The 60,948-nt window shown below is 40.4% G+C and overlaps 2 protein-coding genes and 1 long non-coding RNA gene across 3 annotated transcripts; all 3 read right to left on the bottom strand.

The window, feature by feature from the left end:
• Positions 1 to 443: 443 nt before the first annotated feature.
• Positions 444 to 34,325, bottom strand: LOC308316849 (adhesion G-protein coupled receptor F1-like; the record flags this gene model as incomplete). Its single annotated transcript, XM_080765637.1, has 6 exons — positions 34,220 to 34,325; positions 32,992 to 33,170; positions 32,346 to 32,510; positions 30,635 to 32,011; positions 29,812 to 29,853; positions 444 to 455 (listed from the first exon to the last, which is right to left on the bottom strand). Exons 3-6 carry the CDS (start codon positions 32,349 to 32,351, stop codon positions 444 to 446), a joined length of 1,437 nt encoding a protein of 478 aa, XP_080621763.1. The 5' UTR covers positions 32,352 to 32,510; positions 32,992 to 33,170; positions 34,220 to 34,325.
• A 1,463-nt stretch (positions 34,326 to 35,788) lies between these two features.
• Positions 35,789 to 36,593, bottom strand: LOC308317244. Its single transcript, XR_013964237.1, has 3 exons — positions 36,484 to 36,593; positions 35,939 to 36,039; positions 35,789 to 35,803 (listed from the first exon to the last, which is right to left on the bottom strand). It is a non-coding gene; the product is annotated as an uncharacterized lncRNA (long non-coding RNA).
• A 948-nt stretch (positions 36,594 to 37,541) lies between these two features.
• On the bottom strand, positions 37,542 to 40,283 carry LOC308316848 (fibronectin type III domain-containing protein 7-like; the record flags this gene model as incomplete). The annotated part of the gene is made up of 5 exons (XM_080765636.1): positions 40,247 to 40,283; positions 39,713 to 39,904; positions 39,337 to 39,594; positions 38,688 to 38,945; positions 37,542 to 37,594 (listed from the first exon to the last, which is right to left on the bottom strand). Exons 2-5 carry the CDS (start codon positions 39,804 to 39,806, stop codon positions 37,542 to 37,544), a joined length of 663 nt encoding a protein of 220 aa, XP_080621762.1. The 5' UTR covers positions 39,807 to 39,904; positions 40,247 to 40,283.
• Between the last annotated feature and the right edge of the window lie 20,665 nt (positions 40,284 to 60,948).

Genomic DNA, 60,948 nt, shown 5'->3' with positions numbered 1-60,948 from the left:
GTCTTTACATTTTTTGTATAATGCTTTTAGAATATAATTTAATTAATTTGCCTTTAAATGATGTCAGCAAATTGATGATCATCACGAGCTGTACCTCTTTTCTAATCAGACTATATGTCTATTGTGATTGGTTGATTTATTTTCAAATGTTTGTATAAGTCAAAATGCTGTTATGCCTGAAGAAGGTCCGGAGGGACCGAAATGTTGCCTTATTAAAAGTAAAAACTCATGTACAGAGCAGATACTCAGTGTGTGGGTGTATCTTTCTTCTTATGATTGATGTCCACTGGCCTTGTATACGCACCTGTTCATTCTTATTTCTAGTTGTGCGAAAGCTTTTTATCTACAGTTGAATTTGAATGCTGAAAAGTAACAATGTTGGACATGAAGAGGTTTCCACCATACAGAGACAAAATGCACAAAGGAATGTACTGGTATTCACACTAGGAGAAACCCTGCATGTAGGGCGGATGGGAGAGCATGTCAAACAGAACATCATGAGTATCAAATGTTCACATGGAACGTTGAGGTTTACCTGAAAGTAGGAGCTAAAGGATGCCAGCACAGCTCTATGACAGGGGAACTCCTGTCCCCCACAGCACAGAACCACATCACACAACTCTCTATTGAGCCGGAGACGGTTCAGGCCTTTTAGGACCGTGTCGGGATGCTTCTTGGTCTCCTCCACAAGCCCTGTCTCCGTGACTCTCTCCCTCTCTCTCGTTCTTCCTCAGACAGCCAGCTGGAATAAATGATTAGACATTGTTTGTGTGTTATTCCTATGAATTGAATATGACTATGGAAACAACAGGCTTTCTTGGGTTTTAGATGATCTTAGTGGACCTGGTATTGAACTGTACTTTCCTGTGCTTTTCTCTGCAAACTGTTAAAAAAAAAGTAATTGATTTATTTATTTATTGATTGATTGATTGATTTGATTCATTATTTATTTTAGATAATCGCAATGGAAGTGGGGAAATAAAGAACATGGTTCCAGGGGGTCACCAGCAAAATGTGTAAATATAGCATCAAAATCAGTTTAACCCTGGCCTGTAGTGTACATTGACCATTTGATATAGAATCTAAGAACAAGCTCACAATGCGTTGTGAGCTTCTAGAGATATTTAGAAGCGTTTTTCTGAAAACAAATTTCAATGCTTATGGAATATTGCTTATGTAATATTGTCCCTGGCAAAAACCTATTTTCAGATGGGGGTCCGTGGGGGTCCTTGATATGAAAATATTTGAGAACCACTAGTTTAAATGTATTAACTATGTTGCTGAAACTTAATGTATTGCCAAAATGTAAATCTATTTTAACATTTCAATTTAAGATTTATGATAACCTTTGATTTATTGAATACTTTATTAACTCTTTTCCCCAAGTACGTATATATATGTACCCCAACGTATATCTACGGAAGCTTTTAACATTGGTCCGGTTCCTATAGCAACGCCCCACCGTTCCAACTATGGGATTGAAAATATATTCACAGTGCAAAGCAGTTGAAACTAGAAAGAGGCAATTCTGGGAAATTGCAAAGTGTGATTGCCTACATCGCAGCCGTCAAAAATTGAATGGCTTTTGGCTCCGCGTTGATTAAGCCACCCTCGACACGCGATTCAGATTTGGGACGGATCGGACATTCCGTGCGTGAGTTGTGGCGTTTTTCGTGAAATAGGCCCCTCCCACTAACTTCGGAAGACGATTACGGCCGAACGATGCAGAAGATCTAAATTCTGACTGTGCTGTTTTAATCGGATAGGTCCGGAGATCATGTGTACCGAAAAATATTTTTGATTTTACGACCTACGGTTCAAGAGTTATACCACAAAACGTAAAGTTGGCTGTTATAGCGCCACCATGAGGCCGAACGGTATACTTCTAAGGTAATTAATTTTAGTAATTATTATGAATCTGTCCTCCAAGTCTTGTAAGTATAGCCCTTACGGTGTCAGAGGAAAAAATACTTGAAAGTGAGTTTTTGCATTTTCCCATTTCCCCATTCATGTCTATGTGGAAATTCTAATTAATTCATATCAATTAAACTATCCAACAAATGTCTTAGAAGTTGATATGCACACGATTCCCGATGTAGCCCGTCGTTTTGACATATGGCTCGAGTGCTTGCGACAAAAACTGTGGGAGGAGTAGTACGCCAAAATAAAGTCAGAGCAGTAAAACAATAGTCTGATTGCCCTCAGGGCAATCAGACTAATGAGGATTTTCAAGCCTCCATAAATCGGATTCTAGGATCGCTGTCCTTGGTGGACTGCCGCCACTTATTTTTACACAGAAACATAATGTGTGTCTGATAGCATCATTTAAATGCTTAATTTGTAGTTTTAATGTGCAAATGAAACTTTTTTTCAATACTCTAGAGGGTACTCTTATTTTGAAGAGATCGTCTTAAATATGCTCACTGGATTTGCTCACTAGACAGTGCCCCAGAAAAGATACATGTCTCTGTATCTCTATGCCCTGTATACAGCTCTAACTCTAACCTAAACATAACCACAAGCAGGGGAGTTGGTGAAGGCATCCTTCACCAACCTTTTTTTTTTTTAATATATTTTTTATCCCACGATTTTGTAACCCATTTTTCACCCCTGTGCCAATCATCTACTGTGATCCTGGGCTCTACACACCCTCCGCCAACCTGGGGAGAGCAACGGACTTAACTCGTGCTCCCTTCATGCCTGAGTGTCCAAGTTGCTCCTTTACACCTGACAGGGGGGAGTTTCCCTGGTTGGACGTAGCGCGTGGAAGGAACACGTTATTCCAACCAGATCCTTTCCCCTCCATCAGGCGCCCCGGCTGGCCAGTGGGAGGCAGTTTAGAGACCAGGATTACTGCATGTTTTTTGTGAGGGTATCTACCCTAGGGGACACGGGGAGAACATGAAAACTCCACACAGCGCGCAGGATCCGGAACAATCCTCTCTGTTTTACCCCTGCCCTTATTGGCCGCCCAAAAGCATGCAGGCTCCCATTGTCCCGTGAGTTCCAACCTCTCGGCCAACGGGAGATTGCCCCTGTGTTTCAATGGCGTTGCCACGTCTGCTCGTATCAAGCCTGGCTTCGTCCACTGAAAACGTTTTTATTTCGGGAACATTTTTCTGATTTTATTTGACTTGATTATGTTGTTCTTATTTGCTTGTTGTACTGTCACTGTTTTAATTATGATTGATTTGATTGTGTCACTGTACAGCACTTTGTAACATTGTTAAGAAAGGTGCTTTATAAATAAAATTTACTTACTTACTTACACAAGGCAGGTCGCTGGTTTCCGTGGCAAAACATGGCAACGACCCAGCGCGTCTCACAATGTTGTGATTTCTCTGCATGCATGCAATTAAAATGAATGACCTGTAGGTGTCGTCAATGCACAGCGTCTGATCAATAGTTGAAATGTCAATTTTGATTGATTTAAATATTTATTAACAGTTTGCAGAATTACAGTAGGCCTACATTTCAAAAACAAACTCAATACAAAGACTGTTAACTGTGAGTGGACGACCCAATTAAGCCTTACACTTGTTTACCAAAAGGGCATTGTTCAATTCATCAAAACATTTAGAGACAAACAAATAGACACTTAAATCAAATGTAAAATTCTACAGTGTAAAGACACCAATTTAATTATAAATGTCAATAAAGTTGAATATCTAAGAATATCAATTTAAAATGTATTATCCAATACAAATTTCCTTACCATTTTTAATGTTACTTTTTGTTTCTGGCATTCCGCTGCTTGTTATTTTTTATTTTATTTTCATGTGAAGTACTTTGAGTTGCATTTTATGTATGAAATGTGCTATATAAATAAAGTTTACACCACTGACTGTCCCTCCATATAAAATAAAGGCGAAAGTCACAAAAGAAAATTGATCAGTTACAATTCCAGACTATGAAGAATCATTTAATAAAGGAATACTTCCAGATTCAGTTAAAGATTAGCTACAATAATTGTGATATTAAAAGTGAAATGCTCGTAATATGACATAACAGAGAGGAATGGGCCGGACCCTGCGCGCAGGATCCGGAACAATCCTCTCTGTTTTACCCCTGCCCTTATTGGCCGCCCAAAAGCATGCAGGCTCCCATTGTCCCGTGAGTTCCAACCTCTCGGCCAACGGGAGATTGCCCCTGTGTTTCAATGGCGTTGCCACGTCTGCTCGTATCAAGCCTGGCTTCGTCCACTGAAAACGTTTTTATTTCGGGAACATTTTTCTGATTTTATTTGACTTGATTATGTTGTTCTTATTTGCTTGTTGTACTGTCACTGTTTTAATTATGATTGATTTGATTGTGTCACTGTACAGCACTTTGTAACATTGTTAAGAAAGGTGCTTTATAAATAAAATTTACTTACTTACTTACACAAGGCAGGTCGCTGGTTTCCGTGGCAAAACATGGCAACGACCCAGCGCGTCTCACAATGTTGTGATTTCTCTGCATGCATGCAATTAAAATGAATGACCTGTAGGTGTCGTCAATGCACAGCGTCTGATCAATAGTTGAAATGTCAATTTTGATTGATTTAAATATTTATTAACAGTTTGCAGAATTACAGTAGGCCTACATTTCAAAAACAAACTCAATACAAAGACTGTTAACTGTGAGTGGACGACCCAATTAAGCCTTACACTTGTTTACCAAAAGGGCATTGTTCAATTCATCAAAACATTTAGAGACAAACAAATAGACACTTAAATCAAATGTAAAATTCTACAGTGTAAAGACACCAATTTAATTATAAATGTCAATAAAGTTGAATATCTAAGAATATCAATTTAAAATGTATTATCCAATACAAATTTCCTTACCATTTTTAATGTTACTTTTTGTTTCTGGCATTCCGCTGCTTGTTATTTTTTATTTTATTTTCATGTGAAGTACTTTGAGTTGCATTTTATGTATGAAATGTGCTATATAAATAAAGTTTACACCACTGACTGTCCCTCCATATAAAATAAAGGCGAAAGTCACAAAAGAAAATTGATCAGTTACAATTCCAGACTATGAAGAATCATTTAATAAAGGAATACTTCCAGATTCAGTTAAAGATTAGCTACAATAATTGTGATATTAAAAGTGAAATGCTCGTAATATGACATAACAGAGAGGAATGGGCCGGACCCTGAAAGGAGGATCCGGAACAATCCTCTCTGTTTTACCCCTGCCCTTATTGGCCGCCCAAAAGCATGCAGGCTCCCATTGTCCCGTGAGTTCCAACCTCTCGGCCAACGGGAGATTGCCCCTGTGTTTCAATGGCGTTGCCACGTCTGCTCGTATCAAGCCTGGCTTCGTCCACTGAAAACGTTTTTATTTCGGGAACATTTTTCTGATTTTATTTGACTTGATTATGTTGTTCTTATTTGCTTGTTGTACTGTCACTGTTTTAATTATGATTGATTTGATTGTGTCACTGTACAGCACTTTGTAACATTGTTAAGAAAGGTGCTTTATAAATAAAATTTACTTACTTACTTACACAAGGCAGGTCGCTGGTTTCCGTGGCAAAACATGGCAACGACCCAGCGCGTCTCACAATGTTGTGATTTCTCTGCATGCATGCAATTAAAATGAATGACCTGTAGGTGTCGTCAATGCACAGCGTCTGATCAATAGTTGAAATGTCAATTTTGATTGATTTAAATATTTATTAACAGTTTGCAGAATTACAGTAGGCCTACATTTCAAAAACAAACTCAATACAAAGACTGTTAACTGTGAGTGGACGACCCAATTAAGCCTTACACTTGTTTACCAAAAGGGCATTGTTCAATTCATCAAAACATTTAGAGACAAACAAATAGACACTTAAATCAAATGTAAAATTCTACAGTGTAAAGACACCAATTTAATTATAAATGTCAATAAAGTTGAATATCTAAGAATATCAATTTAAAATGTATTATCCAATACAAATTTCCTTACCATTTTTAATGTTACTTTTTGTTTCTGGCATTCCGCTGCTTGTTATTTTTTATTTTATTTTCATGTGAAGTACTTTGAGTTGCATTTTATGTATGAAATGTGCTATATAAATAAAGTTTACACCACTGACTGTCCCTCCATATAAAATAAAGGCGAAAGTCACAAAAGAAAATTGATCAGTTACAATTCCAGACTATGAAGAATCATTTAATAAAGGAATACTTCCAGATTCAGTTAAAGATTAGCTACAATAATTGTGATATTAAAAGTGAAATGCTCGTAATATGACATAACAGAGAGGAATGGGCCGGACCCTGCGCGCAGGATCCGGAACAATCCTCTCTGTTTTACCCCTGCCCTTATTGGCCGCCCAAAAGCATGCAGGCTCCCATTGTCCCGTGAGTTCCAACCTCTCGGCCAACGGGAGATTGCCCCTGTGTTTCAATGGCGTTGCCACGTCTGCTCGTATCAAGCCTGGCTTCGTCCACTGAAAACGTTTTTATTTCGGGAACATTTTTCTGATTTTATTTGACTTGATTATGTTGTTCTTATTTGCTTGTTGTACTGTCACTGTTTTAATTATGATTGATTTGATTGTGTCACTGTACAGCACTTTGTAACATTGTTAAGAAAGGTGCTTTATAAATAAAATTTACTTACTTACTTACACAAGGCAGGTCGCTGGTTTCCGTGGCAAAACATGGCAACGACCCAGCGCGTCTCACAATGTTGTGATTTCTCTGCATGCATGCAATTAAAATGAATGACCTGTAGGTGTCGTCAATGCACAGCGTCTGATCAATAGTTGAAATGTCAATTTTGATTGATTTAAATATTTATTAACAGTTTGCAGAATTACAGTAGGCCTACATTTCAAAAACAAACTCAATACAAAGACTGTTAACTGTGAGTGGACGACCCAATTAAGCCTTACACTTGTTTACCAAAAGGGCATTGTTCAATTCATCAAAACATTTAGAGACAAACAAATAGACACTTAAATCAAATGTAAAATTCTACAGTGTAAAGACACCAATTTAATTATAAATGTCAATAAAGTTGAATATCTAAGAATATCAATTTAAAATGTATTATCCAATACAAATTTCCTTACCATTTTTAATGTTACTTTTTGTTTCTGGCATTCCGCTGCTTGTTATTTTTTATTTTATTTTCATGTGAAGTACTTTGAGTTGCATTTTATGTATGAAATGTGCTATATAAATAAAGTTTACACCACTGACTGTCCCTCCATATAAAATAAAGGCGAAAGTCACAAAAGAAAATTGATCAGTTACAATTCCAGACTATGAAGAATCATTTAATAAAGGAATACTTCCAGATTCAGTTAAAGATTAGCTACAATAATTGTGATATTAAAAGTGAAATGCTCGTAATATGACATAACAGAGAGGAATGGGCCGGACCCTGAAAGGAGGATCCGGAACAATCCTCTCTGTTTTACCCCTGCCCTTATTGGCCGCCCAAAAGCATGCAGGCTCCCATTGTCCCGTGAGTTCCAACCTCTCGGCCAACGGGAGATTGCCCCTGTGTTTCAATGGCGTTGCCACGTCTGCTCGTATCAAGCCTGGCTTCGTCCACTGAAAACGTTTTTATTTCGGGAACATTTTTCTGATTTTATTTGACTTGATTATGTTGTTCTTATTTGCTTGTTGTACTGTCACTGTTTTAATTATGATTGATTTGATTGTGTCACTGTACAGCACTTTGTAACATTGTTAAGAAAGGTGCTTTATAAATAAAATTTACTTACTTACTTACACAAGGCAGGTCGCTGGTTTCCGTGGCAAAACATGGCAACGACCCAGCGCGTCTCACAATGTTGTGATTTCTCTGCATGCATGCAATTAAAATGAATGACCTGTAGGTGTCGTCAATGCACAGCGTCTGATCAATAGTTGAAATGTCAATTTTGATTGATTTAAATATTTATTAACAGTTTGCAGAATTACAGTAGGCCTACATTTCAAAAACAAACTCAATACAAAGACTGTTAACTGTGAGTGGACGACCCAATTAAGCCTTACACTTGTTTACCAAAAGGGCATTGTTCAATTCATCAAAACATTTAGAGACAAACAAATAGACACTTAAATCAAATGTAAAATTCTACAGTGTAAAGACACCAATTTAATTATAAATGTCAATAAAGTTGAATATCTAAGAATATCAATTTAAAATGTATTATCCAATACAAATTTCCTTACCATTTTTAATGTTACTTTTTGTTTCTGGCATTCCGCTGCTTGTTATTTTTTATTTTATTTTCATGTGAAGTACTTTGAGTTGCATTTTATGTATGAAATGTGCTATATAAATAAAGTTTACACCACTGACTGTCCCTCCATATAAAATAAAGGCGAAAGTCACAAAAGAAAATTGATCAGTTACAATTCCAGACTATGAAGAATCATTTAATAAAGGAATACTTCCAGATTCAGTTAAAGATTAGCTACAATAATTGTGATATTAAAAGTGAAATGCTCGTAATATGACATAACAGAGAGGAATGGGCCGGACCCTAAGCGCAAGGGGACAATTTACAATTTAGGCATTTAGCAGACGCTCTTAATCCAGAGCGACTTACATTTTAAATTGATATTGTAATCACAGACTATCTTCTTGGTGTCTTTGAACTATAATTTGACATTTGATTTAAACATACAAAAGGACAAAAGTGTCATCAAAGCAGGTTATTGAGCAATGCAGGGCCTCGCACCCCATATAGGTCAGCAGAAGCTGGCTAATAGTACTATTACCATCGCTTTTCGTGTTGCTTTGCTTTGTGACACTTGAGTTCATTGTTCATCATCCAGCAGCTAGCTAACATGCTAACAGATACTACATGTCCATAACTAAGCCAAAAATGGACAGAAATGTTCCAAATTAAAATCGTTCCCTTATTGGCCCCTGGAGAAAGCCCTGCCGCCTTTAAATATTTTCCAAACGCCTTGTACGATTTAATAAAACAATATCAAATATTCACACATAATATTAAGAACCCATCATCATCATCATCATCATCCAGCAGCTAGCTAACATGCTAACAGATACTACATGTCCATAACTAAGCCAAAAATGGACAGAAATGTTCCAAATTAAAATCGATCCCTTATTGGCCCCTGGAGAAAGCCCTGCTGCCTTTAAATATTTTCCAAACACCTTGTACGATTTATTAAAATTATGAATACGTCCATCCACCGCACACTGTAACAAGATGGCCGCCGCCGTGCTGTTTTTGGAATTACTGAGAGGTAGGGGCGGGACCATGCCCCCATTGGCTCCTGGGTTGGAACCCCAGGTGGAACCCCAGGTGGAACCAGCCAATGGTAGCCTGCACGATCCGGGCACCGGCCAATCGGTGGCCCGGAAGTTGAAACAATGTTGGAACACTTGGAACAAAAAAAGGACGAAGATGGAACTCGACCAAGAAAGGAGGATCCGGAACAATCCTCTCTGTTTTACCCCTGCCCTTATTGGCCGCCCAAAAGCATGCAGGCTCCCATTGTCCCGTGAGTTCCAACCTCTCGGCCAACGGGAGATTGCCCCTGTGTTTCAATGGCGTTGCCACGTCTGCTCGTATCAAGCCTGGCTTCGTCCACTGAAAACGTTTTTATTTCGGGAACATTTTTCTGATTTTATTTGACTTGATTATGTTGTTCTTATTTGCTTGTTGTACTGTCACTGTTTTAATTATGATTGATTTGATTGTGTCACTGTACAGCACTTTGTAACATTGTTAAGAAAGGTGCTTTATAAATAAAATTTACTTACTTACTTACACAAGGCAGGTCGCTGGTTTCCGTGGCAAAACATGGCAACGACCCAGCGCGTCTCACAATGTTGTGATTTCTCTGCATGCATGCAATTAAAATGAATGACCTGTAGGTGTCGTCAATGCACAGCGTCTGATCAATAGTTGAAATGTCAATTTTGATTGATTTAAATATTTATTAACAGTTTGCAGAATTACAGTAGGCCTACATTTCAAAAACAAACTCAATACAAAGACTGTTAACTGTGAGTGGACGACCCAATTAAGCCTTACACTTGTTTACCAAAAGGGCATTGTTCAATTCATCAAAACATTTAGAGACAAACAAATAGACACTTAAATCAAATGTAAAATTCTACAGTGTAAAGACACCAATTTAATTATAAATGTCAATAAAGTTGAATATCTAAGAATATCAATTTAAAATGTATTATCCAATACAAATTTCCTTACCATTTTTAATGTTACTTTTTGTTTCTGGCATTCCGCTGCTTGTTATTTTTTATTTTATTTTCATGTGAAGTACTTTGAGTTGCATTTTATGTATGAAATGTGCTATATAAATAAAGTTTACACCACTGACTGTCCCTCCATATAAAATAAAGGCGAAAGTCACAAAAGAAAATTGATCAGTTACAATTCCAGACTATGAAGAATCATTTAATAAAGGAATACTTCCAGATTCAGTTAAAGATTAGCTACAATAATTGTGATATTAAAAGTGAAATGCTCGTAATATGACATAACAGAGAGGAATGGGCCGGACCCTGAAAGGAGGATCCGGAACAATCCTCTCTGTTTTACCCCTGCCCTTATTGGCCGCCCAAAAGCATGCAGGCTCCCATTGTCCCGTGAGTTCCAACCTCTCGGCCAACGGGAGATTGCCCCTGTGTTTCAATGGCGTTGCCACGTCTGCTCGTATCAAGCCTGGCTTCGTCCACTGAAAACGTTTTTATTTCGGGAACATTTTTCTGATTTTATTTGACTTGATTATGTTGTTCTTATTTGCTTGTTGTACTGTCACTGTTTTAATTATGATTGATTTGATTGTGTCACTGTACAGCACTTTGTAACATTGTTAAGAAAGGTGCTTTATAAATAAAATTTACTTACTTACTTACACAAGGCAGGTCGCTGGTTTCCGTGGCAAAACATGGCAACGACCCAGCGCGTCTCACAATGTTGTGATTTCTCTGCATGCATGCAATTAAAATGAATGACCTGTAGGTGTCGTCAATGCACAGCGTCTGATCAATAGTTGAAATGTCAATTTTGATTGATTTAAATATTTATTAACAGTTTGCAGAATTACAGTAGGCCTACATTTCAAAAACAAACTCAATACAAAGACTGTTAACTGTGAGTGGACGACCCAATTAAGCCTTACACTTGTTTACCAAAAGGGCATTGTTCAATTCATCAAAACATTTAGAGACAAACAAATAGACACTTAAATCAAATGTAAAATTCTACAGTGTAAAGACACCAATTTAATTATAAATGTCAATAAAGTTGAATATCTAAGAATATCAATTTAAAATGTATTATCCAATACAAATTTCCTTACCATTTTTAATGTTACTTTTTGTTTCTGGCATTCCGCTGCTTGTTATTTTTTATTTTATTTTCATGTGAAGTACTTTGAGTTGCATTTTATGTATGAAATGTGCTATATAAATAAAGTTTACACCACTGACTGTCCCTCCATATAAAATAAAGGCGAAAGTCACAAAAGAAAATTGATCAGTTACAATTCCAGACTATGAAGAATCATTTAATAAAGGAATACTTCCAGATTCAGTTAAAGATTAGCTACAATAATTGTGATATTAAAAGTGAAATGCTCGTAATATGACATAACAGAGAGGAATGGGCCGGACCCTAAGCGCAAGGGGACAATTTACAATTTAGGCATTTAGCAGACGCTCTTAATCCAGAGCGACTTACATTTTAAATTGATATTGTAATCACAGACTATCTTCTTGGTGTCTTTGAACTATAATTTGACATTTGATTTAAACATACAAAAGGACAAAAGTGTCATCAAAGCAGGTTATTGAGCAATGCAGGGCCTCGCACCCCATATAGGTCAGCAGAAGCTGGCTAATAGTACTATTACCATCGCTTTTCGTGTTGCTTTGCTTTGTGACACTTGAGTTCATTGTTCATCATCCAGCAGCTAGCTAACATGCTAACAGATACTACATGTCCATAACTAAGCCAAAAATGGACAGAAATGTTCCAAATTAAAATCGTTCCCTTATTGGCCCCTGGAGAAAGCCCTGCCGCCTTTAAATATTTTCCAAACGCCTTGTACGATTTAATAAAACAATATCAAATATTCACACATAATATTAAGAACCCATCATCATCATCATCATCATCCAGCAGCTAGCTAACATGCTAACAGATACTACATGTCCATAACTAAGCCAAAAATGGACAGAAATGTTCCAAATTAAAATCGATCCCTTATTGGCCCCTGGAGAAAGCCCTGCTGCCTTTAAATATTTTCCAAACACCTTGTACGATTTATTAAAATTATGAATACGTCCATCCACCGCACACTGTAACAAGATGGCCGCCGCCGTGCTGTTTTTGGAATTACTGAGAGGTAGGGGCGGGACCATGCCCCCATTGGCTCCTGGGTTGGAACCCCAGGTGGAACCCCAGGTGGAACCAGCCAATGGTAGCCTGCACGATCCGGGCACCGGCCAATCGGTGGCCCGGAAGTTGAAACAATGTTGGAACACTTGGAACAAAAAAAGGACGAAGATGGAACTCGACCAAGAAAGGAGGATCCGGAACAATCCTCTCTGTTTTACCCCTGCCCTTATTGGCCGCCCAAAAGCATGCAGGCTCCCATTGTCCCGTGAGTTCCAACCTCTCGGCCAACGGGAGATTGCCCCTGTGTTTCAATGGCGTTGCCACGTCTGCTCGTATCAAGCCTGGCTTCGTCCACTGAAAACGTTTTTATTTCGGGAACATTTTTCTGATTTTATTTGACTTGATTATGTTGTTCTTATTTGCTTGTTGTACTGTCACTGTTTTAATTATGATTGATTTGATTGTGTCACTGTACAGCACTTTGTAACATTGTTAAGAAAGGTGCTTTATAAATAAAATTTACTTACTTACTTACACAAGGCAGGTCGCTGGTTTCCGTGGCAAAACATGGCAACGACCCAGCGCGTCTCACAATGTTGTGATTTCTCTGCATGCATGCAATTAAAATGAATGACCTGTAGGTGTCGTCAATGCACAGCGTCTGATCAATAGTTGAAATGTCAATTTTGATTGATTTAAATATTTATTAACAGTTTGCAGAATTACAGTAGGCCTACATTTCAAAAACAAACTCAATACAAAGACTGTTAACTGTGAGTGGACGACCCAATTAAGCCTTACACTTGTTTACCAAAAGGGCATTGTTCAATTCATCAAAACATTTAGAGACAAACAAATAGACACTTAAATCAAATGTAAAATTCTACAGTGTAAAGACACCAATTTAATTATAAATGTCAATAAAGTTGAATATCTAAGAATATCAATTTAAAATGTATTATCCAATACAAATTTCCTTACCATTTTTAATGTTACTTTTTGTTTCTGGCATTCCGCTGCTTGTTATTTTTTATTTTATTTTCATGTGAAGTACTTTGAGTTGCATTTTATGTATGAAATGTGCTATATAAATAAAGTTTACACCACTGACTGTCCCTCCATATAAAATAAAGGCGAAAGTCACAAAAGAAAATTGATCAGTTACAATTCCAGACTATGAAGAATCATTTAATAAAGGAATACTTCCAGATTCAGTTAAAGATTAGCTACAATAATTGTGATATTAAAAGTGAAATGCTCGTAATATGACATAACAGAGAGGAATGGGCCGGACCCTGAAAGGAGGATCCGGAACAATCCTCTCTGTTTTACCCCTGCCCTTATTGGCCGCCCAAAAGCATGCAGGCTCCCATTGTCCCGTGAGTTCCAACCTCTCGGCCAACGGGAGATTGCCCCTGTGTTTCAATGGCGTTGCCACGTCTGCTCGTATCAAGCCTGGCTTCGTCCACTGAAAACGTTTTTATTTCGGGAACATTTTTCTGATTTTATTTGACTTGATTATGTTGTTCTTATTTGCTTGTTGTACTGTCACTGTTTTAATTATGATTGATTTGATTGTGTCACTGTACAGCACTTTGTAACATTGTTAAGAAAGGTGCTTTATAAATAAAATTTACTTACTTACTTACACAAGGCAGGTCGCTGGTTTCCGTGGCAAAACATGGCAACGACCCAGCGCGTCTCACAATGTTGTGATTTCTCTGCATGCATGCAATTAAAATGAATGACCTGTAGGTGTCGTCAATGCACAGCGTCTGATCAATAGTTGAAATGTCAATTTTGATTGATTTAAATATTTATTAACAGTTTGCAGAATTACAGTAGGCCTACATTTCAAAAACAAACTCAATACAAAGACTGTTAACTGTGAGTGGACGACCCAATTAAGCCTTACACTTGTTTACCAAAAGGGCATTGTTCAATTCATCAAAACATTTAGAGACAAACAAATAGACACTTAAATCAAATGTAAAATTCTACAGTGTAAAGACACCAATTTAATTATAAATGTCAATAAAGTTGAATATCTAAGAATATCAATTTAAAATGTATTATCCAATACAAATTTCCTTACCATTTTTAATGTTACTTTTTGTTTCTGGCATTCCGCTGCTTGTTATTTTTTATTTTATTTTCATGTGAAGTACTTTGAGTTGCATTTTATGTATGAAATGTGCTATATAAATAAAGTTTACACCACTGACTGTCCCTCCATATAAAATAAAGGCGAAAGTCACAAAAGAAAATTGATCAGTTACAATTCCAGACTATGAAGAATCATTTAATAAAGGAATACTTCCAGATTCAGTTAAAGATTAGCTACAATAATTGTGATATTAAAAGTGAAATGCTCGTAATATGACATAACAGAGAGGAATGGGCCGGACCCTAAGCGCAAGGGGACAATTTACAATTTAGGCATTTAGCAGACGCTCTTAATCCAGAGCGACTTACATTTTAAATTGATATTGTAATCACAGACTATCTTCTTGGTGTCTTTGAACTATAATTTGACATTTGATTTAAACATACAAAAGGACAAAAGTGTCATCAAAGCAGGTTATTGAGCAATGCAGGGCCTCGCACCCCATATAGGTCAGCAGAAGCTGGCTAATAGTACTATTACCATCGCTTTTCGTGTTGCTTTGCTTTGTGACACTTGAGTTCATTGTTCATCATCCAGCAGCTAGCTAACATGCTAACAGATACTACATGTCCATAACTAAGCCAAAAATGGACAGAAATGTTCCAAATTAAAATCGTTCCCTTATTGGCCCCTGGAGAAAGCCCTGCCGCCTTTAAATATTTTCCAAACGCCTTGTACGATTTAATAAAACAATATCAAATATTCACACATAATATTAAGAACCCATCATCATCATCATCATCATCCAGCAGCTAGCTAACATGCTAACAGATACTACATGTCCATAACTAAGCCAAAAATGGACAGAAATGTTCCAAATTAAAATCGATCCCTTATTGGCCCCTGGAGAAAGCCCTGCTGCCTTTAAATATTTTCCAAACACCTTGTACGATTTATTAAAATTATGAATACGTCCATCCACCGCACACTGTAACAAGATGGCCGCCGCCGTGCTGTTTTTGGAATTACTGAGAGGTAGGGGCGGGACCATGCCCCCATTGGCTCCTGGGTTGGAACCCCAGGTGGAACCCCAGGTGGAACCAGCCAATGGTAGCCTGCACGATCCGGGCACCGGCCAATCGGTGGCCCGGAAGTTGAAACAATGTTGGAACACTTGGAACAAAAAAAGGACGAAGATGGAACTCGACCAAGAAAGGAGGATCCGGAACAATCCTCTCTGTTTTACCCCTGCCCTTATTGGCCGCCCAAAAGCATGCAGGCTCCCATTGTCCCGTGAGTTCCAACCTCTCGGCCAACGGGAGATTGCCCCTGTGTTTCAATGGCGTTGCCACGTCTGCTCGTATCAAGCCTGGCTTCGTCCACTGAAAACGTTTTTATTTCGGGAACATTTTTCTGATTTTATTTGACTTGATTATGTTGTTCTTATTTGCTTGTTGTACTGTCACTGTTTTAATTATGATTGATTTGATTGTGTCACTGTACAGCACTTTGTAACATTGTTAAGAAAGGTGCTTTATAAATAAAATTTACTTACTTACTTACACAAGGCAGGTCGCTGGTTTCCGTGGCAAAACATGGCAACGACCCAGCGCGTCTCACAATGTTGTGATTTCTCTGCATGCATGCAATTAAAATGAATGACCTGTAGGTGTCGTCAATGCACAGCGTCTGATCAATAGTTGAAATGTCAATTTTGATTGATTTAAATATTTATTAACAGTTTGCAGAATTACAGTAGGCCTACATTTCAAAAACAAACTCAATACAAAGACTGTTAACTGTGAGTGGACGACCCAATTAAGCCTTACACTTGTTTACCAAAAGGGCATTGTTCAATTCATCAAAACATTTAGAGACAAACAAATAGACACTTAAATCAAATGTAAAATTCTACAGTGTAAAGACACCAATTTAATTATAAATGTCAATAAAGTTGAATATCTAAGAATATCAATTTAAAATGTATTATCCAATACAAATTTCCTTACCATTTTTAATGTTACTTTTTGTTTCTGGCATTCCGCTGCTTGTTATTTTTTATTTTATTTTCATGTGAAGTACTTTGAGTTGCATTTTATGTATGAAATGTGCTATATAAATAAAGTTTACACCACTGACTGTCCCTCCATATAAAATAAAGGCGAAAGTCACAAAAGAAAATTGATCAGTTACAATTCCAGACTATGAAGAATCATTTAATAAAGGAATACTTCCAGATTCAGTTAAAGATTAGCTACAATAATTGTGATATTAAAAGTGAAATGCTCGTAATATGACATAACAGAGAGGAATGGGCCGGACCCTGAAAGGAGGATCCGGAACAATCCTCTCTGTTTTACCCCTGCCCTTATTGGCCGCCCAAAAGCATGCAGGCTCCCATTGTCCCGTGAGTTCCAACCTCTCGGCCAACGGGAGATTGCCCCTGTGTTTCAATGGCGTTGCCACGTCTGCTCGTATCAAGCCTGGCTTCGTCCACTGAAAACGTTTTTATTTCGGGAACATTTTTCTGATTTTATTTGACTTGATTATGTTGTTCTTATTTGCTTGTTGTACTGTCACTGTTTTAATTATGATTGATTTGATTGTGTCACTGTACAGCACTTTGTAACATTGTTAAGAAAGGTGCTTTATAAATAAAATTTACTTACTTACTTACACAAGGCAGGTCGCTGGTTTCCGTGGCAAAACATGGCAACGACCCAGCGCGTCTCACAATGTTGTGATTTCTCTGCATGCATGCAATTAAAATGAATGACCTGTAGGTGTCGTCAATGCACAGCGTCTGATCAATAGTTGAAATGTCAATTTTGATTGATTTAAATATTTATTAACAGTTTGCAGAATTACAGTAGGCCTACATTTCAAAAACAAACTCAATACAAAGACTGTTAACTGTGAGTGGACGACCCAATTAAGCCTTACACTTGTTTACCAAAAGGGCATTGTTCAATTCATCAAAACATTTAGAGACAAACAAATAGACACTTAAATCAAATGTAAAATTCTACAGTGTAAAGACACCAATTTAATTATAAATGTCAATAAAGTTGAATATCTAAGAATATCAATTTAAAATGTATTATCCAATACAAATTTCCTTACCATTTTTAATGTTACTTTTTGTTTCTGGCATTCCGCTGCTTGTTATTTTTTATTTTATTTTCATGTGAAGTACTTTGAGTTGCATTTTATGTATGAAATGTGCTATATAAATAAAGTTTACACCACTGACTGTCCCTCCATATAAAATAAAGGCGAAAGTCACAAAAGAAAATTGATCAGTTACAATTCCAGACTATGAAGAATCATTTAATAAAGGAATACTTCCAGATTCAGTTAAAGATTAGCTACAATAATTGTGATATTAAAAGTGAAATGCTCGTAATATGACATAACAGAGAGGAATGGGCCGGACCCTGCGCGCAGGATCCGGAACAATCCTCTCTGTTTTACCCCTGCCCTTATTGGCCGCCCAAAAGCATGCAGGCTCCCATTGTCCCGTGAGTTCCAACCTCTCGGCCAACGGGAGATTGCCCCTGTGTTTCAATGGCGTTGCCACGTCTGCTCGTATCAAGCCTGGCTTCGTCCACTGAAAACGTTTTTATTTCGGGAACATTTTTCTGATTTTATTTGACTTGATTATGTTGTTCTTATTTGCTTGTTGTACTGTCACTGTTTTAATTATGATTGATTTGATTGTGTCACTGTACAGCACTTTGTAACATTGTTAAGAAAGGTGCTTTATAAATAAAATTTACTTACTTACTTACACAAGGCAGGTCGCTGGTTTCCGTGGCAAAACATGGCAACGACCCAGCGCGTCTCACAATGTTGTGATTTCTCTGCATGCATGCAATTAAAATGAATGACCTGTAGGTGTCGTCAATGCACAGCGTCTGATCAATAGTTGAAATGTCAATTTTGATTGATTTAAATATTTATTAACAGTTTGCAGAATTACAGTAGGCCTACATTTCAAAAACAAACTCAATACAAAGACTGTTAACTGTGAGTGGACGACCCAATTAAGCCTTACACTTGTTTACCAAAAGGGCATTGTTCAATTCATCAAAACATTTAGAGACAAACAAATAGACACTTAAATCAAATGTAAAATTCTACAGTGTAAAGACACCAATTTAATTATAAATGTCAATAAAGTTGAATATCTAAGAATATCAATTTAAAATGTATTATCCAATACAAATTTCCTTACCATTTTTAATGTTACTTTTTGTTTCTGGCATTCCGCTGCTTGTTATTTTTTATTTTATTTTCATGTGAAGTACTTTGAGTTGCATTTTATGTATGAAATGTGCTATATAAATAAAGTTTACACCACTGACTGTCCCTCCATATAAAATAAAGGCGAAAGTCACAAAAGAAAATTGATCAGTTACAATTCCAGACTATGAAGAATCATTTAATAAAGGAATACTTCCAGATTCAGTTAAAGATTAGCTACAATAATTGTGATATTAAAAGTGAAATGCTCGTAATATGACATAACAGAGAGGAATGGGCCGGACCCTGAAAGGAGGATCCGGAACAATCCTCTCTGTTTTACCCCTGCCCTTATTGGCCGCCCAAAAGCATGCAGGCTCCCATTGTCCCGTGAGTTCCAACCTCTCGGCCAACGGGAGATTGCCCCTGTGTTTCAATGGCGTTGCCACGTCTGCTCGTATCAAGCCTGGCTTCGTCCACTGAAAACGTTTTTATTTCGGGAACATTTTTCTGATTTTATTTGACTTGATTATGTTGTTCTTATTTGCTTGTTGTACTGTCACTGTTTTAATTATGATTGATTTGATTGTGTCACTGTACAGCACTTTGTAACATTGTTAAGAAAGGTGCTTTATAAATAAAATTTACTTACTTACTTACACAAGGCAGGTCGCTGGTTTCCGTGGCAAAACATGGCAACGACCCAGCGCGTCTCACAATGTTGTGATTTCTCTGCATGCATGCAATTAAAATGAATGACCTGTAGGTGTCGTCAATGCACAGCGTCTGATCAATAGTTGAAATGTCAATTTTGATTGATTTAAATATTTATTAACAGTTTGCAGAATTACAGTAGGCCTACATTTCAAAAACAAACTCAATACAAAGACTGTTAACTGTGAGTGGACGACCCAATTAAGCCTTACACTTGTTTACCAAAAGGGCATTGTTCAATTCATCAAAACATTTAGAGACAAACAAATAGACACTTAAATCAAATGTAAAATTCTACAGTGTAAAGACACCAATTTAATTATAAATGTCAATAAAGTTGAATATCTAAGAATATCAATTTAAAATGTATTATCCAATACAAATTTCCTTACCATTTTTAATGTTACTTTTTGTTTCTGGCATTCCGCTGCTTGTTATTTTTTATTTTATTTTCATGTGAAGTACTTTGAGTTGCATTTTATGTATGAAATGTGCTATATAAATAAAGTTTACACCACTGACTGTCCCTCCATATAAAATAAAGGCGAAAGTCACAAAAGAAAATTGATCAGTTACAATTCCAGACTATGAAGAATCATTTAATAAAGGAATACTTCCAGATTCAGTTAAAGATTAGCTACAATAATTGTGATATTAAAAGTGAAATGCTCGTAATATGACATAACAGAGAGGAATGGGCCGGACCCTAAGCGCAAGGGGACAATTTACAATTTAGGCATTTAGCAGACGCTCTTAATCCAGAGCGACTTACATTTTAAATTGATATTGTAATCACAGACTATCTTCTTGGTGTCTTTGAACTATAATTTGACATTTGATTTAAACATACAAAAGGACAAAAGTGTCATCAAAGCAGGTTATTGAGCAATGCAGGGCCTCGCACCCCATATAGGTCAGCAGAAGCTGGCTAATAGTACTATTACCATCGCTTTTCGTGTTGCTTTGCTTTGTGACACTTGAGTTCATTGTTCATCATCCAGCAGCTAGCTAACATGCTAACAGATACTACATGTCCATAACTAAGCCAAAAATGGACAGAAATGTTCCAAATTAAAATCGTTCCCTTATTGGCCCCTGGAGAAAGCCCTGCCGCCTTTAAATATTTTCCAAACGCCTTGTACGATTTAATAAAACAATATCAAATATTCACACATAATATTAAGAACCCATCATCATCATCATCATCATCCAGCAGCTAGCTAACATGCTAACAGATACTACATGTCCATAACTAAGCCAAAAATGGACAGAAATGTTCCAAATTAAAATCGATCCCTTATTGGCCCCTGGAGAAAGCCCTGCTGCCTTTAAATATTTTCCAAACACCTTGTACGATTTATTAAAATTATGAATACGTCCATCCACCGCACACTGTAACAAGATGGCCGCCGCCGTGCTGTTTTTGGAATTACTGAGAGGTAGGGGCGGGACCATGCCCCCATTGGCTCCTGGGTTGGAACCCCAGGTGGAACCCCAGGTGGAACCAGCCAATGGTAGCCTGCACGATCCGGGCACCGGCCAATCGGTGGCCCGGAAGTTGAAACAATGTTGGAACACTTGGAACAAAAAAAGGACGAAGATGGAACTCGACCAAGAAAGGCCCTTTCGCCAACCCCGTCTTCGGGTATGGGCACTGATGACGCGGAGGAGGAAAAACGCCGCCAGCACCCACAGTGCCCCGAGCGGGAATCGAACCCAGGACCTTCTAGCTGTGAGGCGACAGCACTACCAACTGTGCCACCGTGCCCTTCCTTCACCAAACTTAATCCAGTCTTTTTAAGGCAACCTTAATCCAAAAACTATTAAAAAGTCTGCGGTTGTAAAAACAGTGGCGGCAGTGAACCAGCGAAGCATTATATTACAAGTCGGCGTAGTAGTCCACTAGGCTAGCGAGGCAGCTGGCAGAATGGGGTTTGTGTTTATATTAGAAGGTGAGGTTCCGCCCACGCGGGTGGCGCTAGCTGCCATTGTGTTTGTTGTCGTTTCTATGGTAACCTCGCTTTCACCTCGAAAAAAATTGTAGCACACAAATACTCCAGGTGTAAAATTATACGCATTTTGAAAAAAGTCAGTTTTTCGCCAATAGCTCCCCGCAGGGTGAAGGTAAACACTTCAAACTTCCTGGGCACGTAGAGTACGTTGCTGTACACATACTGACGCGATGGCGTCATGGTGGCGTTGACCAATCAAGAGATAACGTCCATGTTACAACCGTGACGCGTTACATCCGTGGCGGCTCTCCCCTACTCTGTCGTCAACCCCAAGCCATTCCAGCCTATCAAAATGGGCAGAGGTGAGGTAGCCTCGGTCCCAGGTTTACTTATCTGCAAAAAGAAAAGCCTGCATTGTCACAACGTAAGGCAGAGAAGCTATCGGCAGATGTATCCTCCGGAACATCCGTCAGATGTATTTACCCCCGGATACGATATTTTCCAGACCAATCACACCACTTGTTTCATTCGCGGAGAATGTAAACTGATTTGTAAAGCATCAACATAATTTCCTTCCGCTAAAATCCTGCAACTTCCACCCAAACAAATGATAGTCTTTACAGCGTAGGTCTTGCCCAGGGTGGGGGTGAGGTGGGTTCTGGGACTCAGTAAGGCCAAGTAGTAGCAGGAAACACAAGTTAGAACTCTGTGTTCCAAGCAGTGAACTCTTACATCCTATTTTTTACAGCAATGCATCTCATTAAATAGTAACTCAGTAATATTACAACTCTCTGGACTACAATAATGTAAAATGTCTTGGCAGAAAGGTCACGTACCTTTCTGCCATGGCATTTTACAAGTTACATTATTGTAGTACCAGGGTAGTACCTGTGGGTCGCGACCCCTCGGAGGGCCCAGAATTTATTTTCGGGGGTCCCCAGATGATAAAAAATAAATAAAAGAAATTGGGACGGGTCCCGGGTCGCAAGACAATAAAGACATGGCCAATGGCCAATAGATAGCTCCACCTCACACCACAGATGATCTTTGGCTCAGCAGCACAAATCTAAAAAATGCATAATTACTAAATATGGATAATTATGAGTACTAGCTTTTACCCGTTGTGCGATATCCCCCCCCCCCCCCTTGTGGCCGTGGGGGGTACTGCGCCCGGGTGCGTTTGTAATTGACTAATAAATTCATTAATAATCATTAATGAAAAAAGGGCTTCGTTACGCCCTCCATATTCATATGGTCAATGCCTGTGTGAAAAGTGGGAGTGATTGGTGCAGGCAGTAAGGAGCTACGGCAGTCACAGTGACACACAGACACACACTCAGACATTGTTAGAATTATAGTATGATGATGATGATGATGATGAATACTGGACAACTCACCCCGGTGAGTTGTCTTCACTTTCTGACATGGCGGGGTGAGTTGTCTGTACTTTCCGCTGGGGCAAGTTGGGCTCACCCAGAAAGTCCGGACAACCAGTTGTCTTCACTTTCTGACATGGCGGGGTGATTTGTCTGTACTTTCTGTGGTACCCATTACAGTAATTCAATTTCGGTTCTAACTATAGGTTCCTACAGACGTGCGCAGTCACGCGCTAATTATTTATTTAACAGTAAAATCAGGTGAAACACTGTTGTAAGGAGTAGACTCGGCCTCTCTCTTTCTCTCTATGCAGCATTGAGGGGGACGTGGGGGGATCGTTTGGGGATAATGTTTGCACTTCAAAGGCACAGCTGTATAAAGTTGCTAATTAAGACTGCACTCCCAACGAACACAGTTCAAATAGGCCTACTTACTGACTGAATTACATCTGAATAGCAAAGCAATATTACCCCCCCCCCCTACAACGCTGATGGCTACTGCTAGTTATATATTAGCATGTGAGAAATTACAAGTGACATATCTATGGCCAAGTTGCCAACACATTTCTTCAGAAGTTTAACACACACACACACACACACACACACACACACACACACATTTGACCGTATACATTTGACTCTTGTGAAATATTCAGTAAAGTATATAAAAGAGCTCACCCCCTACTTAGTCTGGATTTTCGGTGGTTAGGAACTACAACATGACGTCACGAGCCGCGGTGAAAAATGATGAAAAACGAGGCGCTATAGTATGCCGTACGATATAGGCTATAGCCCATGGTCCAAAATGATGAGAAACGAGGATAACTTTTTTTTCCAAAATTTCAAAAAACATGGGCTATAACCCATCGTTTTTTTCATTTTTTCATTTTTTCATTTTTCCATTTCCATTCCATTTTCCATTTCCATTCCATTTCCATTCCATTTCCATTCCATTTCCAATTCCGCAATTTCCGCAATTTCACAATTTCCGCAATTTCCGCAATTCCGCAATTCCCGCAATTTCGCAATTTCCGCAATTTCCAATTTTTTAAACTTTCTCTAACCATTATTTGACACTTTTGGTTGTTGAAAAACAGCTTCTAACCATTATTTGACACTTTTGGCTGTTGAAAAATAGCTTCTAACCATTATCCTGCTACCCTAATAGACAGGGGGTACATGAGCACATGGCCGTTCATTCGTGCTCTATCTCCGACCAAACCACACTTCCACCACACATCTCTCTATGCAAAATAAAACCTGCACACTCCCACAAAACATATAGACTACATTGCATTCGCCAAAAATGTCTTATTTACTGTTTAAATATTACTTTTCTGAAACACGCTATTCTTGCTCAACCTCAACCGTCAAAATCGTCATGTTGGCGTCTACTACGCCAACTACGTTCACTTCATGGGGCCAGTCCTTCACAGTGACACACACGTTAGATCAACCACGCGACCGGGATGGTTTCTACCCCTCAATGTCGTGCCTACTCTACACTGCCATCCGAAGGCCCCTCCCCCTTTCACTGCTCCTGTGTCGCCAACTACGTTCACTTAATGGGGCCAGTCCTTCACAGTGACACACGCGTTAGATGAACCACGCGACCGGGATGGTTTCTATCCCCTCAATGTCGTGCCTACTCTACACTGCCATCCCAAGTCCCCTCCCCCTTTCACTGCTCCTGTGTGTGACCTGTGAACTACTCTCTGACTGCACTGTAGGCTACTCACTCCACCAACAAAATATACTCTGCCATCACCCCCCCAAAAACACAATATGCCACGAAGAAAACGCAGCGCACTTTCTCAATACACGCGTGCATCCAAACATTTGCGAGCCAGTCGCGCAAAACAAACCCAAACAGGTAAATCACACAGCATGTTGCATCCTTCTCAATGTTGCTTGCTTAATCGTTCGTTTGATTTATCCATACATCGCCCTGTGTGTGTGTCGCGAACCGAAACAGGTAATCACACAGCATGTTGCATGCTTCTCAATGTTGCATGCTTAATCATTTCATTTATCCATACATCGCAATTGCGCGTGTGCGAGCATGTTGCATGCTTCTCAATGTTGCCTGCTTAATCATTTCATTTATCCATACATCGCAATTGCGCGTGTGCGCTGAACCTGCACACTCATGCACTATCCATTCCATGCACATTATTAGTCGCCTATATTTACTACAGTAGACTATGCCTACACGCTGGCCCCAGTGTGTGTGTGTGTGTGTGTGTGTGTGTGTGTGTGTGTGTGCCCCTCCACCCTCCCCCATGGCGCTGGCGCTGTGGAATGTCCATCTAAAAAGGAACAGTGAACATCACGACGGCCATTTACACAAAGCACGCCAATTGTTGCAGCCTACACAGATCTATTCAGGCCCATTCAATTAATCAATCACTACATTAGTTGCCTGTTCAATCTATCCTCTTTTGTTTTACTGCCCATTATATGAAGCATTAACACATGTATTATTTTGTAAAATGACAACCATCTGTGCAGACTTTTTCTGGTTGGAGGACTATGAAAAACTGGAATTATGTTTTAGGAAAGGTACTTTTGCTTTGGCAGACTTTTTATGCAGGGCGTGGGAAATAAGGCAGAATGTTTTGTTTGTGTAAAAAAAAAAAAAGGGAATATCAACAAAACATATCTGTTTATTGTACACAATGCAATATTGAATGCAATGATATGGTGTGTCCTGTAAGCCCATGTGGGCTGGGCGCCTTTGGTGCATGACACAAAAATAAAGAAATCTATCTATCTATCTATTCAGGCCCATTCAATTAATCTATCACTACATTAGTTGCCTGTTCAAAACTAAACTACACTTTATGAAATCATTGTTGCAGCGTACACACATATATTCAGGCCCATTCAGAACACATTTCCCAAATCTCAGTGATTTATCCACACATCGCTCTGTGTGTGTGTGTGTGTGTGTGTGTGTGTGTGTGTGTGTGGGCGTGTGTGTGTGTCGCGTCGCCCTCCAGCTGCAATTGCGAGTGTGCGCTGTGTGCAGGGCACACTACTGAGTTTAAAAACACAGCTGAAACATGAAGTGGAGTCTGTCGACTCCCGCAATTTCCTTCTTCCCATATTGCGCTGCAACGACACTGGGATGAGCCCCCCGAAGGGGGGCGAAATTCTAGTTATCTTTATTAATGGACCTTTATTTTGGAATTATTTATTTATAATGGTAAACCGCGTCACTACAGAAGCACTGAAGCGCAGCACACCACAGTGACCACTCACTTGACCACTTTTAATACCAATTGTATTGTTTTATACTGTAGGGTATAGGCCTACTAGGCTACTCCTGAGTCCTGCATTTCATTGTCATAAGAGTGGATTGTTAGGATAGGCTAGATGTCTGGACACTGTCCCTATACAGACAGTAATTGGACAACAGAGACCTTGAAGCTGTTTAATTACATTGTATGCATTTTGTTGACATACATTTTTTTATATATTCTTTCCAAAAAATACAAATAAAATACATTATTCAGCAAAGTTCACACATTAACAACAATCTGGTGGAATACTCCCCTATGGCAATAGGAAGCATGCATGCTCACATTTCCAAGATATAGCTTTATGCTCTCTTCAACCTATCTCTGGCATGGCAAGTCCCACCCAACTGTCTAGCATAGGCCTAGTGGCCTATAGGGATTCGGGGCTCTGGCCGTAGGCTAGTACTAAGTGCACTTGGACCACATCTGTTGCACGACTGGGGTGCAAACCAAGGACACGGTAAGCAACTGCATTGGACCAACAGCAATGCCTTTCACAAATTCACATCTGTGCCAACACTGGGCCTGGCAAAGCAGTCTTAAACACTTAAGCCCTATATTTCATTGTACAACAAATAGCAAAAATAGCCATGCAATGTGCAAGATGTGCCACCACTGGGCCTGACACAGCAGTAAACATTTCATTGTACAATCAACAGTATATAGCCAATGTGCAAGTGTTGCTGTTTTCTTTTTCTTTTCCCAAAATAGGGACGCCATTGTTAATGTGGTTAAGACAGAAGAGGACAATATTATGGCTCAAGACACAGGAGGAATAACATTAGGTCTATATCTTCATTCAGCACCGCTGTTTTAAAGTGCTTTGTTGTGACCACAGTGCTGCATCCTTGATGTGGACAGATTCTCAATTAACTTTACCCATGATAGGCCTACCCCCCACCCACCCCATTGACATATTGACCCACACACCCCGCAAAGGGGTGAACTGACAGCAAACCTTGTGAATTACAATTTGCAGGTGATGTACTGTAAGTGATCATTCATAAATTAAAGTGTTAAATAGCCCTATAGCAATCATTGCTATATAGAGTAAATAATAATATTAATAATAAAACTTTCTTTATATAGCACCTTTCGAAATTGTGAGTGCTTTACACACTTAAGGAACAAGGATACAAACAACAGAAAAAGATGCAACAGGAAACATTTCAAAAGTCAGCTAAATAAAATAAGCAACAGAAGACATTTCAAAAATCAGTGAAATTAAATAAAAAATGATTAATAGGAGTTGGCACTGAAGGCTAATCTATAAGTGCATTTTCAGTATAGGGATTTAAAAGAGGACTTGCTTTGGTCTTTAAATTACAGACTTGGGGATCTATAAGGTCTTTGCTTGATGATCTCATCTCAGACAGCGAGTTGGGACATAGGGGGAGATTAGATCAAAGCTGTAGGGTGGAGCGAGACCAGACCTTGTATAACGTGAGAAGGACTCACGTCCTCCCATCTTTATTAAACAGATGACAGAAGAGACAAAATTGGAACTGGATCACTATAAAATTGAAGCTGATAAATGATCATGGTAGGGTTCTCTCTCCTGATTGGATAAAATGGCTATCCCTTCCCGACCTGAAATTGTATTTTCTGTTTAGTGTTTACTGGAGAAACGGGAAAACACCTGTTCCTGAACAAACAATACACCATTGATTACTATTGGAATAGGCTATATAATAGAGCTTTAACCGTTAAACAAAACACAAAAAATAAAGAAATACGGTACACTTTTAATGAATAGTATCGACATTAATTGCTAACACACTCCATTAATTGTTGGTACTAATGAATGATTCTGTCGGAACAGAACTGCTTGTGTTGTTGGCTCCTGACACATGGTAGATATCTGGAGAACAAGAAATGTTTTAGTGAAATGGCTCATTCAATCTGCAAAATATCTATAAGTGGTTCTCAAACTTCTTTGTGTCATGAAGGACCCCCAAATTAATGTGTGTTTGGCTACGGCCCGTAAATGGTGCATTTATATTGCGAAGATATTTGCATAGATTGTATTACATTCACCCATTCACACACGCATTCATACGCCGATGGCAACGGAAACCATGCAAGGCACCAACCAGCACATCAGGAGCAAGTAGGGGTTCAGTGTCTTGCTCAAGGACACTTCGACAGGAGCCCGGGTTCGAACTGGCAACCTCCGGCAACTCTACCCCTGAGCCACCGCCGCCGGTTAGATCAGTGAATCTATTATTATTAAACATGATGCAACTTACTTCGCCTTCCACGTATTCTCCTGAAGAAGTTTAATCCAGAGGAAGCGATACCACCACTTGTACTCTGTATGGAAAACATGGACCAGTAATTTAATTATAAGAATGTGTTCACAGTACAATGCAAGCCGCAACACCATCATTAAAGAGGCGCTTCACTTGTGTCCTTGACAGTTGTCAGTGCACTAGCACCTCCTACTGGTTGTTCTGGGTGCCTGTTTGGTGGGGAGGGTTACTAGTGGAGAATGAAACACTCAAAATTATTTAATTATTATTAATTTGTATGTCCTTGTGGAAGTGATCAAATTATAATTTAGTCCATCTGGTGTGAGGTGCAATAGCTTGGCATTTTACGTGTGACAGAAGAAAGCACTGTTCAATTGCGGAGAGTAGGAGACTCTTGCCTCGTGGCTACCTGCATTCCACATGGCATCGCTTTTATGTTTCAATTCATATTCATATATTTTTGTCTAAATGGGATTAAGTGACAAAGGTAAAATGCTTGCTCCATTTCGAGGTCAACACAGTAAAATAAGTGTTAATTGCGACTGTAGGTCGCACATTACTATGAAAACCTGCAAAACCTGTCCGTCAGTCAGGTCACACCTCCATATATGGTTGTCAGCTCATGACGCCTCGTAACATCACGCCTCGTGACACGTCACTACCATATACTGTATGGTAGATGCTCCATATACTGCCATCTCCATATATGGTTGATGCCCCATATATGGCTATCTCCATATATGAAGATCACGACACTGACCTCATCGAAAACTCGAAGATTTAGGCCTGGCCCTATCTGGGCCCTCATCAAACCCTGTACACTCAAAGACACTGCCCCGCTGCCACCCTTATATCTCCATATATGGAGCTGGCCTGTTCTGACATTCCATGTTGATCTTCATGTCCTCATCAAACCCTGTACACTCAAAACACGCTCCATATATGGCCAGACCTCATCAAACCCTGTACATTCAAGACACCGCTGCCACCCTTAGATCTCCATATATGGAGCTGGCCTGTTCTGACATTCCATATGTTGATCTGTCCTCATCAAACCCTGTACACTCAAAACATGCTCCATATATGGCCAGTACAAAATTCATTCCATATGTTGATCTGACCCCCATGCCAAAGTGGTCGCTTCTCGCCCTCAGGGCGTCTTACTGGTTGTTATTGGTTGACAGTACACATTAGGCCAATTTCACACCAGCGAATAAATTGTGAGAAAATGGGGGGAAACTGCAAAAGAAAAGCCAAATAGCAAACTGATGCTAGTGGAACGAACTGTGGTATTAAAAACTACTGATTTTCAAATGCACTTACTCTTGTTCGATTAGAGCCGGTGCCTGTACTTCCTGCAGGTAGACGTCTTAATAAGGCAGCTCGGACCTGTAGGCAGAGTGTTTGAATGTTATACACAATACATACTTTTAAAAACAAAGCAAATATTTTATTTTAATATAGTTTAGTATGCATTTGCATTAGTGTATGTTTTATATTTGTATAATACAACATACCTTTGAATCCAACAGTGTCCCAAACACTAAAATGAAGAAACCCTAAATGAAATAAATAAATAAAGTGTTTTATTGATGGTTGTATACATCAGTATAGTAATGTAGAGTAGGCCTATAAATTCATGCCCAATAAAAAACAAACTGTTTGTTTGTGACCTTTTTTGCCCAATAATTACTTGGTTAAAAATGTCACAGCTCTTGCCATAACTTTGCGGAATTGAAGTTTCCCCCGCAGACCTCATAGCATAGAGCGGAGGCAATAAGTAATCTTGCTTTTATGCAATTTGTTGCGGTCAAATGTGTTTTTTAGTTTTTGCTTGTTTCATGAATGTGTTATTAGCTGCCATTACAAATATCCATGCCTTGGTTGTCCCACATGAGCCGCCACAGTCTGCTAAACAGATGTTATGCTGTTATGTGTTTTGCCAAGTCCCGGAAAAGACGTACTGTGATTGGCCAGTACAGTCACTTTGATTGGCAGTTGTGCCGAACGCTCACCCCAAAACATGATTTACGAGACTGTGATAGAGAGGAGGGAAACTGGACAACAGGGGCATTTCTGACAAATCACACCTGTGTGAAGTGAGGGGCGCTCTTATCATCATACATCTGATTCCGGACAATCACAATTTGCGTCTTCAATTTTCTGCCCTCACTTTTTATCCGCAATATGTAGCCAATCAAATCATCGCTAAAATTCACACAAACACACAAAGCTGGGCATAGGAGGGGCTAGCACCCCTCAAAAAAGACCCCATGGCAACTGGCAAGTCATTTGGGATCAATATAAGTAGGAAAATTAGCCTATATGCTTTTGCATTACCTGTAATGAGTTGAAGATTCCGAAGACAATATGGATTCCAATATTTGTTGGATCTGTCATAGTTCCCACTCCCAGACCCCAAGTCAATCCAAAGAAAGGAGTCAACATGGCCAAGCATCTTGCGACGACAACTATCGCATTCGTTTCATCCGATTGGTCAGAATGCTCCACACCTCTCCTCAGCATTTTGTACAAGACCACGATTAGAATTATGAAGTTTATAAAAACAATGCTCAAGGCAGGAATCACGAACGCAAGTAGGGCTTTCGTCTTGTGCCAGTTTAGCCAACAAGCGTTGTATTCTCTGATGTAGCCATTGTGGCCCGCTGTAGAGGCAATGGTGACGACTGCTATAATTAAAGGGCCTCCATAGCCCAAACAGAAACCGATGGCCAGCATGGTTGATTTAGACATGTGGGAGAAGACCATGATGGTTCGGTAAAACAGGAGAAGGCCAGACACAAGCATCCAAAAGAACAGGGCAAGGTAGAAAAAGTGTATGAAAAATGTTGCTGCGCGGCATGGAGCGACTGGAACTCTGTAATCTTCCCCTGGATTTTCAAGGGGGTTGTCGGCAATTGCTGATCCAATGATGAACCAGATGTCTGCAATGAGCAGAGACACAGCAATGTTCACAATACAAACATGACGCATGTATGAGGTGCTGTTTCTGGTCATGGCCTTCCAAACGACTCCCTCAATGATGAGACAAATGACCAAGCATCCCATTGATATTGCTACGCCAATGTACGAGAATATGTCCAGTAAAATGTTTGGGGGAATGTCAATCGACATAAGAATTGAGAAGGAGGTTAGGTGGGTGCAGTTACAGGTGACGGTATCATTTATGTCTGACACAAAAGCACACCCCTCGTGGTCCCATCCGCCGAGGTTATCAAAGAGTGCAAAGTTCCAGAAGACGCACTGTGGGCTCAATGTCAACGACGTGTTTTGTTTGTCAAAAGTTATTATCACATTTTCAACCGTGGTGTTCAGCTTGACCATCAGAACTTTGCCATTGATGGTGTTCTCATAGCTGGTTTCGTTGCTAGTGGTATTGAAGCTGGCATTCCTGGGAGGTAGAATGCTGTTGAGGGGGAAGACAATGGTGGTAATGAAGAGGTTGGTAGCATTGGTGTTTATAATGTTGAGGGTGACACTAGAGTTAATGTCCGCCTGGTACGAGTTGTTGAATCTTGTTCTGTCCAGCAGAATGAGGTCGGTTGATATATTAAACTCCCCTTCCAAGGCGTCGGTGATACTTTCCAATGAAATTAGAAACTTTGAGCTGACATTGAGGGTTTTGTTGGTGTTTAAAATGGACCAGGATTCTGTTGCTGCTTCATCAATGATGACATCCACTATTTCCAGGACATCCTGCAGACAAAACGGCATTTCTCTGTTAGAGTGACAACATGCATGTTTATCTTGTTTTAAGCTACAAAATATTGCATAATACTGTAAGCAAAGTACAATGTGACATAATAAAGCTCTCCTGTGGTTCTCAATTGGGTGTTTTAGTGATGAACAACAGGTCTAACATCTAGTGTTTGAGTGATTATTAGGTTACCATGAAAGTAAGAATCATTCACCTACTCCATAATAACATTCTATATATTTTCTTTAATAGGCCTTAATAGGTATATTATTTTTGAGGCGAGGGCTGCGGGGCATATAGCAACCTATATGGGGATTTCTTTCCACCGCTTACCGTCATGACATCCTCATCGACATCAACGGCGACATCTGCAATGTTGTCCAGGATGTCAATAATAGCAGATATGGTTGCACTCGAACCAGTAATTACTGTTTGATATGCATCTGCCACCTTAGTTAGATTCTTCACAAATTCTGGAACTGTCTCCGCAACCAAATCCTAAAAGAATCAAACATGTCAATTGCATGGTACCAACCAAGAACATTATGTTACCAGTGGTTCTGTACTGTTACCAGTGGTTCTCAAATGTCAAGAACTCCCAAATTAATAATCAGTGGACCGGGCCCCATCTGGAAATATCTTGTACCAAAGACCCTCATACAAGATAAATGTTGTTAAACCATTTCAACAAATATTCCACATTAAAAAAAAGGTTATTTTTTTTAAAGTAGCTGACTTATAACTTCACAACAAGTAACATCCCAACGTGCTGTGAGCTTGTAGATCAGCTATTTTCAAATATCCGCTGTGTATAGGGTTATAGTGGCTAAACAGATTAAATTAACTCATTTCACTGGTGGGGACCCCCTGGAACGCCCTCGAGGACGCCCCAGAGCCCATTTTGAGAACCACTGGTGAAAGTGATTCCCCTTCATGTGGTTGTATTCCATATAAAGATTTTAAAAAAGGCTTCTTTTACCTGGGATTCAGTCAGAAGGTCTCCTATTTCTGTTACAATACAACTATCCTCCAGAAGTTTCCATTGTCCACTGCCCACACATTCGGCGAGTATTATTCCAACCTGGCCAGGATCACATGCTCGTTCTGATATGTCTCCTTCTCGTCCACTACCATACTCCTCATCATTACATGTAGGACCTTGTGCCAAGTGCAAAGAATCCAGTTATTTCCATGCAAATTTTATGACTGCAACAATAATACATACGTTGTATGACAACAACAATAATAATAATAGCTGCAAGCAGCGATAAGGCGGGACCAAGAAAGAAGACAATACACAATAAGAACAATATGCACAAATAAGAATCACAGGCTGAGTTGTCGCTACCTGGATTTGAACCAGTGACCCTGTGGTCCAACGGTGAGAGCTCTACCGACTGAGCTATATATGCAGACACAGTCAGTTGACTCATTCTAAACAGTAACATCATGTCCTGGTCTTTATCCATTACTACAGTGCTTTCACGTACAAACTTCTCTTTGTACGCTTTCAGTGCTACAGTATTTGGCATGACCCTCTACCATACTGTACAGTTGCAAAAGCATATGACGCTGCATGTATGTATTAGGGACAAAAGAAGAATTTTAACAAACCAGCAATTTTCATTGGCTCATAAAAACGTCATTCTTTTTACTTAAAATAAATGTACTACGATAATATGTCTGTATAGGTCCAAAGTTCACGTGTAGACGTTTTTGTGCATTTTGATCAAAGATCCTGGGAGGAGATACATTCTAACTGTTTATCATATAATTCAAAATGGCAGGTGATCTAAACTTTAGATTCTAAAGGTCAGAGGTTAAAAGTCAGAACACGAAAGTTGTTCAGCATGAGGAGACACATATGTGTATCAAAGTGTCATTGCCAACGGCCAAACGGTTCATGAGCTATGCAGGTTCAAAGTTAGCATTTTCAATTGAGCGCTATAGCGCCACCATTTGGCCAATCATCATGGGCTTCGCATAGTCACCGTTTGGTATGGCCCTCTACCAGATTACCGTGTTTCGCGAAGACCGACTGCACGGTTCAGCCAGAACTGCTATTTTTGGCGGAAGAAGGAGAAGAAGAAGAAAAAACAAACCCAAAAACAATAAGTGACCTTCTTCGTGACTTTTGGTATGGTGGGAAGCTCCTGGGTTGAACTTCCACCCCAGGCCAACTATAGACAGTAAATTGCTTGACTTACTCCCACGGAAGATGTTCAGAGTTGTTGTCTTTTTATAAATGGCGTAATTGGTGTTGGTCCCAGTCGCATAACACGTGAAGTGTTTTTCGACATCACCTGCGCAGTTTCCAATTATGTACTTGTAGATGATGCAGAAATTATGTTCTTGACCTTGGTTATCTGTGAACATTTAATCATATTGGTGAATTACAGGCAGCTGTGTGTATAGCTTTTATAGTAGTCCCAGAAGTGCACTGTGATGAGCCATTATCTTTTCCTTTTGTAAGACTAAATTATGCTTTATTAGATAAGACAGAGTAGAGAGAAAGACTGGTTCCGTGCCTCGCCAATTGATTCTTACCACCAATTGATTCTAAATCCACTTGATCCTCCTCATTCCTCCACTGGACTTTATAGGGACTTTGCACGCAACAACTAAGGTCTTGAGTATCACCTCCCTTACAGGGGATGTTGTAAGTGCTATTGACTCGTATGTTGGGAGCTTCTTTGATGATATCAGATTCCATGTATCCTTCCTGCTCGAATCTCATTGCTCGAACCTTATCTTCCAGGATACATTTATAATACCCTGAGATTAAAATTAAGCTTGAATTAGTTCAGTACAATGTGAAATAGTACAACTTTTACATGTGAGTTACAGTACAAAGTGGTGATATAGAATATTGTACAGGTTCAAAATTAAAATGGTAAAAGTGGCACATTTGCAACATTTTATTTTATTATTATGATGGCACAATTAGCAGGGAGAAAGGGGAGCATGCACGCACACGCGTGTTTGTCTCTGTGTGTGTGTGTGTGTGTGTGTGTGTGTGTGTGTGTGTGTGTGTGTGTGTGTGTGTGTGTGTGTGTGTGTGTGTGTGTAGTCATATAAGTAGTCAGAACACAACTCATTTTGTATTATTCAAACTTATCATGAACTGTGGCTGCATTGCACAGATATTGACTTGTGATTGGTCATTAAAAGTTATGGTAGCAATTGGTAGGCCTACTTACCCGAATCAGGAGCAATAACGTTCTTAATTGTAAGAGTGGAGGTCTGGCCACTATTAGAGACTTCAAACCTTTCAGAGTGTGTGGCATCCTTCCCATTGAATTCCCACTTCCAACTAGTAACTTCGAGCAGAAACTCAGGAGTGCAAGTCATGCTTATGGTTTGACCAGTGTACGTTTCAGGAAAAATGATTTTTTTTGTACCTTGGGAAAAAGGGAACAGGATAAGTTGATATCTTTTGACTATCTGATTCCAAATTGATGACATCATTTTTCTGAAGCTTATTTTAAAAACGTACTCTGGTAAGTTGTCAAAACTGGTCCTATTGCAGTCAGATTTGCCTTCTTCAAGGCATTTGGGAGATCTGCATTTGCTTTGAGTAATTCCGTTTCATTAACAGATGATGTTTGCAAAACGTAGTTTACAATAGTGCTTCCTTGTCTGTTAGTAAGAACAAACCAGGAAAAAGTTGAGAACATAAATGTGTCGCACAGCCCTACAGTACATCTAAATTGCTGTATTTGTTGCTGTAAAATACTGTACCTAAAGTTTGTTACTTTAATAGAACTGAATGCGTCGTAAGTCTTCTTCAACTGCAAATTAAATTATACTTTTAATGACAGGAACACAGCAATATGATGGATTTACACACACACACACACACACACACACACACACACACACACACACACACACACACACACACACACACACACACACACACTTACCACGACCTCCATACGTTCTTTAAGATCTTGGAATTCTGTACTTTCTTCATCATTTAATTTGATGTCAAAAGCCCTTTGAAGCGTAACCTTCATGTTCCATTCTGGGCGAAGATAAAATCAAAGACAGTATACTGTAGTTATGCAATAACCATATCATCTCTGTCGGGTGGATATCTCATAATTCCAATGGAGTTAATAAACTGTTACTTTTCAGGATTCAAATATAAATATATTTTTAGCAAAAGTAGTAGATCGACATGGTCAAAACGTGTCGTTTCACGATACTTTTGTGTGACACTGTAGTAGTTTAGTGTAATCAAGTAGCGTGTTAATTTACGAGATTAACGAGAAAAATAAAACACAAAAGGTTAAAATATGAAGATAAGGTTTCTGCCCGACAGCAACGATATACATTCCCAAGGTGGACAATGATGTTCAAACTTTCATGAATTGAAAAAAAGCTGCATTCCAATGGATACAATGTATAGTTATTATTTAGTCAAAAGCTATAGTATAAAGAAGAGGGCAAGACATGATGTACATACTCGTTGTTGCTGTTGTTGTTGTTGGTGGTGGTGGTGCTGTTGGTGGTGGTGGTGGTGCTGTTGTTGGTGGTGCAGTTGGTGGTGGTGGTGGTGGTGCTGTTGTTGTTGGTGGTGGTGGTGCAGTTGGTGGTGGTGGTGGTGCTGTTGGTGCTGCTGTTGTTGGTGGTGTTGTTGTTGGTGCTGCTGTTGTTGGTGGTGCTGTTGTTGGTTGTGCTGTTGTTGGTGGTGCTGTTGTTGGTGGTGCTGTTGTTGTTGGTGGTGCTGTTGTTGGTGGTGGTGCTGTTGTTGTTGGTGGTGCTGTTGTTGGTGGTGCTGTTGTTGGTGGTGCTGTTGTTGGTGGTGGTGCTGTTGTTGTTGGTGGTGCTGTTGTTGGTGGTGCTGTTGTTGGTGGTGCTGTTGTTGGTGGTGGTGCTGTTGTTGGTGGTGCTGTTGTTGTTGGTGGTGCTGTTGTTGGTGGTGCTGTTGTTGTTGGTGGTGGTGCTGTTGTTGGTGGTGGTGCTGTTGTTGGTGGTGCTGTTGTTGGTGGTGGTGCTGTTGTTGGTGGTGCTGTTGTTGTTGGTGGTGCTGTTGTTGGTGGTGCTGTTGTTGGTGGTGCTGTTGTTGGTGGTGGTGCTGTTGTTGTTGGTGGTGCTGTTGTTGGTGGTGCTGTTGTTGGTGGTGCTGTTGTTGGTGGTGGTGCTGTTGTTGGTGGTGCTGTTGTTGTTGGTGGTGCTGTTGTTGGTGGTGCTGTTGTTGTTGGTGGTGGTGCTGTTGTTGGTGGTGGTGCTGTTGTTGGTGGTGCTGTTGTTGGTGGTGGTGCTGTTGTTGGTGGTGGTGCTGCTGTTGTTGGTGGTGCTGTTGATGTTGTTGCTACTGTGAACGTAATGTATAAAAGTGCAAAACATGTTTCTATTTGAAAAAATTCAGTTGGTGTGTTTCAGATTAAAATGTTGGTGTTTTGGAGAATTGTTGTGCTGTTGTATTGTGGCAGAAAATACATTTTAAGTTTGTTTTCCATGTACTAAAAAGTAACTGTTCAGTTGACATTAATAAGGTAAAGTTTAATTATTAGTTATGTATCAGGTGATGATGTTGAGCAAACTGACACTGTGGGAGCCAACCCAAGGCACAGCTAGGAGAGGGAAGAAGGCGCACTAATTACTATGTAGACACACTGCAGTGCGACAGCGCAGCTAGCAACACTGGAGAGCTCCGGACCCTGATGCTGGAAGGTATGGAGTTGAGGACAGCAATCCAGGAGTCCAGAGTTTGTGTCGACCAGTTTGCACTCTCACATCACATTGCAATGTTTTACTTAGGGTGGGATGCTTCAGCTTTTAAGATCTCATAACCAAGAATTACAGGCAGGTTGGGCAGATTCCAAAGTACTCATGCTTGGTCATGTAAAAGTGGCATCAGTGTACACCTAAAATTGTATATGTCACAGCTAATATTAGGGGGCCTGAGCCCAGGTACAAGAGGCCCACGATCCACTATGTTTCACTTACTGCATTAAGAAAGGATATTATATATATACATATATATATATATATATATATATATATATATATATATATATATATATATATATATATATATATATATATATATAATTGTAATATAAAAGTATAATTATAATTATTTACATAATTCAAATAAATATAAAAGGTTTCATCTATTTTTAAAACATATGTTAGCTTCATGTCTCACTTACTGGTTAATAATGTTGTTGGTTGGTGTCAAGAGAATTGTTTTGTTGCAGCAGCAGTTGTTGAATCTATTCTAGAAGATGTATTAAAGGGGCATTCCACTCATTTTCAACATTTTACTATGTCATTAATACCTTAGAGCTGTTGTGTGTCTGTTTCCTAGAACTAGAGGTCAGAAAAAATCATTAACTTGGTGAATCACACCATGTGATTGCTGATCCCAGAGTTGTACTAATACTGACTGTTTGTCAGTTCTTCTTTATGCCTGATGAAGGTATGACGATTGAAACGTTGCTCAATAAATCTAAACTCAAGTGAAGACAGTGTGTGGGATTATTTTTTCTCTACTTACTCAGAAATTACAACCTAAGCATTTTAAATGGGCCCAAGTTTATTTGCAGTGTTTGTGAATATCAGTAGCTGACAGCAAATCAATTTGGGGGCAGGGTTTAGAAACATTTCTAATATGTTTGTTGTGCATACATAGGCCTACAGTATATGTTCTCCATGTCTTACCTGATCTGAATGTCAGGGGCTGACTCGGGTCACTGGAGCAGTTTCCATCAATAGCCTTTACATCTACAGTGTAGTTGGAGCCACAGGTGATGTTTGTAAGAGTACAGTTGAGATCAGAGGACATGCAGGTGGTATTGCCTTGACTACTCCAGGTAGACACAGAGTACTGTACTGCCCCCTTGCTGGCAGACCAGGACACAACAGCAGTGTTGCTGATACAGTCAGGAGCTACCGAGACACTGGTAGGAACACATGGCACTGCAAAGGACGGATACAGAGTTAAACATTGTACAGCAACTTTGATAATGAAGTAACAAGAAAATAAAAATCAATGTAGCAGGGCTCCAGACTACCATTAGGAAAATTGTAAATTAAGATTTGACATTTGAACCTGCAAAATATTAAGGGGAAACATGGCAATGTGTTATAAAATAAAACAGATTGTTTTCCGAGTGGAAACAATTTTAAAGGAATTTACATTGTCTAGTAGTTAATTAATTTTTGCCTTCCTCCACTTAATCATTTAATTTCATGCATTCATCTATATCTAGATTTTAAGCCATGTAATAAAATGTAATCGACACCTAATTAAAACGACCCAACAGGTAAAAAGCAGCACTGCAGTGTTTTGTGGTGAACATCTTCTAACCTGTTTTTAGTTCCACAGTTGAACTTGGTTCTGTGTGACAACCTCTGTCAACAGCTACAACACTGACGGAGTAGTTTTCACCACAGTGTAGATCAGTGAAAGAGCAGGAGTTTGCAACGCTTGAGTTACAGGTGTGTTCGTGTCCATCATGTGCTGCTGCTGTTGCTATGTACATATCTGCTCCTGAAACATTGGACCAGGACACTGTGCTAACCCCACATTCTGTAGAAACATGAACATTACTGGGGGCGCAGGGACCTGGAGAGATGGAGGGAAGAAGTGGAGAGAAAAAACTGATTAAATACAATGTTCCAAAAGTCTGTTGAAGACTGTTCAGATGCATAGCTTTTAGATTTTAAATGTTCTCTCTGAATACCTGCAATGAAGTGATGATGAGTGCTGGGATTCCCAGCACATGAGTCAGTATAATATGGTGTCACTGTGATGGTATAGTTCTGGCCACAGTGCATGTTGGGTATCTGACAGCTGGTACTGTTGGTGGAGCAGTCACGTATGTGTCCATCATGACCCACTGCCGTCACATTGTAAGATGTGGCACTGGAGCTTTCTACCCAGGTCACATGGGCTGAGTTGGGACACGCCAGACTGGCATTAACATTCACTGGGGCACACGGAACTGAGAAGAGACAAAGGCAAAACACAATGTTGACATGTTATATCATAATGATGTTCAAGGAATTAAATTAATTTCGAAAGGAAATCACACACTTTCAGAAAAGTTTTCAAGTCATATGTTCTACTATAATATGTATTTGTTTATTAATTTAGCAATCAAGTCACTAAGTCCAACCTAGATTCGAATCCATTCATTCCAAATAAATCTTTCAGAAGAGAACATGAATAAACCGGTCAAAAGCAGCATTAGTGTTTTTCGTGAACATCTTCTCACCTGTTTTCAGTTCCACAGCTGAACTTGGTTCACTGTGACAACCTCTGTCAACAGCTACAACACTGACAGAGTAGTTTCCACCACAGTGTAGATCAGTGAAAGAGCAGGTGTTTGCAGTGCTTGAGTTGCAGGTGTGGTTGTGTCCATCATGTCCTGTTGCTGTTGCTATGTACGCGTCTGCTCCTGAAACAGGGGACCAGGACACTGTGCTAGCCCCACATGATGCAGAAACAGAAACATTACTGGGGGCGCAGGGACCTGGAGAGATGGAGGGAAGAAGTGGAGAGAAAGAACGATTATTCTCTTTAATTTGTGCTTCAATTGATCAAAACAAAAGTACAAAACGTATGCTGAGCATCTTAATTAGACTATCAAATTAGTCTGTTGTAGATTGTTCATATTAGTGCATAGTCTTTAGTCATATTAGTGTGGTTGCTATAGGCAACACACTATTGTTCTCGGTCCGAGATTTTTTTTCATGTTTCACACACTGTGACTGTTGTCACTGTTGTCATGCTTCACATGATATCGCAATATATAATATAATATTATATATTAAATATATAATGGTAAGACAGAATTCAGTTCCCAGTGGATTCCTCGTGACTCTTGTCAATGCAACCACACTTTCAATTTCCCAAAATTGCACCTTTATAGTTAGTACATATTGTTTTCTCTGTGTACCTGCACTGAAGTGAAGAGGAATGCTGGGATTCCCAGCACATGAGTCAGCATATGGTGTCACTGTGATGGTATAGTTCTGGCCACAGTGCATGTTGGGTATCTGACAGCTGGTACTGTTGGTGGAGCAGTCATATATGTGTCCATCCTGACCCACTGCTGTCACATTGTAAGATGTGGCACTGGAGCTTTCTACCCAGGTCACATTGGCTGAGTTGGGACACACCAGACTGGCACTAACACTCACTGGGGCACACGGGGCTGGGAAGAGAAATAGGTGCGAGGGGAGTGTTGTTATTGAGGAGAAAATCTTCACATTAAGAAAATATGAACTTAAGGAAACCAATGACAAACATTTGACAATATTGTCACAACATGATTTGAATCTCTGATTCGCATATAAGAAATGGGGGAAAAGACTATATTAATGGGAAGTGTTTTCTTTGTATTCATATTTCTTAAATAATTTTAAATTTGGGGGTGGCAAACATGTTCATTCCTTCCTCCCTTCACTCAATTCATGCATTGATCTTAATCTAGATTTTAAGACACTTAATCAATTTAAGTTTATGAAACAACAAGTCAAGAAAAGGATTAGTGACCATCATCTCACCTGTTTTCAATTCCACAGCTGGACTCGGTTCACTGGGACAACCTCTGCCAACAGCTACAAGACTGACAGAGTAGTTTTCACCACAGTGTAGATCAGTGAAAGAGCAGGAGTTTACAACGCTTGCGTTACAGGTGTGTTCGTGTCCATCATGTGCTGTTGCTGTTGCTATGTGCATATCTGCTCCTGGTAGAGGGGACCAGGACACTGTGCTAGCCCCACATGATGCAGAAACAGAGACATTACCGGGGGGGCAGGGACCTGGAGAGATGGAGGGAAGAAATTGTGAGAAAGAAAGATTATTGTCTTTCATGTATTTCATGCAAATTGCAATTAGACCATTCAAAATGTTCTGTTTTGGATGTTGTTAGAATTAGTACATAGCCTTTAGAGTAATTAAGTCTTGTTCCATCTTTTTACCTGCACTGAAGTGATAAGGAATGCTGGGATTCCCAGCACATGAGTCAGCATATGGTGTCACTGTGATGGTAACGTTCTGGCCACAGTGCATGTTGGGTATGTGACAGCTGGTACTGTTGGTGGAGCAGTCATGTATGTGTCCATCATGACCCACTGCCGTCACATTGTAAGATGTGGCACTGGAGCTTCCTGCCCAGGTCACATGGGCTGTGTTGGGACACGCCAGACTGGCACTAACATTCACTGGGGCACATGGTACTAGGGAAGAGAAAGAGGTAAATATATTTGATGTATTCACGGGAATTAAATGAGTAATTAAGTAATGCATTTAGTAATTAAGTCAGACATCCTGATACCAACATTTAAATTATATTGTACTGAAGAACGTGTAAATGCTCCGGTCAGCATTACACAGTCGTTAGTGACCATCATCTCACCTGTTTTCAGTTCCACAGCTGAACTTGGTTCACTGTGACAACCTCTGTCAACAGCTACAACACTGACAGAGTAGTTTCCACCACAGTGTAAATCAGTGAAAGAGCAGGTGTTTGCAGTGCTTGAGTTGCAGGTGTGGTTGTGTCCATCATGTCCTGTTGCTGTTGCTATGTACGTGTCTGCTCCTGAAACAGGGGACCAGGACACTGTGCTAGCCCCACATGATGCAGAAACAGAAACATTACTGGGGGCGCAGGGACCTGGAGAGATGGAGGAAAGAAGTGGAGAGAAAGAACGATTATTCTCTTTCATTTGTGCTTCAATTGATCAAAACAAAAGTACAAAACGTATGCTGAGCATCTTAATTAGACTATCAAATTAGTCTGTTGTAGATTGTTCATATTAGTGCATAGTCTTTAGTCATATTAGTGTGGTTGCTATAGGCAACACACTATTGTTCTCGGTCCGAGATTTTTTTTCATGTTTCACACACTGTGACTGTTGTCACTGTTGTCATGCTTCACATGATATCGCAATATATAATATAATATATTAAATATATAATGGTAAGACAGAATTCAGTTCCCAGTGGATTCCTCGCGACTCTTGTCAATGCAACCACACTTTCAATTTCCCAAAATTGCACCTTTATAGTTAGTACATATTGTTTTCTCTGTGTACCTGCACTGAAGTGAAGAGGAATGCTGGGATTCCCAGCACATGAGTCAGCATATGGTGTCACTGTGATGGTATAGTTCTGGCCACAGTGCATGTTGGGAATCTGACAGCTGGTACTGTTGGCGGAGCAGTCATATATGTGTCCATCCTGACCCACTGCTGTCACATTGTAAGATGTGGCACTGGAGCTTTCTACCCAGGTCACATTGGCTGAGTTGGGACACACCAGACTGGCACTAACACTCACTGGGGCACACGGGGCTGGGAAGAGAAATAGGTGCGAGGGGAGTGTTGTTATTGAGGAGAAAATCTTCACATTAAGAAAATATGAACTTAAGGAAACCAATGACAAACATTTGACAATATTGTCACAACATGATTTGAATCTCTGATTCGCATATAAGAAATGGGGGAAAAGACTATATTAATGGGAAGTGTTTTCTTTGTATTCATATTTCTTAAATAATTTTAAATTTGGGGGTGGCAAACATGTTCATTCCTTCCTCCCTTCACTCAATTCATGCATTGATCTTAATCTAGATTTTAAGACACTTAATCAATTTAAGTTTATGAAACAACAAGTCAAGAAAAGGATTAGTGACCATCATCTCACCTGTTTTCAGTTCCACAGCTGGACTCGGTTCACTGGGACAACCTCTGCCAACAGCTACAAGACTGACAGAGTAGTTTTCACCACAGTGTAGATCAGTGAAAGAGCAGGAGTTTACAACGCTTGCGTTACAGGTGTGTTCGTGTCCATCATGTGCTGTTGCTGTTGCTATGTGCATATCTGCTCCTGGTAGAGGGGACCAGGACACTGTGCTAGGCCCACATGATGCAGAAACAGAGACATTACCGGGGGGGCAGGGACCTGGAGAGATGGAGGGAAGAAATTGTGAGAAAGAAAGATTATTGTCTTTCATGTATTTCATGCAAATTGCAATTAGACCATTCAAAATGTTCTGTTTTGGATGTTGTTAGAATTAGTACATAGCCTTTAGAGTAATTAAGTCTTGTTCCATCTTTTTACCTGCACTGAAGTGATAAGGAATGCTGGGATTCCCAGCACATGAGTCAGCATATGGTGTCACTGTGATGGTAACGTTCTGGCCACAGTGCATGTTGGGTATGTGACAGCTGGTACTGTTGGTGGAGCAGTCATGTATGTGTCCATCATGACCCACTGCCGTCACATTGTAAGATGTGGCACTGGAGCGTCCTGCCCAGGTCACATGGGCTGTGTTGGGACACGCCAGACTGGCACTAACATTCACTGGGGCACATGGTACTAGGGAAGAGAAAGAGGTAAATATATTTGATGTATTCACGGGAATTAAATGAGTAATTAAGTAATGCATTTAGTAATTAAGTCAGACATCCTGATACCAACATTTAAATTATATTGTACTGAAGAACGTGTAAATGCTCCGGTCAGCATTACACAGTCGTTAGTGACCATCATCTCACCTGTTTTCAGTTCCACAGCTGAACTTGGTTCACTGTGACAACCTCTGTCAACAGCTACAACACTGACAGAGTAGTTTCCACCACAGTGTAGATCAGTGAAAGAGCAGGTGTTTGCAGTGCTTGAGTTGCAGGTGTGGTTGTGTCCATCATGTCCTGTTGCTGTTGCTATGTACGCGTCTGCTCCTGAAACAGGGGACCAGGACACTGTGCTAGCCCCACATGATGCAGAAACAGAAACATTACTGGGGGCGCAGGGACCTGGAGAGATGGAGGGAAGAAGTGGAGAGAAAGAACGATTATTCTCTTTCATTTGTGCTTCAATTGATCAAAACAAAAGTACAAAACGTATGCTGAGCATCTTAATTAGACTATCAAATTAGTCTGTTGTAGATTGTTCATATTAGTGCATAGTCTTTAGTCATATTAGTTTGGTTGCTATAGGCAACACACTATTGTTCTCGGTCCGAGATTTTTTTTTCATGTTTCACACACTGTGACTGTTGTCACTGTTGTCATGCTTCACATGATATCGCAATATATAATATAATATTATATATTAAATATATAATGGTAAGACAGAATTCAGTTCCCAGTGGATTCCTCGTGACTCTTGTCAATGCAACCACACTTTCAATTTCCCAAAATTGCACCTTTATAGTTAGTACATATTGTGTTCTCTGTGTACCTGCACTGAAGTGAAGAGGAATGCTGGGATTCCCAGCACATGAGTCAGCATATGGTGTCACTGTGATGGTATAGTTCTGGCCACAGTGCATGTTGGGTATCTGACAGCTGGTACTGTTGGTGGAGCAGTCATATATGTGTCCATCCTGACCCACTGCTGTCACATTGTAAGATGTGGCACTGGAGCTTTCTACCCAGGTCACATTGGCTGAGTTGGGACACACCAGACTGGCACTAACACTCACTGGGGCACACGGGGCTGGGAAGAGAAATAGGTGCGAGGGGAGTGTTGTTATTGAGGAGAAAATCTTCACATTAAGAAAATATGAACTTAAGGAAACCAATGACAAACTTTTGACAATATTGTCACAACATGATTTGAATCTCTGATTCGCATATAAGAAATGGGGGAAAAGACTATATTAATGGGAAGTGTTTTCTTTGTATTCATATTTCTTAAATAATTTTAAATTTGGGGGTGGCAAACATGTTCATTCCTTCCTCCCTTCACTCAATTCATGCATTGATCTTAATCTAGATTTTAAGACACTTAATCAATTTAAGTTTATGAAACAACAAGTCAAGAAAAGGATTAGTGACCATCATCTCACCTGTTTTCAATTCCACAGCTGGACTCGGTTCACTGGGACAACCTCTGCCAACAGCTACAAGACTGACAGAGTAGTTTTCACCACAGTGTAGATCAGTGAAAGAGCAGGAGTTTACAACGCTTGCGTTACAGGTGTGTTCGTGTCCATCATGTGCTGTTGCTGTTGCTATGTGCATATCTGCTCCTGGTAGAGGGGACCAGGACACTGTGCTAGCCCCACATGATGCAGAAACAGAGACATTACCGGGGGGGCAGGGACCTGGAGAGATGGAGGGAAGAAATTGTGAGAAAGAAAGATTATTGTCTTTCATGTATTTCATGCAAATTGCAATTAGACCATTCAAAATGTTCTGTTTTGGATGTTGTTAGAATTAGTACATAGCCTTTAGAGTAATTAAGTCTTGTTCCATCTTTTTACCTGCACTGAAGTGATAAGGAATGCTGGGATTCCCAGCACATGAGTCAGCATATGGTGTCACTGTGATGGTAACGTTCTGGCCACAGTGCATGTTGGGTATGTGACAGCTGGTACTGTTGGTGGAGCAGTCATGTATGTGTCCATCATGACCCACTGCCGTCACATTGTAAGATGTGGCACTGGAGCTTCCTGCCCAGGTCACATGGGCTGTGTTGGGACACGCCAGACTGGCACTAACATTCACTGGGGCACATGGTACTAGGGAAGAGAAAGAGGTAAATATATTTGATGTATTCACGGGAATTAAATGAGTAATTAAGTAATGCATTTAGTAATTAAGTCAGACATCCTGATACCAACATTTAAATTATATTGTACTGAAGAACGTGTAAATGCTCCGGTCAGCATTACACAGTCGTTAGTGACCATCATCTCACCTGTTTTCAGTTCCACAGCTGAACTTGGTTCACTGTGACAACCTCTGTCAACAGCTACAACACTGACAGAGTAGTTTCCACCACAGTGTAGATCAGTGAAAGAGCAGGTGTTTGCAGTGCTTGAGTTGCAGGTGTGGTTGTGTCCATCATGTCCTGTTGCTGTTGCTATGTACGCGTCTGCTCCTGAAACAGGGGACAAGGACACTGTGCTAGCCCCACATGATGCAGAAACAGAAACATTACTGGGGGCGCAGGGACCTGGAGAGATGGAGGGAAGAAGTGGAGAGAAAGAACGATTATTCTCTTTCATTTGTGCTTCAATCGATCAAACAAAAGTACAAAACGTATGCTGAGCATCTTAATTAGACTATCAAATTAGTCTGTTGTAGATTTTTCATATTAGTGCATAGTCTTTAGTCATATTAGTGTGGTTGCTATAGGCAACACACTATTGTTCTCGGTCCGAGATTTATTTTCATGTTTCACACACTGTGACTGTTGTCACTGTTGTCATGCTTCACATGATATCGATCGCAATATATAATATAATATTATATATTAAATATATAATGGTAAGATAGAATTCAGTTCCCAGTGGATTCCTCGCGACTCTTGTCAATGCAACCACACTTTCAATTTCCCAAAATTGCACCTTTATAGTTAGTACATATGGTTTTCTCTGTGTACCTGCACTGAAGTGAAGAGGAATGCTGGGATTCCCAGCACATGAGTCAGCATATGGTGTCACTGTGATGGTATAGTTCTGGCCACAGTGCATGTTGGGAATCTGACAGCTGGTACTGTTGGCGGAGCAGTCATATATGTGTCCATCCTGACCCACTGCTGTCACATTGTAAGATGTGGCACTGGAGCTTTCTACCCAGGTCACATTGGCTGAGTTGGGACACACCAGACTGGCACTAACACTCACTGGGGCACACGGGGCTGGGAAGAGAAATAGGTGCGAGGGGAGTGTTGTTATTGAGGAGAAAATCTTCACATTAAGAAAATATGAACTTAAGGAAACCAATGACAAACATTTGACAATATTGTCACAACATGATTTGAATCTCTGATTCGCATATAAGAAATGGGGGAAAAGACTATATTAATGGGAAGTGTTTTCTTTGTATTCATATTTCTTAAATAATTTTAAATTTGGGGGTGGCAAACATGTTCATTCCTTCCTCCCTTCACTCAATTCATGCATTGATCTTAATCTAGATTTTAAGACACTTAATCAATTTAAGTTTATGAAACAACAAGTCAAGAAAAGGATTAGTGACCATCATCTCACCTGTTTTCAGTTCCACAGCTGGACTCGGTTCACTGGGACAACCTCTGCCAACAGCTACAAGACTGACAGAGTAGTTTTCACCACAGTGTAGATCAGTGAAAGAGCAGGAGTTTACAACGCTTGCGTTACAGGTGTGTTCGTGTCCATCATGTGCTGTTGCTGTTGCTATGTGCATATCTGCTCCTGGTAGAGGGGACCAGGACACTGTGCTAGGCCCACATGATGCAGAAACAGAGACATTACCGGGGGGGCAGGGACCTGGAGAGATGGAGGGAAGAAATTGTGAGAAAGAAAGATTATTGTCTTTCATGTATTTCATGCAAATTGCAATTAGACCATTCAAAATGTTCTGTTTTGGATGTTGTTAGAATTAGTACATAGCCTTTAGAGTAATTAAGTCTTGTTCCATCTTTTTACCTGCACTGAAGTGATAAGGAATGCTGGGATTCCCAGCACATGAGTCAGCATATGGTGTCACTGTGATGGTAACGTTCTGGCCACAGTGCATGTTGGGTATGTGACAGCTGGTACTGTTGGTGGAGCAGTCATGTATGTGTCCATCATGACCCACTGCCGTCACATTGTAAGATGTGGCACTGGAGCGTCCTGCCCAGGTCACATGGGCTGTGTTGGGACACGCCAGACTGGCACTAACATTCACTGGGGCACATGGTACTAGGGAAGAGAAAGAGGTAAATATATTTGATGTATTCACGGGAATTAAATGAGTAATTAAGTAATGCATTTAGTAATTAAGTCAGACATCCTGATACCAACATTTAAATTATATTGTACTGAAGAACGTGTAAATGCTCCGGTCAGCATTACACAGTCGTTAGTGACCATCATCTCACCTGTTTTCAGTTCCACAGCTGAACTTGGTTCACTGTGACAACCTCTGTCAACAGCTACAACACTGACAGAGTAGTTTCCACCACAGTGTAGATCAGTGAAAGAGCAGGTGTTTGCAGTGCTTGAGTCGCAGGTGTGGTTGTGTCCATCATGTCCTGTTGCTGTTGCTATGTACGCGTCTGCTCCTGAAACAGGGGACCAGGACACTGTGCTAGCCCCACATGATGCAGAAACAGAAACATTACTGGGGGCGCAGGGACCTGGAGAGATGGAGGGAAGAAGTGGAGAGAAAGAACGATTATTCTCTTTCATTTGTGCTTCAATTGATCAAAACAAAAGTACAAAACGTATGCTGAGCATCTTAATTAGACTATCAAATTAGTCTGTTGTATATATTATATATATATATTAAATATATAATGGTAAGATAGAATTCAGTTCCCAGTGGATTCCTCGCGACTCTTGTCAATGCAACCACACTTTCAATTTCACAAAAATACACCTTTATAGTTAGTACATATTGTTTTCTCTGTGTACCTGCACTGAAGTGAAGAGGAATGCTGGGATTCCCAGCACATGAGTCAGCATATGGTGTCACTGTGATGGTATAGTTCTGGCCACAGTGCATGTTGGGTATCTGACAGCTGGTACTGTTGGCGGAGCAGTCATATATGTGTCCATCCTGACCCACTGCTGTCACATTGTAAGATGTGGCACTGGAGCTTTCTACCCAGGTCACATTGGCTGAGTTGGGACACACCAGACTGGCACTAACACTCACTGGGGCACACGGGGCTGGGAAGAGAAATAGGTGCGAGGGGAGTGTTGTTATTGAGGAGAAAATCTTCACATTAAGAAAATATGAACTTAAGGAAACCAATGACAAACATTTGACAATATTGTCACAACATGATTTGAATCTCTGATTCGCATATAAGAAATGGGGGAAAAGACTATATTAATGGGAAGTGTTTTCTTTGTATTCATATTTCTTAAATAATTTTAAATTTGGGGGTGGCAAACATGTTCATTCCTTCCTCCCTTCACTCAATTCATGCATTGATCTTAATCTAGATTTTAAGACACTTAATCAATTTAAGTTTATGAAACAACAAGTCAAGAAAAGGATTAGTGACCATCATCTCACCTGTTTTCAGTTCCACAGCTGGACTCGGTTCACTGGGACAACCTCTGCCAACAGCTACAAGACTGACAGAGTAGTTTTCACCACAGTGTAGATCAGTGAAAGAGCAGGAGTTTACAACGCTTGCGTTACAGGTGTGTTCGTGTCCATCATGTGCTGTTGCTGTTGCTATGTGCATATCTGCTCCTGGTAGAGGGGACCAGGACACTGTGCTAGGCCCACATGATGCAGAAACAGAGACATTACCGGGGGGGCAGGGACCTGGAGAGATGGAGGGAAGAAATTGTGAGAAAGAAAGATTATTGTCTTTCATGTATTTCATGCAAATTGCAATTAGACCATTCAAAATGTTCTGTTTTGGATGTTGTTAGAATTAGTACATAGCCTTTAGAGTAATTAAGTCTTGTTCCATCTTTTTACCTGCACTGAAGTGATAAGGAATGCTGGGATTCCCAGCACATGAGTCAGCATATGGTGTCACTGTGATGGTAACGTTCTGGCCACAGTGCATGTTGGGTATGTGACAGCTGGTACTGTTGGTGGAGCAGTCATGTATGTGTCCATCATGACCCACTGCCGTCACATTGTAAGATGTGGCACTGGAGCGTCCTGCCCAGGTCACATGGGCTGTGTTGGGACACGCCAGACTGGCACTAACATTCACTGGGGCACATGGTACTAGGGAAGAGAAAGAGGTAAATATATTTGATGTATTCACGGGAATTAAATGAGTAATTAAGTAATGCATTTAGTAATTAAGTCAGACATCCTGATACCAACATTTAAATTATATTGTACTGAAGAACGTGTAAATGCTCCGGTCAGCATTACACAGTCGTTAGTGACCATCATCTCACCTGTTTTCAGTTCCACAGCTGAACTTGGTTCACTGTGACAACCTCTGTCAACAGCTACAACACTGACAGAGTAGTTTCCACCACAGTGTAGATCAGTGAAAGAGCAGGTGTTTGCAGTGCTTGAGTTGCAGGTGTGGTTGTGTCCATCATGTCCTGTTGCTGTTGCTATGTACGCGTCTGCTCCTGAAACAGGGGACCAGGACACTGTGCTAGCCCCACATGATGCAGAAACAGAAACATTACTGGGGGCGCAGGGACCTGGAGAGATGGAGGGAAGAAGTGGAGAGAAAGAACGATTATTCTCTTTCATTTGTGCTTCAATTGATCAAAACAAAAGTACAAAACGTATGCTGAGCATCTTAATTAGACTATAAATTAGTCTGTTGTAGATTGTTCATATCAGTGCATAGTCTTTAGTCATATTAGTGTGGTTGCTAAAGGCAACACACTATTGTTCTCGGTCCGAGATTTTTTTTCATGTTTCACACACTGTGACTGTTGTCACTGTTGTCATGCTTCACATGATATCGCAATATATAATATTATATTATATATTAAATATATAATGGTAAGACAGAATTCAGTTCCCAGTGGATTCCTCGCGACTCTTGTCAATGCAACCACACTTTCAATTTCCCAAAATTGCACCTTTATAGTTAGTACATATTGTTTTCTCTGTGTACCTGCACTGAAGTGAAGAGGAATGCTGGGATTCCCAGCACATGAGTCAGCATATGGTGTCACTGTGATGGTATAGTTCTGGCCACAGTGCATGTTGGGTATCTGACAGCTGGTACTGTTGGTGGAGCAGTCATATATGTGTCCATCCTGACCCACTGCTGTCACATTGTAAGATGTGGCACTGGAGCTTTCTACCCAGGTCACATTGGCTGAGTTGGGACACACCAGACTGGCACTAACACTCACTGGGGCACACAGGGCTGGGAAGAGAAATAGGTGCGAGGGGAGTGTTGTTATTGAGGAGAAAATCTTCACATTAAGAAAATATGAACTTAAGGAAACCAATGACAAACATTTGACAATATTGTCACAACATGATTTGAATCTCTGATTCGCATATAAGAAATGGGGGGAAAGACTATATTAATGGGAAGTGTTTTCTTTGTATTCATATTTCTTAAATAATTTTAAATTTGGGGGTGGCAAACATGTTCATTCCTTCCTCCCTTCACTCAATTCATGCATTGATCTTAATCTAGATTTTAAGACACTTAATCAATTTAAGTTTATGAAACAACAAGTCAAGAAAAGGATTAGTGACCATCATCTCACCTGTTTTCAGTTCCACAGCTGGACTCGGTTCACTGGGACAACCTCTGCCAACAGCTACAAGACTGACAGAGTAGTTTTCACCACAGTGTAGATCAGTGAAAGAGCAGGAGTTTACAACGCTTGCGTTACAGGTGTGTTCGTGTCCATCATGTGCTGTTGCTGTTGCTATGTGCATATCTGCTCCTGGTAGAGGGGACCAGGACACTGTGCTAGCCCCACATGATGCAGAAACAGAGACATTACCGGGGGGGCAGGGACCTGGAGAGATGGAGGGAAGAAATTGTGAGAAAGAAAGATTATTGTCTTTCATGTATTTCATGCAAATTGCAATTAGACCATTCAAAATGTTCTGTTTTGGATGTTGTTAGAATTAGTACATAGCCTTAAGAGTAATTAAGTCTTGTTCCATCTTTTTACCTGCACTGAAGTGATAAGGAATGCTGGGATTCCCAGCACATGAGTCAGCATATGGTGTCACTGTGATGGTAACGTTCTGGCCACAGTGCATGTTGGGTATGTGACAGCTGGTACTGTTGGTGGAGCAGTCATGTATGTGTCCATCATGACCCACTGCCGTCACATTGTAAGATGTGACACTGGAGCGTCCTGCCCAGGTCACATGGGCTGTGTTGGGACACGCCAGACTGGCACTAACATTCACTGGGGCACATGGTACTAGGGAAGAGAAAGAGGTAAATATATTTGATGTATTCACGGGAATTAAATGAGTAATTAAGTAATGCATTTAGTAATTAAGTCAGACATCCTGATACCAACATTTAAATGATATTGTACTGAAGAACGTGTAAATGCTCCGGTCAGCATTACACAGTCGTTAGTGACCATCATCTCACCTGTTTTCAGTTCCACAGCTGAACTTGGTTCACTGTGACAACCTCTGTCAACAGCTACAACACTGACAGAGTAGTTTCCACCACAGTGTAGATCAGTGAAAGAGCAGGTGTTTGCAGTGCTTGAGTTGCAGGTGTGGTTGTGTCCATAATGTCCTGTTGCTGTTGCTATGTACGCGTCTGCTCCTGAAACAGGGGACCAGGACACTGTGCTAGCCCCACATGATGCAGAAACAGAAACATTACTGGGGGCGCAGGGACCTGGAGAGATGGAGGGAAGAAGTGGAGAGAAAGAACGATTATTCTCTTTCATTTGTGCTTCAATCGATCAAACAAAAGTACAAAACGTATGCTGAGCATCTTAATTAGACTATCAAATTAGTCTGTTGTAGATTGTTCATATTAGTGCATAGTCTTTAGTCATATTAGTGTGGTTGCTATAGGCAACACACTATTGTTCTCGGTCCGAGATTTATTTTCATGTTTCACACACTGTGACTGTTGTCACTGTTGTCATGCTTCACATGATATCGCAATATATAATATTATATTATATATGAAATATATAATGGTAAGACAGAATTCAGTTCCCAGTGGATTCCTCGTGACTCTTGTCAATGCAACCACACTTTCAATTTCCCAAAATTGCACCTTTATAGTTAGTACATATTGTTTTCTCTGTGTACCTGCACTGAAGTGAAGAGGAATGCTGGGATTCCCAGCACATGAGTCAGCATATGGTGTCACTGTGATGGTATAGTTCTGGCCACAGTGCATGTTGGGTATCTGACAGCTGGTACTGTTGGTGGAGCAGTCATATATGTGTCCATCCTGACCCACTGCTGTCACATTGAAAGATGTGGCACTGGAGCTTTCTACCCAGGTCACATTGGCTGAGTTGGGACACACCAGACTGGCACTAACACTCACTGGGGCACACGGGGCTGGGAAGAGAAATAGGTGCGAGGGGAGTGTTGTTATTGAGGAGAAAATCTTCACATTAAGAAAATATGAACTTAAGGAAACCAATGACAAACACTTGACAATATTGTCACAACATGATTTGAATCTCTGATTCGCATATAAGAAATGGGGGAAAATACTATATTAATGGGAAGTGTTTTCTTTGTATTCATATTTCTTAAATAATTTTAAATTTGGGGGTGGCAAACATGTTCATTCCTTCCTCCCTTCACTCAATTCATGCATTGATCTTAATCTAGATTTTAAGACACTTAATCAATTTAAGTTTATGAAACAACAAGTCAAGAAAAGGATTAGTGACCATCATCTCACCTGTTTTCAGTTCCACAGCTGGACTCGGTTCACTGGGACAACCTCTGCCAACAGCTACAAGACTGACAGAGTAGTTTTCACCACAGTGTAGATCAGTGAAAGAGCAGGAGTTTACAACGCTTGCGTTACAGGTGTGTTCGTGTCCATCATGTGCTGTTGCTGTTGCTATGTGCATATCTGCTCCTGGTAGAGGGGACCAGGACACTGTGCTAGGCCCACATGATGCAGTAACAGAGACATTACCGGGGGGGCAGGGACCTGGAGAGATGGAGGGAAGAAATTGTGAGAAAGAAAGATTATTGTCTTTCATGTATTTCATGCAAATTGCAATTAGACCATTCAAAATGTTCTGTTTTGGATGTTGTTAGAATTAGTACATAGCCTTTAGAGTAATTAAGTCTTGTTCCATCTTTTTACCTGCACTGAAGTGATAAGGAATGCTGGGATTCCCAGCACATGAGTCAGCATATGGTGTCACTGTGATGGTAACGTTCTGGCCACAGTGCATGTTGGGTATGTGACAGCTGGTACTGTTGGTGGAGCAGTCATGTATGTGTCCATCATGACCCACTGCCGTCACATTGTAAGATGTGGCACTGGAGCGTCCTGCCCAGGTCACATGGGCTGTGTTGGGACACGCCAGACTGGCACTAACATTCACTGGGGCACATGGTACTAGGGAAGAGAAAGAGGTAAATATATTTGATGTATTCACGGGAATTAAATGAGTAATTAAGTAATGCATTTAGTAATTAAGTCAGACATCCTGATACCAACATTTAAATTATATTGTACTGAAGAACGTGTAAATGCTCCGGTCAGCATTATACAGTCGTTAGTGACCATCATCTCACCTGTTTTCAGTTCCACAGCTGAACTTGGTTCACTGTGACAACCTCTGTCAACAGCTACAACACTGACAGAGTAGTTTCCACCACAGTGTAGATCAGTGAAAGAGCAGGTGTTTGCAGTGCTTGAGTTGCAGGTGTGGTTGTGTCCATCATGTCCTGTTGCTGTTGCTATGTACGCGTCTGCTCCTGAAACAGGGGACCAGGACACTGTGCTACCCCCACATGATGCAGAAACAGAAACATTACTGGGGGCGCAGGGACCTGGAGAGATGGAGGGAAGAAGTGGAGAGAAAGAACGATTATTCTCTTTCATTTGTGCTTCAATCGATCAAACAAAAGTACAAAACGTATGCTGAGCATCTTAATTAGACTATCAAATTAGTCTGTTGTAGATTGTTCATATCAGTGCATAGTCTTTAGTCATATTAGTGTGGTTGCTATAGGCAACACACTATTGTTCTCGGTCCGAGATTTATTTTCATGTTTCACACACTGTGACTGTTGTCACTGTTGTCATGCTTCACATGATATCGCAATATATAATATCATATTATATATGAAATATATAATGGTAAGACAGAATTCAGTTCCCAGTGGATTCCTCGTGACTCTTGTCAATGCAACCACACTTTCAATTTCCCAAAATTGCACCTTTATAGTTAGTACATATTGTTTTCTCTGTGTACCTGCACTGAAGTGAAGAGGAATGCTGGGATTCCCAGCACATGAGTCAGCATATGGTGTCACTGTGATGGTATAGTTCTGGCCACAGTGCATGTTGGGTATGTGACAGCTGGTACTGTTGGTGGAGCAGTCATGTATGTGTCCATCATGACCCACTGCCGTCACATTGTAAGATGTGGCACTGGAGCTTCCTGCCCAGGTCACATGGGCTGTGTTGGGACACGCCAGACTGGCACTAACATTCACTGGGGCACATGGTACTAGGGAAGAGAAAGAGGTAAATATATTTTATGTATTCACGGGAATTAAATTAGTAATTAAGTAATGCATTTAGTAATTAAGTCAGACATCCTGATACCAACATTTAAATTATATTGTACTGAAGAACGTGTAAATGCTCCGGTCAGCATTACACAGTCGTTAGTGACCATCATCTCACCTGTTTTCAGTTCCACAGCTGAACTTGGTTCACTGTGACAACCTCTGTCAACAGCTACAACACTGACAGAGTAGTTTCCACCACAGTGTAGATCAGTGAAAGAGCAGGTGTTTGCAGTGCTTGAGTTGCAGGTGTGGTTGTGTCCATCATGTCCTGTTGCTGTTGCTATGTACGCGTCTGCTCCTGAAACAGGGGACCAGGACACTGTGCTAGCCCCACATGATGCAGAAACAGAAACATTACTGGGGGCGCAGGGACCTGGAGAGATGGAGGGAAGAAGTGGAGAGAAAGAACGATTATTCTCTTTCATTTGTGCTTCAATCGATCAAACAAAAGTACAAAACGTATGCTGAGCATCTTAATTAGACTATCAAATTAGTCTGTTGTAGATTGTTCATATTAGTGCATAGTCTTTAGTCATATTAGTGTGGTTGCTATAGGCAACACACTATTGTTCTCGGTCCGAGATTTCTTTTCATGTTTCACACACTGTGACTGTTGTCACTGTTGTCATGCTTCACATGATATCGCAATATATAATATAATATTATATATTAAATATATAATGGTAAGACAGAATTCAGTTCCCAGTGGATTCCTCGCGACTCTTGTCAATGCAACCACACTTTCAATTTCCCAAAATTGCACCTTTATAGTTAGTACATATTGTTTTCTCTGTGTACCTGCACTGAAGTGAAGAGGAATGCTGGGATTCCCAGCACATGAGTCAGCATATGGTGTCACTGTGATGGTATAGTTCTGGCCACAGTGCATGTTGGGTATCTGACAGCTGGTACTGTTGGTGGAGCAGTCATATATGTGTCCATCCTGACCCACTGCTGTCACATTGAAAGATGTGGCACTGGAGCTTTCTACCCAGGTCACATTGGCTGAGTTGGGACACACCAGACTGGCACTAACACTCACTGGGGCACACGGGGCTGGGAAGAGAAATAGGTGCGAGGGGAGTGTTGTTATTGAGGAGAAAATCTTTACATTAATTAAGGAAATATGAACTTAAGGAAACCAATGACAAACATTTGACAATTTTGTCACAACATGATTTGAATCTCTGATTCGCATAGAAGAAATGGGGGAAAAGACTATATTAATGGGAAGTGTTTTCTTTGTATTCATATTTCTTAAATCATTTTAAATTTGGGGGTGGCAAACATGTTCATTCCTTCCTCCCTTCACTCAATTCATGCATTGATCTTAATCTAGATTTTAAGACACTTAATCAATTTAAGTTTATGAAACAACAAGTCAAGAAAAGGATTAGTGACCATCATCTCACCTGTTTTCAGTTCCACAGCTGGACTCGGTTCACTGGGACAACCTCTGCCAACAGCTACAAGACTGACAGAGTAGTTTTCACCACAGTGTAGATCAGTGAAAGAGCAGGAGTTTACAACGCTTGCGTTACAGGTGTGTTCGTGTCCATCATGTGCTGTTGCTGTTGCTATGTGCATATCTGCTCCTGGTAGAGGGGACCAGGACACTGTGCTAGCCCCACATGATGCAGAAACAGAGACATTACCGGGGGGGCAGGGACCTGGAGAGATGGAGGGAAGAAATTGTGAGAAAGAAAGATTATTGTCTTTCATGTATTTCATGCAAATTGCAATTAGACCATTCAAAATGTTCTGTTTTGGATGTTGTTAGAATTAGTACATAGCCTTTAGAGTAATTAAGTCTTGTTCCATCTTTTTACCTGCACTGAAGTGATAAGGAATGCTGGGATTCCCAGCACATGAGTCAGCATATGGTGTCACTGTGATGGTAACGTTCTGGCCACAGTGCATGTTGGGTATGTGACAGCTGGTACTGTTGGTGGAGCAGTCATGTATGTGTCCATCATGACCCACTGCCGTCACATTGTAAGATGTGGCACTGGAGCTTCCTGCCCAGGTCACATGGGCTGTGTTGGGACACGCCAGACTGGCACTAACATTCACTGGGGCACATGGTACTAGGGAAGAGAAAGAGGTAAATATATTTGATGTATTCACGGGAATTAAATGAGTAATTAAGTAATGCATTTAGTAATTAAGTCAGACATCCTGATACCAACATTTAAATTATATTGTACTGAAGAACGTGTAAATGCTCCGGTCAGCATTACACAGTCGTTAGTGACCATCATCTCACCTGTTTTCAGTTCCACAGCTGAACTTGGTTCACTGTGACAACCTCTGTCAACAGCTACAACACTGACAGAGTAGTTTCCACCACAGTGTAGATCAGTGAAAGAGCAGGTGTTTGCAGTGCTTGAGTTGCAGGTGTGGTTGTGTCCATCATGTCCTGTTGCTGTTGCTATGTACGCGTCTGCTCCTGAAACAGGGGACCAGGACACTGTGCTAGCCCCACATGATGCAGAAACAGAAACATTACTGGGGGCGCAGGGACCTGGAGAGATGGAGGGAAGAAGTGGAGAGAAAGAACGATTATTCTCTTTCATTTGTGCTTCAATCGATCAAACAAAAGTACAAAACGTATGCTGAGCATCTTAATTAGACTATCAAATTAGTCTGTTGTAGATTGTTCATATTAGTGCATAGTCTTTAGTCATATTAGTGTGGTTGCTATAGGCAACACACTATTGTTCTCGGTCCGAGATTTCTTTTCATGTTTCACACACTGTGACTGTTGTCACTGTTGTCATGCTTCACATGATATCGCAATATATAATATAATATTATATATTAAATATATAATGGTAAGACAGAATTCAGTTCCCAGTGGATTCCTCGCGACTCTTGTCAATGCAACCACACTTTCAATTTCCCAAAATTGCACCTTTATAGTTAGTACATATTGTTTTCTCTGTGTACCTGCACTGAAGTGAAGAGGAATGCTGGGATTCCCAGCACATGAGTCAGCATATGGTGTCACTGTGATGGTATAGTTCTGGCCACAGTGCATGTTGGGTATCTGACAGCTGGTACTGTTGGTGGAGCAGTCATATATGTGTCCATCCTGACCCACTGCTGTCACATTGAAAGATGTGGCACTGGAGCTTTCTACCCAGGTCACATTGGCTGAGTTGGGACACACCAGACTGGCACTAACACTCACTGGGGCACACGGGGCTGGGAAGAGAAATAGGTGCGAGGGGAGTGTTGTTATTGAGGAGAAAATCTTTACATTAATTAAGGAAATATGAACTTAAGGAAACCAATGACAAACATTTGACAATTTTGTCACAACATGATTTGAATCTCTGATTCGCATAGAAGAAATGGGGGAAAAGACTATATTAATGGGAAGTGTTTTCTTTGTATTCATATTTCTTAAATCATTTTAAATTTGGGGGTGGCAAACATGTTCATTCCTTCCTCCCTTCACTCAATTCATGCATTGATCTTAATCTAGATTTTAAGACACTTAATCAATTTAAGTTTATGAAACAACAAGTCAAGAAAAGGATTAGTGACCATCATCTCACCTGTTTTCAGTTCCACAGCTGGACTCGGTTCACTGGGACAACCTCTGCCAACAGCTACAAGACTGACAGAGTAGTTTTCACCACAGTGTAGATCAGTGAAAGAGCAGGAGTTTACAACGCTTGCGTTACAGGTGTGTTCGTGTCCATCATGTGCTGTTGCTGTTGCTATGTGCATATCTGCTCCTGGTAGAGGGGACCAGGACACTGTGCTAGCCCCACATGATGCAGAAACAGAGACATTACCGGGGGGGCAGGGACCTGGAGAGATGGAGGGAAGAAATTGTGAGAAAGAAAGATTATTGTCTTTCATGTATTTCATGCAAATTGCAATTAGACCATTCAAAATGTTCTGTTTTGGATGTTGTTAGAATTAGTACATAGCCTTTAGAGTAATTAAGTCTTGTTCCATCTTTTTACCTGCACTGAAGTGATAAGGAATGCTGGGATTCCCAGCACATGAGTCAGCATATGGTGTCACTGTGATGGTAACGTTCTGGCCACAGTGCATGTTGGGTATGTGACAGCTGGTACTGTTGGTGGAGCAGTCATGTATGTGTCCATCATGACCCACTGCCGTCACATTGTAAGATGTGGCACTGGAGCTTCCTGCCCAGGTCACATGGGCTGTGTTGGGACACGCCAGACTGGCACTAACATTCACTGGGGCACATGGTACTAGGGAAGAGAAAGAGGTAAATATATTTTATGTATTCACGGGAATTAAATTAGTAATTAAGTAATGCATTTAGTAATTAAGTCAGACATCCTGATACCAACATTTAAATTATATTGTACTGAAGAACGTGTAAATGCTCCGGTCAGCATTACACAGTCGTTAGTGACCATCATCTCACCTGTTTTCAGTTCCACAGCTGAACTTGGTTCACTGTGACAACCTCTGTCAACAGCTACAACACTGACAGAGTAGTTTCCACCACAGTGTAGATCAGTGAAAGAGCAGGTGTTTGCAGTGCTTGAGTTGCAGGTGTGGTTGTGTCCATCATGTCCTGTTGCTGTTGCTATGTACGCGTCTGCTCCTGAAACAGGGGACCAGGACACTGTGCTAGCCCCACATGATGCAGAAACAGAAACATTACTGGGGGCGCAGGGACCTGGAGAGATGGAGGGAAGAAGTGGAGAGAAAGAACGATTATTCTCTTTCATTTGTGCTTCAATCGATCAAACAAAAGTACAAAACGTATGCTGAGCATCTTAATTAGACTATCAAATTAGTCTGTTGTAGATTGTTC

This window comes from Protomyctophum bolini (genome assembly GCF_963924005.1).
Source record: "Protomyctophum bolini genome assembly, chromosome: 6".
In the NCBI taxonomy this organism is placed as follows: domain Eukaryota; kingdom Metazoa; phylum Chordata; class Actinopteri; order Myctophiformes; family Myctophidae; genus Protomyctophum; species Protomyctophum bolini.
This window is presented reverse-complemented; position numbering and strand designations above follow the sequence as displayed.